This window comes from Anas acuta, chromosome 6 (genome assembly GCF_963932015.1).
Source record: "Anas acuta chromosome 6, bAnaAcu1.1, whole genome shotgun sequence".
NCBI lineage: Eukaryota > Metazoa > Chordata > Aves > Anseriformes > Anatidae > Anas > Anas acuta.
This window is the reverse complement of record NC_088984.1, coordinates 17,283,570-17,355,658: the sequence shown is the minus strand read 5'-3', so window position 1 is coordinate 17,355,658 and position 72,089 is coordinate 17,283,570. Positions and strand designations below refer to the sequence as shown.

Below are 72,089 nucleotides of genomic sequence, written 5' to 3'. Positions count from 1 at the left end.
TCCTTTTCCTACTGTCTGATGTTGATAAGGTCTTCTTCTGGCCATTTGTAACCATTTTATCCTGCCTTCTCCAAGAAGGAGGAAAAAGAGCAATATTGTGGAAAGAATATTGCTGCTTTGAGAGGACACAACGTTTTAATGCATAATAAAGCCATGGCTTTAAGAAACAAAACAGAGATATGTGACAAAAGGAAGGCTGTTGTCTTCAGAAGGAAAATATAGTTTCCCTCCAAAATCTAACTAGTCTGGTAGCTTCTCCTATGGTGAGAGCAGCATGGCCTAATTTTCAGTCCTGCTATCATATTGCCATGTTCTGTTAACCATGGCATTTCTGAGCTCACTCGTCTAAAAGCTATATGCTGTTCTTAATTCCTTAGTATATATTTTAAAGGACTACAAAAGAAATCAGATTACACATAGTAAAACAGTTACTTTAAAAACTAATTAAAAAATTTCAAAAATAGTAAAGTATAACCACTCTTTTCCTCAAAAACAGTAAACACGTATTATTATTGACAAGTTTGATTATGTAGCACATAATGCCTGCATTTATGTTTTTTATTTTTTATTTTTAACTTTTGTATGTTAAAGGTAGCATGGAACTCAAAAAATCACAGGTGTTGTTGTAAACTCTCTACATATAACATCTTAATTCCTAGTATATGTCTGATTAAATGGAGTGAAGAAGGCTATTTACCTGCTCTTAAAGGACTTGTGAAATTCAGCAGGTGTATATTTTGAATATTTGGGATTACTAACAAGAAGAGATTAAATATAACAAAAGCTTATCCTTATCATTATAGTGATCCTTTTGGACCACTAATATTCTGTTAATTCAGCAACTAGATCTGAAAAGTACCACAAGGCTTTAAAAAATTAAGAATAGCCTGGTTAACGTAATTAAGTATAAAACAAAGATATTATCATCTACATCTTTAGATAGTCAGTAGATTTTACCAGAGAGATTACAGAGAGTGCCCCAAAGGGATACATTTTTCTTCTTATTACTGTCATATTTGTGCTGCTAAATTACTGAGTTTTTTACAGGTAAGCTTTAAGTTATTTCTAGGAAAGTCATGTTTGACTTGGTTTAGCAGAAGTTGAGATTCTCAGTATAAAATACTGAAAGCTTAGTGAAACAAAACTATTACAGAACAAATTGGTTTGGGGTCATGGGAGGTCCCATTTCATGCTCTTATCTAAATAAATGGCTGATAATATTTTGTTTTAGTGAGTCACTCCTCATTTTAGGGGTGATTTCAGCATTCTATCTATCAAGACTTGCTACTTATTTCTCTGGACCTTTCTTCTCATTCTGATCTCTCTATTCATGGTCAAGGATCCCACTGAACAGCAGGAAGGAGCTAATCTTTTGAAGAATTACCTAGTCTAAAGACATAAAGTTTCTGCTCTGGTAGGGCAGAGCAATAACGATCCACCTAGCAAACCATCAGTACTACAAGGAGATGGAGTTGTAAGAGAGACCTGTTCAGGGCTTTTCCCAGACCTTAAGGAAAGAGTAGTTAGTAAGAAATGATGACCACAAATCTTAATGTTTTTGTTGTATGTGTGTTCTCTACTAGTAGCTTTAAAGTGCCATTTTTCTATGAGATCATGTCCATCCAAGCCATAATCTTCTCATTTGTGGCTTCAGAATTTTTTTTCTTACATGTTTCTCGTGGAGTTATTATAGTATCATACAAATGAATGTTACACAAACCAGTGAAAATTAGTTTAGCTACAGTAGTAGCTCCAGCAGCATAGATATTAGTCATATAAAGCTGCAACCCTGTTTTTAATACAAATTCCTACTTACATACAGAGCAGAACAACAAAAAAAATGGGAATATTGTACATCTAAATGCTAGAGCTGATGGAACTGGCAGAGGTTAGTCACTCTTTAATTCCAGTTAAAAATGCCTTGACAATACAAGCCAAAAAAACAACAACAACAAAAACTAATATGAACAAAATTCCTAGTCTGCTGTGCAAGTGAATGATTGGTGTGAGGAAGAACAATGTAGCCAAATTGGCAAATACAAGCTAAAGTGTATCCCACCTTTATACACTTTTGCCTTCTGCCTACTTTTGCCTGATATAATAATTTTGTTTTGTTTATTAATAGAAATAATTATTAGTGTAACACTTAATAATTGAGAAACTGTGTGGATTGTCTCATATTTACTGTGTATTTATTGCATATGTTTTTATGCAGTATATACAGAAAATATGTTCTGAAGTCACATGTCCTTACATAATTTCAGATTCTACATTCAAATTTAGAAGTAGTAGTTCAAATATTCACAGACTGTACAGCAAATAGTTTCATCATCTATAGACTCCTGTTTTTAACATGTAGTAGAAACCCAACAGAAGATTGTATTCAGAATTATTTAGATGGAAAATTTCTTCCATGAGATATTATTTTAAAAGCCATTTCAAATATTTCAAAGTAGCGTGATGCATATTTGCATATAGCAAACAGCAGAGCACTTTCAAAAATACATTGCATTGAATTTGCAATTAAATATTAAAAATAAAAATAAAAATCAAGGACCATATTAAATCTTACGTTGGTAGAAGTCAGTTCAGCATTAAGTATGGTTAACTGGTAGACTCACATTGTATGCCAAGTGGCTGAAAACACGTTAGGTGTAATAAGTTACTATTATTATTACTGTAATTGATTTTGTATCTTTTTTCTTGGGGGAGGAGTATGGAATCACTTGCCTTATGTTTGTTTTGAGGAAGTTCCTTCAGAATTAGATCTTATTTACAGTAAATCTAAGGCTGTGGTTCCACTGAAGCCGAAGCCAATCTAAATGTTGATTGCTGCAAACCCTACTTTTGGCCATATGTTACCACGGCTTTCCCTTGAGCTTTCTTTGCTGTGCTCTTCTCCAGCATTTGTACTGGCACCTTCATTCATCTGACTTTAAAGTAAATATCTTGCAACTCAGTGGCCTGCTACTAACCCAGAAAAGTACATTTTGTAAGACTGGTTTTCTCTCCTGTGGGGTCAGCTCAATACCTGTGATGGGGAGGTATGCAACCAGATTGGGGAACAAAAAAGAAGCAGGATAATCTCTTTGAATATGGGCCTGTTTTTAGACCAGCCTAGCCTAGCTATATTGTCAGACTGCAGCTATGCCATGAAACAGCTCACCTCTGTGGGAAGGTGCGGGGTGGCATCATCCAAACTACTGCTGATGCAAGGGAGTAGGCAGAAACATTTGGCTGTGAGCACACTAGCAGCTCTGATGTGGAGCAGTTCACAGTGTCATGGAACTGCAGCTGTAACTAATGAAATTAGAGACATGGCTATATGTTGCTCAGGAATTGTTAGAAAATGTTAGTTTTTTAATTTAAAACCATTTCACATTTATATTTAAGCAGAAATAGTGTAGGAAGGGGTTAAATGACTACTTGTGTTGTTTTAGGGTGGCATACTGGAACGATTTGAAATTAGTCTTCTAACATCATTCAGTTATTCAATTATTGTACAATAATTGTTGTATAACTATTATGGTTAATATTTTTAAAATAGTAAGAATGGGAATTTGAACCTGATTTCTTTGCCATCCATGGAAATTCTGTTTCTTAGTGCAGGATTTGACATTCTGTCAAGTTCCCTAAAATTCACGAGTGACAGCATCTTAGTGCTAAATTGGTCACTCAGCTATGTGTTATAGCAGTAGACCCTAGCAGATTTTAAACATTTAGATCTCTCTGTTATCAAGGCTTTCTTCTCATGTAAGAATGTCCTATTACTGCACCCATTATTCCAAGACTACCAGTACTTCTAGATTTATGTACAAAGCTCCTTTTAAAATATAATAAAGCATTATTTCCAAAGCATTTACAAAAAGAGACTCAGTGTCTTAAATTATGTCATACTAATGTGCAGTATTGCATCATCTTAATTATCTTGAAGCATTCTTTCTAAATAGTATTAATGAGGTTAATATCCATAAGAAGACAGATTTAGAATCTCATTGCTAAAACTGGTCAAATAATTCATAATGAATTATTCACCTTGTTTTTTTCATGAACTCTTAGTGAACAGATTGCAATTTTCTCAGAAGAATTAATTATTCAAAGTTATTCACCAAAAAACTTAATAATTCTTGGGCTCAGTTTCTTGGTGAGCAATATATTGTGAACATCTGACTGGCCCCAGCACTGCAGAACATACAAGAGTGTTTTTTTTTTTTTGTGTATGTTTTTTTATTATTATTATTGTTGTTGTTGTTGTTTGTTTGTTTGTTTGTTTGTTTTTTTCTTTTTCCTATTTTGACCTTTCCCTATAAGTTCAGGTCTCCGAGATGAAATGTTTCTAAGACTTCTTTTTTTCTTATAACATCTGGGAAACTGTCCCTTTAAATCTGACAGAGACACACAGTAACAGGCCTGAAACGTATAGCGTACTGTCTCTGCCTTTTTGTTACTAGGTATGGTGTGCTGTGCTTTTACTTAGTTTTCTATTTCTTACTGTTCAATAGATGACTCATTGTCAATGGATGATGTGCTTTTGTATGTTGAGTTATACATTCAAAATTTTCCTAGAACTATTACTGAAAATGTTCTGTGTAGGCGAATAATATTTTAGATTACTTATCTAAATCAAGTGATTTCATTTTAATGTGTATTAGTTATCTGTGTAATATTCAGAACAAGATTTTTTTTTTCCCACTGTAGTAATGTGTATCTATAGGCACATTGCTTTCTCCAGCTCTCAGATATGGAAGATACCCATGTTCACTGCAATCTCTTCACTTTCTGCTAAAACTTCTTCAGTGGGACAGCTACATTTGCTGGAAGCCATAGAGTAGCTAGAGTTACTATGGTTTTGCAAAGTTTTTTGGTTCCAGTTTATACTACTTTCCTGTACAACTCTTGTTCTTTCTCGAGAAAGATCCAGTCCTGGAGTTGATTCCTTCTTGCTGAGGGGCAGCTCTGTCTTCCAAGGAGGCAGCATTCTGGGCAATCTCATGGTTCTTTATTATTATTTCCAGAATTCTCTCTTTTTTTTTTGTATATTTTTTTATTTTTTAATTTTATAGCACTTTGATCTGCAATTTTCAAATCTTGTCTTTCAAATACAACAGTGTAGTATCACCTTGTAGCATTGGAAGACTCCATAGTATTAAAATGCTTAAATTTTGTAATGAAAATGAAAGCAAGGAAGCAAAATCTTTTACTTCTGTTTCCATGAATCAAATGAAAATATCCTACTCAGGTAGCCTCTTGGCACTGTAACTCTTCTGTTACCATCGTGCTTAACTGACCTGTTTTCCACTTCGACCTTTGCTGTTCACAGTTTCTCTTTAGTAACAACTCAGGAGAACATACTTGTAAAAGTGCACCCAATTATCTTCTGCCCCCGTACCTTGGTGTAAAAGTTGAAGGATTGCTTTCTAAAACACAAAAATTGAGATTGGGTTGGTGGTCAAAGTTCTGAAATTCACCACAAGTGATTTGTCATTCTTATCTGTTGTCTTAGGACCACAGAAATATGTTGAGTAATGAAATAGTATGATACTCTAAGTGTAAAGCTGTTCAATGAGCGGTAAAATCAATTTATTATATTTTCTGTATCTCACTATGTCCTTTACTTGTTCTTACTCCCATCCCCTCTGTATCCCAAGTAAATCTTACATCAGCTCTACATCTTTTAAAACTTCCAGGACATCCTTTGTCCCTTTAATGAGACACCTCCAGAATATTTGCCTGTCTTTGCCTGAAGGCTATGGCTCGGGGTTCTGGCCTGCCAGCTAGATTAGAGATGTCACATGGTCAGACTGCCTCAGGAGCACATGGGGGTTTCTTTGGTCTACCAGATGCTGCCAAATAGAACAAATATTGGTTGCATTCTTTTTGCTTTTTCCTTAGAATTTACAAGCTTGTTCTTACACACGTAAATTGGAAAATAATAATAAAAAAGGCAGCAATATCTGTTTCTCAAACTTGGTTGAAACTTGCCAATAGATTTAAAAATTATCAGGAGACAGGACATAACCTAAACCCCTTTTTTCCTTATTATCTTTGGGGACAAGGGTTTTTTAAAAAATCACCTTTTTTCCTAAATGAGGATAAACCACCCATTACAAATATCTAAGTAGTGTAGTACTCAGCAAATAAAGAGAATATTTATACTGTTTGCAGTTATATGTGTACCTATATCTGATGCATGTGTTCCTCGGTAACACTTAGGTGGACACCATGCCCAAAGCAGAGCGCGAGGTGAGGCCCTAAAACTCCAGGTGCTGCAGAGCTCTGAGCACCCTGAGTGTTGCAACGCGTACTTCTAACCAAGTGGTGATGAAGGCCCAAAGCCTTTTCTCCTGGATCACGAAAATAATCTTGGTGGTTTTGTTGTGAATTTTCCAGACACACCTGATTTACGTTGAACTGTAAACATCAAGGTTGTTTTTGTAAGGTTGTTTGAGATTTTGCAGTCAATGTCATTTAAGCCCATTCTTTAAACTGAGCTGCTGAACAAGATTTGTGTCATCATTAGGACAGCAGAAGCAAAGGAGTTGTGTGAATATATTAAATTCTTTAATGGGAAACAAATCAGATCCTATGGTAGTTAATATAAACAGTGGGAAACTGGTGCGGGTCAATGATACACAACTTTTACACCATCCTTTTAACCAACTGTAAGAACCCATATATGCTTGTGAAACGCTGGGGAAAATAAATTTTAAAAAAATGTTGAAGGAGTGTTTGCAGTCTGGAAGAAGGCACCACAAATAATAACCAGACGAGCGCGGCTTTAACTCCAGCTGACAATCAGACCGTGGGGGATCTGTTTAGATCCCGCTGGCTCCAAGTCGCCTGCGGTGCAAAGGTGCGGCGCTGGAAGCGAGCCCCGAGGAGCTGCGAGCTGCGGCCGAACGCCCTGCCCTGCCTTTGTCCGGCTGAGCCGCGGGGCGCCGGCTGCGGGGCCGGTTTTGAGGCCGGGGCCAGGCTCTGGAGCGCTGGGCTGGGTGCCGCCGCCTGGGGTAACGCGAGTCGGGCTCCCGGGCTGCGAGCCGAGGCGCCGAGCCCGCGCTGCACGGAGCCGCGACGCGAGCGGGGCGCGGGGGCCGGGGCGACACGGCCCAGGGCGCCGGCAGCGAGAGGGAACGAGGCCGGGGAGAACAAGGGAGCGAGCGGGAGCGGGGAAGGCGGCCCCGGCCAGAGAGGCGCCCTCGGCGAGCGGCAGCGCGGACAGCGGCCGGCCTGAGGGCCGCCGCTGAGGGAAGGAGCCGCCCGGAGAGAGAGACGCCCGCTGCTCGTCCTAACCCCAGCCGAGCGGGGATTTTCCTCCTGAAAAGAGGAGTGTCGATTGTTCGCAGATTATCGAAAACATTAGCTAATCACCCCACGCCTGTCCTAGAGGAGGCAGACAGACAGACACTGGAGAAAGCGCAGGGGACGGGCTGGTGTGAAACGCAGTAGCCCTGGAAAGCCTTTCCAGCTCCAGCCTGCTAGTAAAGAAAAGGATCATGTGAGGCTCCTTTGAAAGCAAATGTTCTGACTAAAGCAAGCAACTGCATTAATTGGGAGGCTTGTATTCATACATGCTGGGCTAAATAAAGCAAGCTGGTTTGCTGCAGCAGGCTGGGGAAAATTTATAAAACTAATCCTTTCAATTACTTTGTCGTTGATTACGGTATCCACAACAAATGCACGGTCCGAAGAGTTTTTGCACGGAACACTTTTTTTTTTCAGGAACAGGACAAGCATCCTAAGCAAAAGAAAATAAACAAATCGGGGGGGGAGGGGGGGGGGGGGGGAAGGAATGGCCACGATTGCCAAGCCTGGAAAGCCGAAGCTACAAGGTATCCCCTTTTTATGGCATTAAGTTAACTTTCCTCCTGGAGAGAAACTCGGCAGGACAACAAAGCTTTGATCTTTGTGTGAAGGAAGAAAGTAATGGAGTGATAGGCTCTCCAGAGGGTAATTATTCCTTGGCCGCTCAGACAAGAAGTTCCCTGTCACTGTTAAGGTTAATATTAAGGTAGCTCCGCTATACTTTCCCATATTAAAAAAAAAAAAAAAAAAAAAAAATCCTCCCCAGAATGTTATACTATTAATTGCCAATTTGCATATGTGTGCAGCTGCTGTTTTGGCTCCGATCTTCCATCCGATAAGCTTGCTGGAGGTATCACAGAGCACTTGGCAGCTTTCCTATTTGAAAAGAAAGCCTTCCTAACTACAGAACAGCTGATAGTCTATCAGTGATAGACCCTGATGGCGTGAATTACAATTACACTACTTTTCACACTAAATCTGGGTGATAGCTACTTGGAAAGAAGTTTCATCATTTTTTACCACAAACTGGAAAAAGAATTACATGGTCATGCTGTGCTTTTAAAGGCAGTTTGGTTCACTTTTGTCTATTTAACACCTAATTCCGAGGAGTCCATAGGCATCTGGAGATCTGAACGTCGCGTAATGAATTCACTGTTTAGATGGGAGATTTTTTAAATCTACCTCAAATTACATTTATTAACAAGGCGAGCAGGAAGTGTTAGAGTTGTTAGACGCTTCATTTATTAAATAATTTGTGGGTATTTTCAGTTGTCATATCCAGAGTCATGGGGGTTTACTTATTTTTTAATTAGCAATTCCAAAACAATGCTACTGCAATTTAACAATTCATCACGTAATCTGGGGCTGTTCAGTTCAGCCACTAATGCTAGATAATTCAGATTGTTATTTTGATCTGTTTATAACTCATTTTGTTGTGATAAGAGAACTGCTGCCTTGAAATTAAGTGGCACGATTTTCTATGGACCTTGTTGCGACCTGGAAGCTCACTATATAGTCTTTGTCTACCTATTTCTTAACATTAAACCTGGTATTCCAAAGCAATAGTAATTTTTTAAAAAATCACTTTTTTATTCTCTCACTTGACGATCGGTCTATATTTCGCCTTAGTATGTTTTCATATACCAGTGCGGAGGAGGAGGTGGGGGAAATGCAAGTGTCGAAGTAAATTTAATTGTAAGAGTAAGTCACCCACGTTGCTGCCGAGGTCACGACGTCTAAACTTTTTCCTTTATATGTCAGCAAGTTAATTTAGCGAGGTGTTGCCCTGGTAGTTAAATGTGGCTGTTTAAATGTATTAAAAGGTATGGTGGAAAGCCTGACTCCTGACGTAGCTAACCTAACAGAAAATAGACTTTGTTTTCCTTTTTTAGTTGCTTGCTTTATTAGATTTCTCACTCTCGCAGATTATCCAAAAACTACCCATTGATTGATCGCCCGTAGAGCTGCATTTGGTGTAAAGAAAAACTTCACAGCTTTATTGGCTCCCAGGAGACAAAACAAACATAACAAGATATTCGTATTAATACAAACAATGCAACAAATGAGAAAAATCATCACATTTAAATAAGACGGTAAAGTCAGTCCAGTGTACATCCCATCCTCTGATATACCATACATGGCAGATCAGCTAATCACCAGCGCTCTCAGGCATGAGTCCCTATGGGAGATGCGGTATTGCTCACAGCATCTCAGCAGAGTGAACGCAGGCAACCGAAGAAAATGCCACCGAATAAACTTTAAGAACCCAGTTTAGCGGTATTTCACTGCAGATTTGCGACTCTAAACAAGGAGGTTGCGATTAGTCTGTTTCTTCTAAAACGTTTCGAATTGTAATTCGTGGAGTCTTGGACCTGTAAGGTGTTACTTTTTTTTTTTTTTTTTTTTTTTTTTTTTTTGAGGGGCACCACATAACTAATCATAACAAGGCATTTATTTTGGGAAGAGAAAGCGAGAAGATTCGAACTTTCTGCCATTTATTCTGAAGACAAAGAAAGGGACGTGCTCCTTTAGCCTTATTAAAAGAGTCCAAGGAACAGGTTTTTATTTTTAAAGAAATAAACTTCCCTCCTGAACACAGAGATGCCTCCATATACGTGCCACGAACCTTCTCTTTGAAAGAAAGCTAAAACCCTCTTAGCTTCATCTCAAAAATAATAATTAAAAAAAAAATCTTACTTTATATATGCTTGGAAGGAAAAGGGAAAGGAACCATTTTTGAGGGCAGTAAGTCAAGTCGGTGTTCTTTCCTACAAACTCTTTATCAAAAGACACAAACGGTCTGTTATATAGTAACATTTTCCTCGCCGGCATTTTCTTATAATAGCCATTTTCTTCACCCTATAATGGAAAAGTCACTTAGGCCCAGTGGGAAATATAGACCTTCAGAAATGCTGTGGGAGTCTTATCATCCTCGTAGTCTTGTTACCCTCACGCAAAGAGCCGGGTAATTGCTGTTCTGCCATTCTAGTCATCTCTTCTCTTTGATAAACTGACTAAAACCAGAGTGAAGCTGGATTTGTTGGCCACACAATTCCCTTGAAACCCATAAGAGGTCTGGCACTTCTGAGATTCTCATCACGTTCCAGGTCTTGCATCCATTTTCTACCGTATGGTGGGGTCGAAAAAAGCGGAAGGGACTGCCTTTTATTTTTGTGTCTGCGGTGTGTTTGGGCCGGCTGGGCATTGCTTGGCATTCCTGGTATTCTATATGGAATAAAAAGCCAGGCAAACTTATAAATGCTTACCGCAGTTCCGCCCATTGACGTTACCATGGTCTTGTGAACTTGAATGCATGACCACATTCTCTCTGCTAATAACATTCATGTTGGTCTTCTTTCACACTTGGCCGTCTATAGGGGTACACACTCGCCACGCCAGAGCATTGCCCAGAATGTGGGGGCACAAGGCATCCAGCAGCGGGGTCATCATTGCCTCTTTCCCTTGTAGGTCAGTAAGTTTCACCGAGGAGCTGCATTCGGTCAAACAACACAACAAGCATGTAAACTTAATTTACTTTAGAATCATTTGCAAAGCATTCAGCATTTTGTCCTCTTCTTAGAAGAGGCATTCACAGATCACTACACATGTATCTTCAAATAGTTGCAGTTGCAATCATGACCTATAATGCCGAGCTATCATAACACGAAGTAAATTTAAAAATGACGACTCTTAAAACTTTGTTAAAGCGTATGAAGCTATTTCATGACTAACTGGTATATTATCTTGTACTGCTTTCCAGCTACATATTTCGCTCAGATTTATGTTGCCTGGAATATGCGTGTTCTTGCATATCGACATGAAATTGTATATATATATGCATTTAAAAGTTCGGAGAAATGCAGGGAGCAGTGTGCTGAAGGAAATTTGAGAAATGATACGAAAGAATGAAAGGAAGTTTGAGTGGTAGAAGAAAACCTGCTATTCCCATTCTGCGGGCAGAAGAAGGGCTAGACCTGGGAGGCTGACGCTGGAAGAGTTTTATCATTCCTGGAATACTTAGGGGCACTAAACTCCCTGAATAAGAAAATCAGATGAATCCGTTTTAATTAGGGATCTTACTGTTGCTACTGTCTTGTATCACTTGAGGCAACTGGGAATCTAAAAGTAACAAGCTTATTTGATCCGTATCAACTGCAGTTAAATGGACACATGGATGAGAACTCTATTAAAAAATCAGTGTATGCGATTTTGGCTGCTGAGCCTCCGTGGGCTTTCACATCTCGGATGGCATGGAGCCCGAGGTTTCTCTCCAGTGCTCCTATTGAGCTTGGACGTGGCTTTTTTACGCCCCCACCCTTATGTCCAGAGTTATGTACATGTTTCCACATATTAAAAATGCAGTCTCCACCGCTCGGATTGACAACACTAGCGGAGCCTCTGCAGACGTTGCCGTCCCCAGGTCTGTATGCGCCGCACCGTCTGGCCGCAGCCAGCTCCTCCGAGCTGGTGCCGTGCTGGGAGGTCACCCGCGTCCGGCTGCAAGGATATTTTTCTCCCGCTCACTTCACCTTCTGGACCTCCTCCTCCAACTGCTGCAATCCCTTTAACCCAGCAAACCCCTCCAACGCTCGGCTGTTGATGAATTGGTGGGTCGGGTGCCCTTTCACCTGGTTGTCACCTCTGGAAAAAGTGCTAATGGACATTTGGAGATAGGATTCTCGCCCGACCGCAGACTCACTTTGTGCTGTGCAGGCACGGTCTTGTCGCACAAAGGCTCGGCTCCGCACACCGCCTGCACGCACACCCTTTCTCACGCACGCTGACCCTAGCAGTACTTTGTGAGGTTTCTCGGGGCACCTGTAGCAAGCAGATGTGGTGCCACACACAGCTCGCCATCTCAGCGGCTCCTTCACTCCGGTGCCCCGCGTAGGAGCCTTGGGACGGCGAGAAGGGCAGTTAATCACTACAAAACCAAACAAGACATTATTTGTCACTCCTTTGCTCACGGTCAATTATAAAGAAGAAGCTTCCCATGCCAGCGTGTCGGCAATGGCAGGAGGGGTGGCGGTGCCGCTGCCCGGGCTGCCTTCCTTCACCCATCATTACCTAGCAAATGAGCCGGCTAGCTGGTGGGCAGGTACAGAAACCCTGGCAGGAAAGCAGGAGAAGAGATTATTTTTGCATATCTTCTGTGAATCTCCTGGGAATTCAGTGGCGTTCCTGATCTCCAATGCTTGTAATTAAGAGGATGGCATCTTTGGGCTGGAGAATTCCGGAGAAAATCATTTTCACGGCACCTAGAGGGCTTGATGTCGCACTTGATGACAGATGGGAAACCTTTATGAAGGCTCCATAACCTTTTGCCCTGAGAGACTATACTTTTTGACACTGCCGGATTGAGGGGATATAGATGTTTTTACTCGGGTGATAGTGTGGTGATTTTTTAAAACAATGAGTCATTTAATAAAGTATTTTAATGAACTGTGCAAACGGCGAAAACCTGACAAAGCTTGTGTCACTGCTGAGAGCGAAAACATAACTATTAACCATAGAGTGTTTTGCCTATGGAGACTTTTATACTACACAGAAATAAGACATAGAAAAAACTAGCACACAGGATTTCACGTTTCATCTTTTCAGATCATGACCTCAGGAATGCCATGCCACTCCACTTCTATTAATCCTTTTCTTGACTTAAGGCTCTCTGAATACGAGTAAAGTTGTATTTTAAAAGCGATAGAAAGAAAGAGAGAAAGAGAAAACAAGACTCATTCACATTCCGAGTCTGCTTTCTGTCTCACACGTATTACATTTCACAAAACAGATAGAAACAATAGAGCTTATTAAGAAAAACTTGTTTTGAATGGCAAATTAAGCATAATGAAAATACACACGTTTTTACAAGTAGTTATTTTTTCACCAATTGAATATTTTAAACCTTTTGAAAGTATATACTTGTCTCTGCGAAATGTTTTTCTTTTAGCTCATTTTCACCATATCACCCTGCTATATATATCTATTTAAATTTTTTAATTCGGTCAGCGCAGAAGCCCTAATAAGCACAACACCTTGTCCGCGGCCAGGCGTTAACCAACAGGGGTGCTCTGCCCCAGCTACTCCTGAGCAGTATCAGTGCTGGCCCCCAGGCTGACGCACGGCTCAGTCACACTAAGGCTTCTTAGGCAAGAAAAAAAAACATCTTTATATTCGAGAAAATATCTCAGCCTTCGTCTTTGACGCAAATACCTTTTCTGTGCAGCACAGATCATTACAATAGAAATAACTATGTGTTACCACGATGTGAAATCACCTGAAATCAAGAAACAATGCAACAGTCTTGCCAGGAAAAGTAAACCTGACCTAATGAAAAGTCCCCCTTTCATCCTTATGTACAAAGTTAAAAAAAATATAGCAAAGATATTCAAGTTTTTATCTCCATCCTTCATAACGCTAAATTCAGAAGCATAGGGGAAAAATCATCTGCTTAAAAAAGGACACAGAGCTTAACTTAAATTTTGCTTTATAGTGTAAATGCATTAAATCACTATTCGTATTTGCACCAACTTGTGTATCAGGTGTTACAACCTCTTAAACGTGAAGCACCCTGGTGTTGACTATTAAGGTGGACTGGATTTTTCTACTTCGTAGGTACTACAGCGATCTGGGAATTTATTTTTACAGCCTGAGATGTCAGTATGCCACAGAAGCATGAAAATCTCACCATCTGTATGCTCATGGACAGTTCATCAAGAACATTCAACGACAGCCTCGGAATAACAAAATTTAAACGTTATTAGTACCTCCTAACCACACATACGCTCGCATCTAATTTAAATAGTATTTAACCTGAGTTACCGTGCTGCTTACCTTAGGCCCAAAACAGTTTCATCCCTTTCAGTTTTTGCTTACCCGCAGTAATCCTGTCACAAACCAGGCACATGCTATTGGAAATAACACTCGTGAAATTAAACGGGAGGTTACACAGAGACGGCCGTGATTTAATTTTGCCGAGTGCTGTTCCACAACCCGGGGAAGGTTCAGGAGGCAAGCAATGGCTTCACCTGGCGGCTTACCTAACGTGCCGGGCAGTGGCCTTCTGGGCGTGGGCCTTGCCAGTGCCAGGAGACAGGGATGTGTTATAGTTGGAACTCTTCTAGCAGACACTACATAGTTTAGATTAACTCCTTTCAGTAGTACAGCATCAATGTGTTATTCCCTTAACATAAAACATACAGATTATGTAAATCTGTAATAAATACTATTTTGAAGTGTATAGTAATCAGAAATCTTTCAGGGCAGGATGGAATGGAAACTGAGAACTATCGGAGAGTAAACATTCCAACGCTCATTCCGCCGCTTCTCCCTGGCAGAGCCGAGCGCTGGCTGCCGCCGGGCTGCCGCCGCCGCCGCGCTGGGCTTGGCCGCGCCGAACGGGGACCGGCCGGGGCGGCCCGGCCGAGGCTGGGGCTGCGCCAGGAGCCCCCTCGGCAGCCCCGCCGCACCGGGCGCGGACGGCGCCCCCCCTCCCCGGCCGCAGGGGGCACGCCGGGAGGTGCGGGGTCCGGGCTCGCCAGGCCAAGCGCTCCGGGAGGCAGCCGCGGGAGAGGCCGCGGAGTTTGCTTGCAGCGCGTTAGCGCTCAGGACCTCGGTCCCTGCGCGGAGCTGGGAGGGCAGCGGGGCCCCGCAGCCCATCAGCGCTGGCGCAGCTCGGCAGTGCCCGCACCTTGGCGGTCTGGCCCGGCTTGCAGCTCCTTACTGGGCAGCCCCGCTGCGAAGCGCCGCCGCCCGCCGGGGACAGGGAGCCGGCCTGAGCCGCCACAGCTCTTGTAAGCAGCGTTCCTCGCCTCTGCCCCTGGCGGGGACGCGGGCCGGGGGGCTCCGGGAATCCCGGGCACGGCGGACGAGGTGTGAAGCCTACCCCCGCTACCCCAGAGCCCGCCGGGTCCCCCCGGGCGCTGCCCGCCCCGCCGGCGGGGCTCCCCCCGCTTAGCGCGCTGCCGGCTGGGCGCTGCCCGCTGCCGAGGGGCCTGGCCGCGCAGGGCTCGCCATGCGGCCGGCGGGAAGGAGGGATCGCGGAGAGAAGGAGGGAGGGAGGGCTGAAGGGAGGGAGGGAGGGAAGGAAGGAAGGAGGCCGGGCTGATTAGCATGCAGCAGCGCTCGCAAGCCCGGCTCCATTGTTTTAACACCTCCCCTCTCCTCCGCGCCAATCTGTCACCGTTCAGCAGGCGAACGCTGCTGCCTCGAATGCTGCTCTTCTCAAATGAGACGGATAATTAGCTGCCCCGCACGAATGGCGCACTCTTCTCACCCCTGATTGCTATCACCTTCTTGCTCCTGGCAGTTTTGACACCTCGTAATCAGCCTGCTGCTTTTTCTCTTTTCTTTCCCTATTTCTGATTTTTTTTTTCTCCCCCTTCCTTCAGTTTTTTTTTTTTTTTTTAAATGCAATCCCAGTTGCCATTTGGATTGAGACTCCTCTGTTGAGTTAACCTTGTATGATTGCGGGGGAAAGGGGAATGTACGGTAGGGAGGAAAAGAAATCGCCTCCTCTGAGCCTCATCTGCCGGGTGGGGGTAGGAGCATCTCGGCTTGTTCCTCCAGCGCTTTTGTTCGGGAGGGGAACAACCTCCCCTGAGCGTCCTCTGCATTAACGTTATCTCGGATGGGGAAGGATAGTTGAGGAGCGACTCCTCCGCTCAGTTAATGGAGAAAGGGCTGCATTTCTATGGAGTTCTCTGATAAGTTAAATATAGCAATGCGAGGAGGAGATTTTAAAAGTAAGTTGACACGGCCAGGAAGCTCTGTCTTCCTCCCGGGTAGGCAGGGAAGGAAGAGAACTTCTCCTGAGCCTCTGAGAGTGAATTCACTGCGTTTCATGGGAGGCGGAAGAGGGCTCTGATTGGAGTGCGGAGCAGCAGAGGGAACTTCTTCCCTCCTGATTCCAGAGAAATAAGAGATCTCAATTAATGCTCTGGTGATTTCCGCGAGATCTTAAAAAACAGAGGACTCGTGGAATCTGTCATAGGAGCGTTTCCCTCTCCTCTAACAAGCACTGACAGTCTAATTACTGGAGCTACGAGCAGCTGTCGAGTTAGCCGGGGAGACAGGGGAGCTACATGTGTTACCCCCGGGCGCCAGCTCGGAGCCCTCGCACAGGCTGCGGCAGGCGGAACGCCGCAGCGCCCTCGGAAAGCGCCCAGCCCCGAGCGGGGGGCGGCTGGTTGCACGGCCTGCCGAACCTGGGGCCCGTCAGCACGGGCAACGAGGGGACCCCCAGGGGGCCTCCAAAGCACCTTCGGCCCCGGGTCCCCGTGGGGGCACTCCGCAACCCCGAGCGGGGACAGACACGGGGAGGCAGTCGGTAGCAACCTTGGCTCACGAGGCTGCTGCTCTTTCACTCCTCTCCGGTTTCACTTTCTTCCTCCAGATTTTTTTTTTTCTCTTAATGAAATCCCACTTCCCATTTGGACTCAACCTCCTCTGCTGAGCTGGGCTCGTTGGAAGGGGGAGAGGAGGGGAGGAATACTGAACCTCCTCTGGAGAGTGTAATAAAGCAGATGTCCCTGCTGGCAGCAGCAGCCTCCAGGAAAGCTGTACGAGCGGGGCCCACTCAGGGACCGCGCTCACCTCCCACCTCAAGTCCCTCACAACTGCTTAGCGCCAGGGCTTTTTGTCGCTTTTCAGCCCCAGGCTGCCGCCCCTCGCAGCGGACTAATCGGGAGCCGCCGCGGACGCCCTGAGGCAGGACCACTCCTCATCACCCAGGCTGAGACAGGGCCCTCGGCAGGCGCTCTCCTAGCGGCAGGGGAGCCGCTAGAGCTCCCCGAGGCCGGGGAGTGCCAGGTTCCCCCCCCGCCGCACGCTGGGCTGTAGGGGGCCGCAGCTCCACCAGGTGCCCCGCTGCCCCCCGCCCGGGGACTGGGGCTTGGCGCAGGGCTCCCGGGGAAAACGCGTCCAGGCACGGGGAGACATTACTTTGCTTTCTGAATAGGTGATTCGCACTCTGGTCAGCTCTTAATAATGTGAGCTCCCGAGCTCGAGTTTCACGGCTGAGGATAAGGCGGTTTCGTATCGGGGCTATCTTGAGAGGTGCGAATCCCCATCTCTCTTCCCAGTCCTGGAAGTCCTGGGAGTCCTGCTGCCCCGGGACCCTCCCGCAGAGGGACTTCGCTTGGCTCCACAGGGGGCTTGCAGCTGGTGACAGTGACAGAGTCTTTTTCCAGGCCACGTCGCAGACACGCACTGTACACTGCTGTTTATTACACTCTGTTGACAGCCAGTCACAAACATGAGATGTTTAAAATACAGCAAATAACTGCAGAAAAATCCATTTCTAAAAAAGATGCAGGTGCATTTTTTTCCAGAAATAAGTCACCTGTGAACAAATCTTTAAAAAGTGGTATGCTTTGCTGCTATAAAAATATTAATGCTAATTATCAAAATTCAGGACAAAACCCTATACTCAGTTCATATGCAAAAAGCTCTAGGTCACCTTTTATCATTAATTTAAATTGTTTAGTAAAAAAACATTGTTTTTTAATTTGAACCCTATAATTCCATAAAATGTGCAAACTTTATCAAAATGCAATGTTTCACCTAAACACAAATTCATATTGCATTGAGAAAGCCACTCTTGCATATTCAGGTTAAAAGTGAAGTCACTGAGATTTCCATTATTAGGTTTTCCCCTCACCCATCTAGGCCATAACTGACTTGAACAATCCTTCATAACAGACCAGAAGGAAAGGTAAATAATCTTTGGTATTCTTAGTTTTAGGGACAGTTCAGCCTTTTCTCATTCCATCCTTCATAGTAATATACCCTTTTCTATGGCAGTATTTTACTAATGATTAATGCTAGAACAGTATGTTAACAAAATAGTTTTTTTTTTTTTTTTTAAAACAAGATTTATCAGACATACAAAAAACTGCTACCAGTCCATTTTAGCAAAAGGGTCATTTATGTGCTGTGTTAGATTAATCTCTCTAGAAAACAATTCAGAAAGTCAACCATTGATTTATATTAAGAAGTCTATCCTAATTTTGGCACACTAGGCAATCAGTTACTCTGATGATTTTGCAAGAATATGAATTAAGAGGTTCACTACTATAAGTTAAATTTGGAAATTTCATAATAGAAATTAAAAATCAGAGCCTACTTCTCCTTTCTGTTTACTTCAAGGAGAAGAGAATCATAACTGGATATTGAGAAAAAATGCTAGTGTTACACCAATTTCCCCACCCAGATTAAGGAATTAATCCTGCAAATCTGTACTCATAAATATAATCATGACTTTGAGCCTATTCAGACAAAGATTAATTGGAAAAAAAAAGGCATTTAACAACAATCCCAATGGTAATATTGAAGCATAACAAGCAATAATGTATTACAGTACTGACTTACAGTTCCATTTTACCTTGTCAAATGACAATTAAAAATGTGCTTATCTGACAATTTCAGTTATGAGTTCTTGTTACAAGTCTTAATTCTTAAATTCTTAGCATATCTATTGAATAAAAAAAATCAAATGTATGCAAAAACAGTGATCCATTGAATTCTCATACATTAAGACTGTACTTTAAAGTGGGAATTCAGATGCCGAAGAAAATCTTCCTTAGATGTTATAGATGGTGGGAAAACTTCTCGACAGAATTCACATACTCCACACTGATTCAGTTCAGAGTCTGTATATGCTTGTGCCAGCAAATCATTGTCTTGAGGCTGCCAAATGAGCTAAAAGAAACAGAAAATGATTATTGCTGTGGTTTATGATATGATTTCCATGATGCTGTGGTTTATATTTATGTTAAAAATACCTGTCTCTTTAGAGTAGGTGTACTTAACACATGCCTTGCCAGAGACATTAACTACTACCTAATTTTAAATAATTAAGAAAGACAGGATTTTTTTAAGTTTTGATTTTAAGTTCCATAAACATAACATTCTTGCAAATGCTTAAAACGCCTTGATATCTATTAATGATAAATACTGCTATGAACAGAATTCCGTAGTATCAGTACAATAAATATTAAAGCTTTTAACATTGTATTTCAATACTTTACTGTAGAAGCTGCAGGACATTGTAGCAATTTAAACTGAAATAACAAATTTTTGCCTCAGGATAAAATACATACTTCTTGTACAGAGCTAGTATGAAACATTTGACTTCTATTCTTATTGGTACACACCTAATTTTCAGTTAACTTACAAAATGACTAGAGCAACGTTGTATGGCTTAAGTTATTTATTTAATCTGACTGCCTTTTAGTGTAAATGTGTCTAAGATAATCTCAGTTTTGGGATTCCTTCTGCCATGACAGCATCAATAGTGCCATCTGAATATCTATCTACATTCAGGCAATTCTGTAAACTATGCTACATTTGGTTCAGCAGCTGTTACTGCTCTTGGTACCTGAGCTAGCTAGTTGAAAGCCAACAAGTCTGTTTACCTGACGATAGGGACTTGAGCCCGATACATGCTCTTAGTGAGAGGGTAGACTATATAGCTTGCTGGCAACTAGGACTCAGAAAGCCTTCTATTACTTTTCAGGTAGTTAAAAATTAAGTTCTATTACTTTGGTATTAGCAACAAGCACAAGATAAAATACATAGTTACATGGCCAAGATGATAAGGTTTTGTGTAAATTGAAAACTACTGCTGTGACTGCAAAGTAGACAGAACGGCGGTGAGTTGGTATCAGCTTTATGTGGGGCTGGAACCTAGAAAAGGAGAGCGCCCTACAGTTTTTTTTTTTTTTTTTGGCTCATATTTCTTCTATATTGCTTCAATCACACATGGAAAGGCAAGCAAGAACACTTTAGAGAGTAGTTTCTCTTGAAGTTTTAAATTTCTTGCTATTCATACTTAGCAGAGAGTTTTAATTTTCAACTCTTCTTCAAATTTATCATGCCAAATAGTTAGAATCTAATGTTTATTTCTGCTATGATAATTTACTGTACAACTAACCTGGCTTTCATAGTGGTTAATCCTTGTATTTAAACCAGCTACAACTTGGAGACAATTTCCTGTCCATTCCCCATTTAAACAGTGTTTAGCTTATCAGATAGTGGGAGCAGATTTACTGTCTTTCATTATGGTCAGCAATCCATATAATTAAATTGACTAATTAGTAATTAAGTGCAATCACACCACTTCTTTTCAGCTAAAAGAGCCTACTTATTGTATGTTGATGGTGTAAATTGCATATTAAATTTATCTAGACACTGACACACTTAAATATCCCTAATGAAATGTGTTTAGAATTACTTGTTTTTAATATCCTATTATGTAAAGCACCGTTTAAAAAAAAGATAAAATATTATTGTAAAAATCCCACTAAGGACATAGTTAGATTTTCAGTCTTGGAAGCATGACAAGGGAAGATACTCATCTAGCAACACACTGAAGCAAACACTTAACTTCCATTTCTTTCTTTGAGTGTTAAGAATATGTTTAAAATGTTTTTCAGAATAGGGATGTATTTAAGTGGGTGTTTCATTTCAAAACAATATTCAGATTAAGATCAATAGACTAATGACTTGCTTTTAAAATCGTGAACATTCTTAGAAATGTTTTTGGTAGAAACAACCCCCTCAAACTGTGAATACTGATAAACATATGCATCTATATGCAAGTCTCAATTAACAGTAGTCTGTAAAATCCTAGGTCCACTAATATCCATGCTTATTTTAATCTGCTGCTCTTTTCAGTCACATGTTTTTTTTAAAAGTTATATCCTAAGAAAACAGTACTGAGTTTTCACATTTAGTATCCACAAAGAAGGAAAGAGCTAAATTTATTACAGCAACTGAGAGCAGTTCCAAGAACTTACTGTTGCCAAATCTACTGCATTTATGGGGTTTTCCATTTTATAAGTTAACATATGTAGTAAATACTTGAAAGTTTTATCTACACTAGGGGAAAAAAAATCAGGTATCTCATTCCTCTGTACTGGAGCTTCACCAGTGGCAGGGATGATGGTAACATAACTACTCCCTAGAAAGGTGGAAAAATACTAAGAACAAGTATTATTAATAGCTTTTGCTAAGGTTAATACAGTAAAAAGGGCACGTATGCAAGTAACATTTTAAATATTATTTTAATCTACATGTATAATTATCTGTGAATCAAATCTTCAGCAGAATTAATAGTCAGAAAGAAACTCCAAAGCTGAGTCCAATTCACTAGGAAAAATACTAAAAAAAGCAGCCAACGAAACAAACAAAAACAAACAAAAAAACAGCTTTTGAAGGCAGCTTCACAGAAGTGATGGATGTTGAGAGAGACAGAAAGACTACTAGATGTTAAAGTAATATTGGCTTGGTTCAAACAAGTCTCTGGATAAGATGCATTTTAAGCTGTCTTACATGTTCTACAGTACTATGTAGATATGATTTATAAATACTGAAACAGTATTTGCCTTTTTTCCCCAGCTGTTAGCATTATTACATTTTCTCCACACAGTAAATCATTTACATTTTAAGTGACGCCCCCAAATTAATATCCTTTTTTTTAAAAAAAAAAAACAGAAATACCAATGATAAAACCAATAGCTGACAATAAGCTGAATAGCTTATTGCTATTCAACTGCAATTCTTGTCTACTTTTTAAGCTGCATACTCCCCTATTAATTTATAATCACATACCAGCTGTTTCACTTGCTGTAATATACAATGCAGGGTGCCATCTATTGAAAAACGGATACACAGACTAACTAGTAAAAGAACAAGCTGGAGAGAAAATACAAAAAAAAAAGAGAAGAGTAACAAGCAATGGAGCGAATACTTCACAGCTCCACAGGAATTCTACCAGTGACAAAATAAGTGGTTTAATTTGTTTAACTCAGTCACAATTTTAACGGAAGATCCAATGAAAAATAAAGCACAATAAAACCTGTAATTAGTAAATTAATATAGAACTGAGATCTCCTACATAACAGAGAGGTATTTAAAATACATTTTGAAAAATCAGGCATATAATTTAAAATAAAAATAATGGAGAAAAGCAAACTTTCTATGCTTTAAACTTTTCATCCCAAACTGGTTTGCAGTGGAAAATTAAACTAGAATTGGTGTTAGTAGAAGAAATCGTAAAAGGTAGGATGTCCTACAAATGCTTCCCAAATGCCAGTTTTGCATGTCATACAGTAACAAAATCGAGAGGTAAAGCTCTTTTATCTCCACGTACGTTATCATTAGCAAAGAACATAAAAAACACATGAATGTAAATAGGAAAAATATTCCAAATCCACCTTCAGAGAATTCTATATATCACTATTTGTATATTCTCAAAAAGTTCTCCTTTCAGGAGGTGTGAGAAAAGCTACAGAAATGTAGGAAAAAAAAAAAAAACAGGAAAAAGAAATCAAAGTCTATAAATTCTGAGCAATTTCATTTGAAAGAAAATGGCACACAAATGAAGCAAAATATTCAGAGATATGATGATACAACCTGCTGAAACCTTAGCCTGCACTACAGCAATTGGGCCTTGCTTTCAGAATGCCCGCGGACTTCAAGTAGCTACGACTGAAATTCAAGCTCAAAGTACTTATATAAACATGATTTAGGTATCTTAGTGTACTTCCGCTCAATTATAAAAATAAATAATTATGTTCTCCTAATGATTGCTTAAACTATGAAGAACATATTTTAAGTTTTCTTAGAGGGGAGGAACGAGATGCTGTTTATACCAGATAAAAAGTAGATTGTTTTTTCCACAGTGAAGTATTTATCTGTTTAGGTTTTTTAATTAGTTCATTTGTCATATTCTCTGCTGTACATTAAAAACAATTAAAACAATTACGTGCCCTATTCATCTGAGATCAAGGGTAGAAGGAAAGCAATCTAGGGGGCAACTTATGATTAATGACAGCTTTGAAACAGATATAGAAGCAATTAACATCTACATGAACTGAAATTTGTGCAAGTATATACAGTGCTTACAGCTACTTAAAGTCTTGCCCTATTTCCCTGGAAAAGTTCCTTGTATACATACCTCAGTATCAGGGAGAAGAACTGACAAAATATGTTGGCTTAAAAAAAGACTGGTGAGATACCTCATAGAATATATTATTCCTGTCTCAGAGACCTTAGCAATGCGTTTGTCTGCATCACTTCCTTTTTTTTTTTTTTTTGAATGTACAGTATTTATAGAAAGATACCTGGTGAGGACCTCTGACGGTTGTCCCAGCAGCTTCTAAAGGAAAAATTGCTTCAGGTGATCCCTGGTTCGTGTGCTTAGGTATAAACGTGAAACCAGTGTCTGCTGCTTTTAAGCACGTTTTGTCACGGGTATTTTCTACAGGCATGTTTGCATGATTTGGGGGGTTTGTTTTGTCAACAGTAGTTAAGCTTTGTAAAGCTGAGGTCATGAGATCAACTCCACGAGCTTCAAATGAGTTAGGTTCCAATTTACTGAGGTTAACAGCACGGTCTCTGTGCTCCAGGTTAAAATGATGATCTTGAAGCATGTTTTCAGCTATACCAGTACAAGGAACCGTTGGTTTCTCCTGAGTGCTCTGCAAGAAAGCAGAGTCATTGTCTGTAGGTGGAAACTTGACATTAAATTTAGAAAGTGATTCTACAGAGTTGTTGTCCTCATCTTGGCCCACTCCTCTTGGTGTGATAGATGTGATGCATGATGCACCTCTATTTATATCCTGTATAACCCGAGGCTTAAAAAGCTCTTCTGCTTGTTCATCAGTTTTATCAGTACACTGTATCGGCATGGAAAACTGTATTTCTGTGAAGAAAGATTAAAGAAAACATTAAGCAATATATCGTTGTTCAAGGTGTGATGTTGGGGTATTTTTCCTGTGAAGGTTTTGATTTTCCTTCTTGGCTTCTTAACCTTAATTTTGTCTCTTTGAAATCAGTTCAAGATGTATTTTTTTCCACAAGCATTAGCTCTGACTCAAAAATTATCAGAAGAGAAATAAAAGGAAACAATTCTGTTCTAATAATTCTATTTCTCTTTGATTTATGGCTATAAACATTTCCATTTTATTGAAACTTATGTTGTCCCATACTCTTAACACATACTTGCATATATTTACTGAAGTGTTCTGGCAGAAATAGAAGCTGGAACCAAAACTATTACATGCAGTGCCAAGAACACGCTAGGCACCATGAACAAGATTTGAGAAGGTATTCAGGTACCAAACTCCCATCAACTTTCAAATTAGGTAAATATTTAAACTGAACAATTATTCAAAAGATGGACCATATTTCCCCTGTGTTTTGAGTATTCCCCATTTATTCTGGGGGCTCTGTACATTTACTGTGCAAAGGTCTTCTGATATCACTCAGATATTGTAACAATGTGGGCCACAGAATTAATAAAAATTCAACAGATCCATATGATGTACAGCTTTTCACATAGTTAGTTGAGTTAGGAACATATTTAAAGAAAAATAATTAATTCTGGAATAAATTGTGAAGCACCCATACCCCAGACAATGAAGTTTAGTAGTGTACACTAGAATACAACATTACAGTTCGGATGTAGCCTTTTGAAGCCACAAGTTACACATTAGCACATCTACAAAACTTGGGCAAAGGCGAAACTTTACTTAGAAACAAATGTTGGTATCAGTGTAAATTTGGCAAGTATTTTTTGAAACCATTGTTTGTTGTTGTTTTGTTTTTAAATAATTTGACCCTACTATCAAGCAAAGCTGGTAGGAATAACCTTAATAGCTTCAATTATATTTTAATACAAGCATTAGCAGAACTGGACATTCAAGATCTCTTCCAGTGGCCACAAAAATCAAGTCTGCCTTTTGTTTTCAGGAAATGTTGGGTTAAGCTCTTGTTCCGTATAACAAAAACGGTATTTAAAAGTCTGCACAAGGAAGTCTAGGCAATCAGTCCTCTGACTGTCCTCAGTCCAGCAGTTTTCCTCTAAGAGATATGGGGCTAGAGACATTCATAACAGACATCTTTTGAACTGACAGCTAAATTAAAAGCAAGCAAGCGCTGTCATTCACACAGTATGATAGGATCTCACATGTAGTAAGTGCCTGCCTCTCACTCCAAGGGACAAAACAATTATGAGAGCCATTGATGTGACGACTGTCTTTTATAGCATGTGATTTGGAGCGTTCGTCATGGAATGCCAAAACTGGCGGTGCGTTTTCTTGGTGAAATACTGAGCACCATGTGAACAGACTTGAAAAAGGCAGATGGTAAACAGTGGAAGTACTTCTATGTATGTGTAATTTACAGTATTTTCAAATATAAAGCAAAGCTTTCAAACAGTTGAATCACAATAAGAGCTTAAGTATGATATTACCAGTTTCAGGTTCTGGCTTTATCTTAAATTTACTCAGTTGGTCTGTTTGTTCTCTGGCTAGCATACATATTCGATGACACTCTTCTTTCATCTCCTGGAAAATAGTCTCCAGATTCTCCCTAGAAGATCAAATTACAAATTAAAGCATCAGCCACTTCAGCTCATTATGACCTTTAATCTAGTCACACTCACAAACCAGAGAAAAACAATAGTGTAAGCTACTTTTCTTGGAGAGCTTGTTCCTCAACATATGTATATACATTTTTGTTCTCCTCTGTAAAAGCAAGTAGAAAAGAGAAAAAAAATGTAGTCAAATACCTATTTAGTCATATCATACACACAAACATTCAAGCTTAGGGCCTGACTCTGCAAGGACCCAAAGAAATATCCTTTATTTTTTTTTTTTCCTTCAATTCTCTCAGGTATCAGTGGAAAAGCTTTTATTCCACGAGTGTGAAAGATACTGTTTGCATCCCATTCTAGGCAAAATAGGATCCCACTGTTGTGGGCATTAACTGTTTTCTACTGTTTCCTGTGGACTTCAAACTTTGCATGAGAAGGAACACACAAGCATTTGTTATTATTCCTTCCTTCTTTGTCTACCTAATATTTTTGAGAGGCATCAGTAAACTCATTCCTCTCTTTTATACAACATCGTATGACTTCTCCTTTTATTCTGAGGGGTCTTTTCAGTATATCATCTCTAGAATATCATATGGCCATCTGATACTTAGTTATCTGCATTAAAACTAGTAGACATAGCTCTCCGTGCTGGTTTGAATTTTATTTGCCCAAAGGCACCACGCATCACGTTGTTCAGTTATTGATGCATCAATAAAATTCCCTCATGAAATTTAGATAAACCTGCTGAGCAGTTTATATGTCTAAGCACATAATGGATTTTATAAAATGAACTATAAAGATGAAAAAATTAAGTTTGTGACAAACTGGACTTGTGTTCTCTTTTGCATCTTTTTTCTTTAATCTGATGAATGGTTTTCCTTTTTACTGCTTATTTGTCCAGAAATCAGGAGTATCATGAGCTATACTCCTACTTCTGTTGCACTTCTTTTTTTGAAAACAAATGTCTTTCTGGATCTTACTTCAAGAAAGAAACATCTACAGAAGGAGTTAAAGTTCAGGTATTTCAATAAATAAGAAGTGAGAAAAGACTTAAATCTTTAATTGGAGGTTTAAAATATACATATGATTAGATAATCCATTTTTCATTTGCTAGGCATTTGTGATACCATAACAAACGTAGATATACCATAACCATTTAGATATACATCAGTAAAGACAAAAAAAAAAAAAAGAGTCTTTATCAGAGTCTTATTTCCCCCCTTTCTTATCCTATAGCAGTAATGATCCAGACTAAAGATTCACACAGTTTACCTAGTCTATGTGAGAGAGTGGCCAAAACCAGTTGCCTTGGCAAGAATGTAAGAAGGCAGGAAGAATTCACAATACTTTTCCCTAATACTCTCCTAAGCCCCACCTTTAAGAACCTTCTATTTGACCCCAGCAAAGGTTGTTAAGTAGTATTATTGCCTATCCTGTGAAAAATGCAAACCTAAGTTTGGTCAATATTTTTCCCAAAACACTGGCAGAAGGGGGAACGCTTGCTTGGGAAATACACTGCTTTTGGTTCCTTGGTTGTTGCCAGGGCTGGCTGGCCTCAGTTTACAGATAAACCTGGTTTCAAACTCTCATTTAGGATGGATCAGGCCAAGAATTATTTCTTCATGCTGACTATCAGACCTCCTCCTGGCAGCGCAGCAGGCTCCTCTGCTGTGCTGCCATCAGTTAATCCATTATGGTAGTACATTCCTGCTCTGAAAGGATTTAATGCAAGGGAATTAATACTTATCCAAAACCCAGCATTAATATCTACAGTTATTTCCCACAGAGTTTAACCTCCTGCTGAACCAAGTGGCTATTTTTCTTCCTTCCAACTTAACTCTATATACGTGCAAAGCCCTGTTATGATTCCACATGGTCACTGGCTTTATTTCCTTCCCACACTAACTCTTTGATCTCTGTTGCTCTCCCGCCCTGCTGCTGCCCGATTTTTAAGATACTATGTGGGAATGATGGAGATAGCAGGTCTTAGTATCAGAAAAGACAACTAAAAGTAAGTTGACACAATGTTGCTAAAGTATTTACCTTGCATGCCCTGGTGAAATAGCAGAGAATCCTAGAGATAATTCAGGCTTATCTGGAGCAACTTTCTTACTTTTCACCTTGAAGTAAAAAATTAAAAGTATGAATCACAGGTTAGCATATTCATTTTGCTCTTCACCCTGATATGAATAAAAATGGCACAGTATCCTTCAGCTAGTCGTTCTGTAAGCTCTCAAAACATTCACAAAATGACAAAACCCTTTATTTATTTATTTTACCTCGTGTGTGAAGTCTTATTTTTAGTTTAGCTTTTAACAACTCAGTGTGGCATTCCTCTGCTCATACTTTCTTGAAAAAACACTCATTCTAAGAATATTGCTTCACTGCAAGTCTGTTTTAAACATGTACAAGTTAATGTTATATATTGCATATAAGCTTGTTACTGAGGTATCCAGCAATTTCATCTCTTAAAAAAATCAATATATTCACAAAAATTTTCAATGAACACATCAAAAGCTAACGTGTCAAGAGTCCGCTCAGGTTTTTGGATGTTATTAACTTTGACTACCACCTTGTGGTTCACTCTAGTATTACATAGTTTTAAGGCAGTGCCAGGTATTAAAAGTTTTTATGATAATCAGTCATTAAGCTGCAGTTCCCCTAGATCTACATTACCAAATAGCCCGGTTATGTTCATATGAGCTCCACATCAGACTCAGATCTTGATCATATGTCTGCCAAATTATCTGGTTTCAATATATTGCTTATAACCACTGACCCATAGCCTACCTGGTAATAGAGTGCAACTGCAGCTCCCGTTGGCATATTTGAGTTGCTTTAAATGTCCCTACATTGGTTACAAATAGCTGCTGTAAAAAGTCAAGCAAATACTTGCTTGGTAAGTCTGAGGGCAACGAATTGTGTTGCTTTGTCCTTTTAGTTACAGTCACTTTGAATTAGCTAGCTAAAATATATTTATAAGATTGCATTCAGCCTGCAGTACAGCTATCCCGCAGCTATATTTCACTCCGGATGCTATTTTACCACAAAAATAGGGTGGGGTTAAAGAGAAAAAAAAAAACAACTCAATTTTGGTGAAAAATCCCAACTGAAAATTATAAAACTGAAACACTGATCTCGGGTTTTCACAAATATAGCACTATAATGACAATGTAAAAATAACATACAAACCAATCAATGAATTAAATAGTTCGGTTACCTATGTTCTTTATATAAATTAATAATTTCCTAGTAACTATTTAATGTTGACATTTAAAATAGTTTTCTTAGAACAATTAGTATAAACACGTTTGAAAAAACTAATAATTTTCAAAAGTTTGGTTTCTCATTTTCATCTCCACTTGTTTTAATCTTATCTTACCTCCATTTTGTATATTGGCATCTGCATACTCTTTTGTGCTTCATTTAATTCTTTCAATTTAATTTTCAGAGATCGTATTTTATCTTCTTGGTTGGAAATAATAGACATCAGCTTTCTTTCCTTTTGACTGTTTTTGTCCTCAAGTTGCTTCAACTTCATGCTCTCATTTTCTAACTGTTCCTAAAAAACAATTTTAGAAATGCCAGTACGATTAATAGAACTGAGCTTTGTGGAATATCATTATTCAGCAGTCCAGAAAGAGCTAAATAAAGATTCTGCAACATAAATAAAAGCCGTTATTATTAGCTAAAATATTAATTTTGAACTGATAGTAAAGACCTTTTACTGCTACACATAGATGTATCTGATCATAGATGATTACTCAAAACAACTGTATGTTCTGAATTTGAGTCATATTGGTGAATATAGAAAAAATACCATTTTGATTCACTTACTGTGCCATATACATTAGCATCTTATTTACAACATAGTGTATGTTTAATATATAAAATAATAATTAATTAACATTGTTTAAGATGGATTGAAATTAAAGGTGATATTCTGCAGCTACCTTGTTTTTTTTAACAAGCCCACAAATACTGCAATGCTAGCAAGATTTACAAAATAAAAAGCAGTGGCTGGTCCCACTTTAACTACAGATCTGGTAATTTGGAGAATTTTTATGTAAGTGAGCTTTTTGATGGAATGAAGAATTCTATAAGGAATGATTATTATTTTATATACACAGAAGTAGTCCTTGAATAATTTTCAAGAAAAAAGAATCAAAATAAACAAATTAAAAGAAAACAAACAACATAGCTATGAAAACCTTATAGTTGTCAATTTATGAAATATCTAGAAACACTGATATTGAACTGCATCAAGTGTCGCATAGTGTTCCCTGAAGCCCAATGTCTGTTTCTGCAAGAGCCCAAGGGGTTTACTCTGCAAGATGGAATGTAAGTGGAATGCAGTACGATAGTCTGTAGGCAGGTAGAGCAAGGTAAAGAGGAAAAAAGCAAATAAACGCTTTTCTGAGAAGAATATGTTTTATTTACAAACGCGACCTAAATAGATTGAGGTTGTGTGTTTGGAGATTAGGTAGGTAAATGCTAATGTAAATTATAAGATACAAAGCTATTATCAGTGAGATAACCCAAACTAGACAATGACAGTCATACAGGGATAGATTTAGAGCTGGTCTACAGAGACACCAGGTGGTTAAGCATGGATGTATGCATGTGCAGCTAACACAACATTTTAGTGCCAAGAAGTTATCCTATCTGGATAAACAAACTCAGAAAAAGGGCTTTGAAGGCATTGTTTTTTCCCCAGCATCAATTGTGACTTTATAAAGTAAACCTAAGCTCAGAGCTTCAGTGCCGCTCTGGACTTGGGTGGGATCCCAGGGATCCAGATTAAACATCAACTGCTCGGTAGGTTCAAAACACTGTCTAAAAATGCAAAACTCCCCTCTCAGCACAATGCGCAGATCTTACATACCCAGTCATTCAAACACCTTTGAACTGGCAAGGCATTTCTGCTTTAGGTATTGCAAACTTCTTAATTCCTATGGCTGGAGGACTCTTCTGCTGACAGGTGTTGTGGGGAGTATATAGAACTCATAGGACAGATCATGAAACCATTTCTATAGTCTTCTAGTGTGGAATCTGTACACTGCATCATAGTAGATAAGAATCTAGGGAAGCGTATGAAAAAAAAAAAAAAAGACAACAGCAACATAGGAAAAAAAGAAGAAAGGTTTTCAGATGCAGTTCTGGAAAAAGCAAAACATCTGAAGATTTTAGGCCGAAGAACCCTGAGGACCATCAACTTCATTAACATGCTACAGCAACTAGGTTGGATTTTCTCAAAAGGCACAACAAGAACACTAAAGCACTATGAGGCACAGAAAGTTCAGAGCAACTTCAGGAAATATCTGATGATTGAGAAAAGAATCATACAGAGCAATGTGCAAAAAAAAAACAACCACAAACTATGTTAAGAGGAGATGGAGGCATGCATAAAAGTATTTTTAACAGATCTGAGAATACTTGGAAGAATGTTATAGCCAGGCTGAAGCTGGATGTAGTTTTTAAACTATATACCTTTTCCACGTAACTCTAAGACTACAAAGGTCTGAAAAACGTGATGCAGCATAAGAATAATAACAAATTCATAGTATCTATGAAGAAGGCTTCAGTATTGTTTTGGGTACAACATGGAAAGCATACAGCAACATGGCTCATGACCAGTTTAGTTCATACATCAAGCCACAGTTAAATATGAAAAGTGCTAAGCTGTTACTTCTCCACCTGGGTCACGCAGAGCAAACCAAACATAGCTACCAGGGAGCGCTCCAGTCATCTAAGACAGCACAAAACAGTACCTATGGTATGGGGAACTACATTTTGCCATTCCAGGAACATGAAGTCAGTAACATTTCATTCTGTGGGTTCACAGGCCCCAATCCACAACAGAGCCATTTGGTAACAGGGTTCCCAAACACTCCTTGGTCAAATTCCATTTCCCGTTTAAAAAGCAAATGGGACACAGCTTCTCCTGTATTTTCCTTTTAAAATGGGATGCTTGGAAATCCAAACACCCACAAAAAAGCTTATGTCAACCACAGCACTTTCCCTTGAAGAACAACTTTAACTTAAGTACAGTGAATTAACTCAGTGAGCCTGTGATACAGCGTTGATCTGCACATACCATTTATCCATTCAGAACTACTACAGCTCCAAAAAACACGGACTTTGAAAAGCTTCCAGACAACTGGGAGCAATGCAGTAACAGCCAGTAGCTCTCTCCAATTTTTCCTATCTTTTCCAAAGGGAAGTGGGGACAAGATTTAAGAAAACAATGAGAAAATCCATGTGGGAACCAATGTGAGAAGAGCCATTCAACATGTTTCAGTGAAGATGTATCAGTGCATACCAGTGTAAGTCATCAGGTCTTGTGCACTGTCAGCCTGTCACACCAGGAAAAACACTTGCAAAATTATTACATCTTTGGGGATCTTTCAGTAATATAAGCTCTCATATGTTGATCCTCTTACAGTTTCTAATACTGACTGAATTTGGGTGTTTGCAAACAATGTGGTAACATTTATAAATTGCGTTAAGTTTTAGCTTAATGCAATCAAGTATGTCACACAGGTGATACCTACTCAGACAAGGACTTGGCCACATAATGGATCTTTTAAGAATGCTGGTATTAGCAATCAACAGAGAGGTTACATCTGTATTATGAACAGATCAGTATCTTTTCTTTTGGAGAGGCCTTACTTCATAGGATACTCAAGTTGGAAGGGACCTCAAAGGTTCTTCAGATCAGCCTTCTAATCAAAGCAGTGGTAACCTCTGCCGATGCCTGTCTTTCCTCCTATTGAAATGTTTTCCCTTATGTCCACTCTGGACCTTTCGTGTTTGTCTCTCACCTTCTTGCCATGCACCACTGTGAAGAGCCTGGCTCTGCCTGCCTGATAACCTCCCTGAAGGTATTAGAGAGCTATTAGTTTCCCCTCAAGTCATCTATTCTACAGGCTGAACAAGTCCAGTTTCTTCATCTTCTTCTCATAGGGTAAATGATCAAGATCTCAGATCCTTTCCAGCAGAGTCGCTGCACGGCCAGTCAGTCCCCAGAATGTGCTGCTGCAAACGCAGGTCCCTTTATTTTTTCCCTGAAGTGTGCTATAATGGCCTGTTTCAGTGGCTTCCTAGGATAAATAAACTTGCAGATGGTTTTTAATGAAAAATACTATTCAACTTACAAACTACTCTAAGTGGTTTCAAGGAATATCAACTGTAATGACTTTTAACAGCTTAAGCAAAAACTTTTAATTATTTTTGGGCAGAGATAGCCTAAACAGATGAAGCAATAAGGAAAAGGCTACCAATACCAAAATTTCCTAGAACACATCGCAGGGCCTAACTAATCCTAGTGCATACATTGTATCCCTAGCAAAGGATAGCTAAATATATAGACTTGTCAGCATAAAATCATAAAGCACAGCTTTGTGTCAAAAACAGAAAAACTAACACCAGTGAAGTTGATATTGACTGCAATACAACTGTACAAGACTGCTGCAGTAGCTGCTCTTAGTCACTTAAGTCATTTTAAGCACAAAGATGACTAACATGTATTTGCCATTCCTTTGCTTACAGTCTGCATGAGGAAAACCTAAACATTTATTGTAGAATGAACAATTTTGTATGCCATATGCATTATTCATTCCTGACACACAGTTTCTTCACCTTTTTTGTGGTACAAGAAATTCTGATTGACAAACTCCACAGTGTTTTATACTGAGGTTCCTGACCAAGTAAAATATGAACATGATCTTATTTTCTTCATAGGTATTGACTTCGCTTCCTGTTTTATGGACACCGCAACAATTCTGATATATAACTCTGTACTAGAAATAACACAAAAGAAGCTTTGTGGGACACTGTTTGCTGGACAGCTTTGGCTATGAAACAGCTACAGGATCCACATTCTTCCTAGTTAATAAAGTTAAGCCAGGCAGTTCTGAAAAACAGCACCTGAAAAGGCAGCAATTTAGGTCTCTTTGGTCTCCTCAAGTAGAGGACTGAAAATATCCAGTAATTTTGTATATGGTTTGGTACTGACCAGGCCACTGCCTGATAAAAAACACTTTATGACACACTGGCAATGAAAATAGGCAACAGCAGACAAAATAAACAAGTATGGCCAAGTTTTTGAGGTTGGAAAACAGGAAAGCTAATCCCTACCTCATTTTAAACCTCTGAAATTTAAGGTCTAACCATACACCTATTACAAGCAATCCAGCATTTCTATTAACTTTACTGGAGAACAAAATATAGTTCTCCAGTCTTCCAAAGAAATCCTATTTGACTTAGCAAAAGACAGTTTCAATAGGTATCGGTAAACCTACACAATTCCAGACATGGGAGAAACTCTGAGTTTCAAGGAAGGACAGACAGCAACATTTTAACTTGTACAATTAGTCTTTAATTATTTATTATCCAGAATTGTACATTTTGCAAGCCTGATTTTTTTTTTCCTGGAGAAGTAGAATAAAGGAGTTAATGAGATAGAGGACAGTGGCTACAGAAAGTTGTCGAACTTTCATTTTGTTTAATGCAGAATGTGGATAGAATGTGGTTAGAAAAATACATGCTTTCAAATAAAATACGTGAGCTTTCAAATTTGAACAGCCAAAAAAGCCAACACTTTATTGAATTAGATACACTGGATCAGTGGCAGGTTGATGACTTTTTGGTCTAAAAAGTTAAAAGATGATGTCTAGGGAAGAACACAAGAAAAAAGGAGGTATTCGTGATACAAACTTAAATAAATTGCCAGACCTTCTTAGCCATAGCTTCTGCATTTCTATTAACTCAATATATTTATCTTCCATGAAGTTGTCCAATTTACTCCTGGATTAGGAAGCTCTACTAGTTGACTACCTGTCATGTGAAGAATCAGCTCCATTATTGCTATTATTTTTACTTTTACCCTGACTTCATTTATTCAGGAAGACAGGGACTGTGCCTGGGCTTAAGTGCACATATTCTATATAGTTGATTCTGCATGGAGTTATTATCAAAAATCTTCCCATTTACGGCACAGATGAAACAAAATCCAGATGAATGTGCTGAGAGGCAGCTGTAATAACTGACTAAATCAAAATGCAGATAAAGACAAATAACATATTCCATTAAGAAAATTGCCTCTAAAATAATGATTCCTGCCTCTCATGCATTGCCTGTAATGTACTGTATAGACCACATAATTTCTCAGTGTTTCATGTGAGAAGAGCAGATAACACAGCTCCCTTTTCCATTATATGACTAAGTTACATAAAACTATTGTCCTCAAACAATCTGAAACAAGAATATGGAATATTAGGCTTGGTCACATCTCCACATGCAACCGTAAGATACAATTATTATCCAATTCAAGATAGAGAAATGCAAAAATACACAAAGATGTTCCATCACAGAGTGAACCCTGTGTTGTACTGCAAATAAAATGCGAAGGTCAGGAAAAAAAATAACATTTAGTGATTACAGATTTTAGTGTAGAAAAATTATGTAAAGACTACTTTTTAAATAAAAAGCGAGTGTATATAAATCTTTGAGAACAGTACGTTTAAAATGTTTGGAAAGGCTTAGTGTTAAGTGAAATTTCTTCAAGATAATTAAATAAGCATCAGTAATCCAATATGGTTATTTTAAAATTAACATTTCTGTTTAAAAACTGCATTTCCATGAATTTAGTATAACTCGTTTGTTCATAGCTCAGGCTTAGGAAACAAATTCTGAAGCTAACTATTTTTAAATCAAATGTCTGATTTCATATACATCTTTTTAACATTGACTTACAAAGTCCCTGTTATGGAGACTCATATTCAAAAATAAGAGATGCCTGCGTTACATGACAGCTCCCCAAAACAGAATAAGATGATTTAGGATAAGAACAATGCAACTTTGTGCATCTATGTCACTGTGTTTGCTCAACATGCAAAATCCATTCACGGTATTTCCTGTCTATTCTACACTACCATTTTATTCTTATTCCTGTTGCTCTCAACAGGCTGTAGTGAAAATTTAAGTGTTACTTCAGTGAATAGGTGAAGAGGGAAGAGAGATTGTATTAAAATTAGCTATTTAGAAAAATCAAACATATCACCAGCATCTCCAGAGCAATGGATAGTTTATTTCCCACCTTATCACTCCTCAAGTGCAGATTTTTCATTTCTTCTTGCAAAAATATGCAGGCTGGCTGTGATGTGATGTGAATAGCTCTTGTGAAAGAAAGAGGGAGCCCCTTCTTGACCACTGTTTTTGGCCCATTAAGAAATAAATAAGTGAGTTCCTATTTTCTGATGAAAATTATTCTAGGGAGCTGGAGCAAAAAAAAAAACTGCACTAAGAAGGACCAAAGACAGATGCTTAGTTCAACTAATCAGACTACAGGGCACCACACTCGTGCACTTCAGGTGAAGATCTCGTATTGGAAGAAGAACAGTTCAACCACAAAGAATCTCAGTTCTCTCTTTAGGTTCTCATAGTATCATCACAGCACAAATACGATCTTATGCTGAACATGTTGCAGATGACCATACCTTTAAGAGTCTCTCTCTTCGTTTTGCTATGTTCAGTTTTTCAGAGAGCTGGCTACATGATAAGTTGGAGGTTTCAATGTCTTCATGCATCAGAATGTAGGGATGCACATTACCTTAAAATAAAAAGATCATCATCTTTCCCCATCTAGCTTCGATGTACAAGCAAAATCAAAATATGCTAGGCTGACATTAAATTCTCTATTTTCCTTGAGCAAGCCCTCACACTAAACAAGCAAGAGAAACCCAATTCTGCGCTTAAAGACAATGCAAGACTCATCTAGCAATAATGAACGTACATGTATTCTTAAAAGTAAAAGCCAACTACTTTGCTATTATTTATGAAAATCAGGAGTGTTAGGCTAGTGTGAATAAATATTTAATGAGCATGGCAGATTAACACATGGTTACTCTGACTCTTTTCTTATTTGTGTACTACAGTCAAACAGTAGAAAATTATCTGTCAATGACTATTTGATTTGAAAGAATTACCTGCTATAAAGTTTCAGTTATCCACTAGATCAGCATCACAAGACTTGTCTAATGTAAAAGACATAATCATAGCATTCACATCTAGAGCAACCTATGAGTTAAACTTATTAACAGATAATTGTAAAAGTAATTACGTGACGTGCTTAATGTAGTGATTGATTTGAATCCATTTTTTCATAACTTTTATTGACTTTAGTGTGAGCAGGTTCTACATCTAAAGAAAAATCTCACCATTTCTTGAAGAGGATACAGAGAGACCTCAGAAGTGTTGCATTTTATAAATAGATTTTGAAACAGCACATTTGTGTTAACTCTCACGTTCGCAGAAAAGTATGATAGTGCTCTGAGAGATGTATATTGTAAAAGCTGAAGCAACAAAGTCAAAACTATTCATCAATGCAACACAGCATAAAAGAAATAATGTGCAGACTGGAGTACATACCTCTATTAGCATTCAGAGCAGCTAACTGTGAATTCAGTTTTGCAATAATGCTGTTTTGAAGCTCTATCTGTTCCTGCTGTTCACGTATTTGCTGCATGTAGTTCTCTGTCTGCAAATATAATTTAATTAGCATTAGTCTTATTTTGTTTTGACTAGGGGTCTCCTATTTAGCATATAAAAAACATCTCTGATTTTTAAAGATGACTGTAGTTGTGGACCTCTGCATGAAAACCCAACTACAGTCATCTTTGGCAAGTCTGTACTTTTGAGACTGCACTGATTAGAAAAGGTATAATAAATAAATCCTGATTTTAAGTAACTGTTTCAACTGTAGCAGTTGTAAAGGATAGGATAAATTAAGTATAGGAGTCTTCTTTCATAGCCATAGAACACATAGGGTTTAAAATGAGAACTACAGCATTTACTTCTTCAGAATGCTGGTCAGTTAGTTTATCCATAGAAAGATATAACTTTCTTCCCCTGTATTTTCTAACAAATAAATTATATAGAAATTGGCTTTCAGAAAGATAGGTTTTTAAATTAAATCAACATTGCTTATTCCCTACAACCTTGTAAGTAACTAGTTGTCTACGTACAGAGATTTTGCCTGTTTCTTTGAGTGCAGTAGACTTGGTATTCTAACCTAGAAAACTGGGGGGGGGGGGGAGAAGCAAACAAGCAGAAAGTAAGAGTAGCCAATTAGCCCCATTTTTCATCTAGTTACGCTCTATTTTGTGCTATAACCAGGCCATACAGAGCCTAATAAGGCTGCTCACATTTCACCAAAGAGTATAAATGTTGTTAGACAGTCAGTTAATTGAACACATGGTCAGGTGGCAGGAAGATGCTAATATTCAAGAACTATTATTTCATTAGCACATACCTAATGTTGCAGTTACAGTAGCACTAAAAACAAGCAAGAAAACTTGTGAAATCCCAGCAAGGAAACTTACAGAAATGCACTGAATTTGTCTGGAATTAAGAATATGCCTATTATTGAACAGGTCAATACCTGGGACAAGACAGGTATGTCTTCTATTTATTATTTATCCATACTGCTTTCTAATTCCCTGATCTCAGTCATTTTTAAATTCCACACACCCCTACTGCCCAATATGCTTGTCTGTGAAGTAGGCAGGAATAAACCTAGAAACAAAATTTATTTTAGAAGGCCAGGTAGTAGTTGTACTATGAGAGTTTAAAAAAAAAAGTGATCAAAGAGCAGTACACTCCAGCAGCTACCAAGAGACCTCATGAAGCAGAAAAATCACTGAGAACCAAATTGAAAATGTACAACAGCAATGTCTTGTCAACACTTCTGTACAGAGCACAGACATGACAGCTAAAACAGACAGAAGAGAAGATGCTTTTGACAGCCAGTGTGCACAAATTATTCCTTGAGTCAGATGGCAGCAACAAGTTACCAACTAGAAGATCTGCATGACAACCAACCATCCATCTGTATCAAACACCATCTGGCCGAGATGACTCTGGCTTCTGTGTGCTTGACATGGCTCCCAGCTCTAGAGACTGGCAAAACAAGTGGCCTATCGGTAACTTAAGTAGTAAACTGTTAACAACAGAATGGTGGACAATCCAACAAATCCACACAATGAACAGAGGAATTTACTATAGCAAGGCACCATACAAAGGTCAAACCAAACTCGTGTTTTTTGAATAAAAAGACTGAAATACAACACAAACAAAAATACCCCAACTAGTTATAGTATCAACTCTTCCTAAAAAAATACTTCCATTCTCTTCTGAAGCCATGGAATCAACTACTGCAAGTTTGATTAGGGCAACAATTTGAACAAATGGCAATCCTTTATGGAAGGTTTTTGCCTTTGATTTCTGTACCTGAGAAAATGCAGAGGGAAATACTGCAAGCATTTAGTTCACTTAACATTAGTGATCTCACACTTTTCTGATTTTCTTCCATGGACTTGAAGAGAGCTATATCCTGACCTTGTATTTGATGTCTTCTTTCTATGGCAGAAATTTCTTTCAGGTAGTTAGATGCCCCAGAAGTACTAACTTGACTGTTTTTCCTTCAAATAATTTTTCATCACAAGAGAGGGAATTCAAAAGATTCTCAAACATTCTGAAGTATGTTGCCTTTTGTTAAGTTAGTTGCAATTTCAGCACAAAATATATCTGACTTGCTTCCTGTGCTTGTTAAGTGCAGAAAACTCTACAGATTTGCATCCGCACTGCTGCAACAGACTAGGCACGTAGTTAGGCTGAACAGTGAATGAATGACTTGATACTTGTTCTGTAGGGCCTTGGCTAGTTTATTTTGACATGAGCATGGATGGTAAGATCGTACCCAGCTATCAGAATGCTCTCTAGTACGCATTTCCTTACTCCCAATGGCACTACTGCTTATATAACTTGACATTGAATATGGTTCACCTGCCCCCAAATAAAGCCCCAACCTACCCGTTCTACTGAAGTATGGGAAAGTCCTGTCTAAACCACTCAAGCCTTGCAGTTAGCTAACAGAGTTTTCCTTGCTGTGAAGTACATGCACAATAAAATTTGTATCACAAACTCCCAAACTGATAGCTTTGCAATATGCTGGCACATATGATAAGTCCTAGAAGAATTTTGGCTTAAGCAATGTTTTTTTACAACACTAAACTAGATAAGAATTCAAAGGTGCTCCTAACTGGTCAGGATGCCTCCAAAATCTATTTCTGTTGCTTCATAATTAAAGAAAAAATGTATAGATTTTTTTTTTTTAATCAATAAATATTCTAATCATTTTAAGATAAGTTTGCTGTAACTGTTTCAAGCAATATTGTCCTAAGAGCTTGCACAGTGCTTAACACACTAAGACCTTTGGCTTTTACATTGTGTAAGTTAATAATTCATGTGGCATATTCTCCCATTAACACAAAATTATTTAATTTAAGCTATTTAATAACTTAATTTGATTACACTATTTATAGTAATAACTTAAAATTTGGTCACTTCTGAATAAACCAAATTAAATTTCAAGATATCCTTCATAAAGCTGGGTAACTTGCATATACATCTTTACTGCTTACATTAAAAGACTTGATTAATCCTTCAAAACAGAAAACACTTTTCTTATGTTTAAAATAAGAAAAATAATAATAAATTAAAGGTTGAAAACCAGAAAGCCACCTACTACATTCACACCTTAACGAATTACTCTGCAGTTTACTGGCCTGGTCGTATAACTGTAATTTTCAACTTTAACAGATGTACTCAAGTGTGCCTAGCCAAAGTGAAACCGAAATCTACATGTACCACAATCCTCCACAGAAAGGGTGGCTTTACAAATACAGTGCAGAACCCAACACATACTTTTTGCTGTAGCTCTTTCACAGCATGGTCCCTATCCATGCATGCTTGCCGATAGGCTTCATAAGCTTTATTAAGCTGCTCTCCGATGTTCTTGTCCATAATTCCCAGTGTTGTTTCATCACTGAAAGGATGATCAAGTTAAAAGACCTGAAAAGTAATCAGAAGGAAAAAGAAAGCTAAGAAGTGTATAACTAAAAATAAATATAATATCACTTGTATTATTATCAGATTCAAGCAATTACCTAAATTTATGATATTTCCAACAGTTTAATGTTTATACAATTATGAAGTAACAGACATTATTAAAACAAAGCAAAACCTAGCTTTTGGCATTAAACAATACAAAGATAAAAAGCTAATAACATTAGGTCACATCACAACCTATTCTATGCCATATTTGAAAACAAAAACACATGCAGCACCAAAAGATGAATTAAAACATCTTTTATCTAAAAAATTAGTAATATCAACCAGTAAGACTCAGACCTTTTCGCACATTACGATCAACTTTTTACTCTTTGTGATCAATTTCAGTATCAGCTCCTGAAAATAAAGCTTGTGAACCATGAGGCATAAGACTACAATATTAACTGGTTACAGACTTCAATTTCAAGAGAGATTGAACTTTGAAGACACAGTTCCTTTACTTCTATAACAATAGATTACAAAAAATATAGAATTAAAATTTATTGTAATGTAATAGGGGACAGGTAGCGAATTCTCAAAAACAGCAAAAATGGGCCAGCACTATGGAAAAACAAAAGAAAACAAAACAACAACAAAAAAACAGCAGTAATTCATATCTCCTCTCCTAATTCAATATTAGCATGGTTACCTCACAGTACAAAGTGTGAACAGCCACTGTCACCTATCACTGTCTTCTGGGATCGTGCATAAACCACAGACACTACTAAGGAAACATGCAGTCAAGAGAGGATAAGCCATAGAAAGACGGGGATGAGGATAACCTGTCCTGGACCCTGGCAAAAATCCTAAGGACTGCAGCTTGAAGCTTTTGTTATTTTTTTCTTGCTCTTGAATATCTTCTACATCACTGATGCTTAATTCAAAAAAGTGGTTTGACTTTCTTAGAAAGTGCAATGTAGTACTGTATGGATGTTGCATTTTTTTGTCCTGTTAACATTATTTTAATGATGCGTGTATATTGCAAAATCAATTGTCTCAACTCCAGCAGTAACATTTATTAGTAACATTTACTACTTTAATTTTTTACTTTAAAGTAAATTCTTTGACAGCTTGGAAACATTTAGGGACCCTTTGATACAACAAGTATTATTGAAATTCACAAAGTTTTGTGTAACATCTACACTGTTTCATGTAAAACGTTTTTGTTTTCTAAACACCAGTTCCTTAGATTATAATCTCAGTTACATGTTTACTGTCTCAAAAAACAGTAACACAAACTACTTCATCCACCCTCCCTATCCCTCAAAGAGTAACCCTCCACTAGCTGGAACATTCCCTGTAATACCTGGGACACATCTTGAAACAGATAAATAGACCTTCTTTCAACTTCAAATGAAGGACTGTTTTATGTATTTCAACAAATAAAATCAGATACTACATTTGTCTGCAGGGGCAGGTACTAAACTGAGGAAGGGTGTTGTTATAGCTAAAAGTGATTGAAAATGTGCTCTCACATTCCTTAAAAACTTGCAGAGTTTGCACTGGTGTTGATTTTGTTCTTCTCTGAAATTCTCTGGAAGACACTTAGCTTGCTACAGTTTACTTAATCAACTGTAGTGTCCTGTACCTATAAAACGTAACATCAGAAATAGACTGCAGCAGATTTAAAAGACTAAGTTCAGCTTCCAATAGAGGGAATGGGGTTCAGCTCTGGACAGCTCACTGTTTGTAGAAAATGAAGGTGTGCAAATTCAATCTCAGTTTGATAAAAACAGCACTCTAAATTTATGCCTGACTTCCAGTCCTCTACTGACTGATTGATTCAGACTGCGAGCATTAACAAAAAGTTCTGCTCTCGTCTGGACTGCTGGTACCAGAAACAATTGATCCAGCAGACAAAATTGTAGCACTGTGCCTTATTTTCTACTCAGTAGGTACGAATAAGGAGAATGGTTGCTTATAGTCAATTCTGTGGAAAAAAAAGTCCACAATTCTTAATTTCCTGGTAGCTCCCTAAAAACCAGACTTCATGTAAGAAAGCAGAAAGCAATAAAATTAATTACTAGTGACGCTTAGAGATGGAACTGCTTGTTATCAGAGGAATTGGTCCTGTATTCCCCTATACTCTTGACACTCATTTCTGCTTCCACCCTACCCTTTTACTTCTGCAAGCACAAGCAGCTTTGCTGTACACTGTATCAATGAACTGACCCAGCCTAAAACTAGATGCTAAAGGTGTTTTTGCCATGTTATTTTTTTTAGTTTCATGGACCACTTCAAATTGCATGATAGCACAAGCTCCTGTGTCAGTAGGAAAGCCAATGCAGGAGCAGAAAAGCAAAAGGCAGACAGAACTCCTGTTTTCAATGGCAGTACGAACTTCAAAATTGTCGTGTGAAGTCTTGGTTATATAATGGTGATAGAAGTCTACAGTGCCACAGGAGAAGATATTCCTGCCTTCCCAAATCTCAGGCCATGTATTTTTGCCACCTATTTGTACCAATGTCAGTGTTTTTATGCTACACAGTTGAGTTGTGCCAGAGAACTAGCTGCCTACTTCCTCAAAAAAATTCAACAGGAGCTAGTTCAGTGCAATGCTGCTGGAGCATTACTACCAACACAGGGAGGCAGTGGGAACATGAGACTAGCCGTGGGCAGGACTGCAGCAGTCTAGATTTAGATTGGATTAAACTGCTCTGTAGTCACACCCTGAGTTGCCTGTTGCTGGAATAAATAGATAATATAAGAAGCAGTTATCTCATATCCAGAACTCCTTGCAATTAGAAAAAACTGGCTCCTTTTCCTGCTTCTCCTCCATAGGCATCAATATTTAACAGGGAAATTGCCAACTGTTCCTTGTCATTTTCTCTGCTCCCTTCATCCAGTTAGGAGGGAAAAAAAACAAATACCCCCACTATTTTAACCAAGCCTTGCTGCATCAATATAGCTACTGGAACGTATTCAGCCCAAAGCTGACAACCCTGATCTTTAGCAACTGACATGCTAGATGTTCATTAGATCCTAAAGACTCTTTCACAACTATTAACAGCAATATGGAGTCAGAACAGATGCAGCAATACAAAATGCTATATTCAGTCTAACAAGGACAGAATTAGACAGAGATTAACTCTGGAGTTTGCCTGATAAGGGAGTCCTGTAGATGTGAGTAGCTTTGAGTGTTGTGCTGCCTGACCAGCGGCAGTGGGACCTTGAATTTCACCTTTGAGTACAGACTTGAACACTGGAAAACAACTGGATACAGCCAATACTGTAAGACAAACCTTAAAGTAAACTAACTCAAGGAAACCTGCAGATGCTCTTAAAATATTTGCTTCAAGTGAAAAACATTTCACTGGCACAGGTGGGAAAATAAACAGCAGCAGTAATATGAATTTTCTGCGAGTCGAATGCCAAAAAAGCCCCGATAGAAAAATCAGCAACCTTCTGCTGCACACATCATGAAATCCCAGCACCATGGATCACCACAGAGACACACTCGGAGTTTTCATAGTGCCTCAGAAACGCCTTCAATACCAAAGAAATAAGGCTTTAGCTAATCATGTGTATACAAGCACCCATTCATAATACACGTGCCTACCTCTCATAGATTCATACGAGCACATAGATGCCATCCAGCAGCAAGCACTCCTCTACATATTTCTGCTTTCAAAACAGTTTCTCCAATGGAAATACTTTGTAAGTTACACTGCCATCATCATGGGGACTGGAAACCTGTTGAGGCAATCACTTGTGAGAGGGAGACCGAGCGCTCCCTGCACTTGCAGTGGGGAGCCGGCTCTGGGGGACAGAAGCCCTGCCTCGCACGGGTGCACTGCGCCGGCAGCCCGGGAAGAGCCCCGGTGGCCCCGGCAGCGTCCCAGCCCTCCGAGCTCAGGGCAAGGCTGCGGCTTCCCGGGCGCTGGGGCGGCACACCCACCCCGGCCGGCGCCGCCAGCGCGCCGCTTTCTGCGCCCCCGCTCGCCGGAGCTGCCCCCCGCTGCCCTCGCTCCCGCAGCCCCGGCCCCTTCCGCGGCACCCAGAGCCCCGGGGCGCTGCCCGGAGCCCCGCGGGAGAAGCGGCTGCCCCGGAGCGGCCGGCGGAAGCGCGGAGGGGCGAAGGCACGGCAGGGCAGGGCAGGGCAGGGCAGGGCAGAGAGCGGAGCAGGGCGGCCGGGGCAGGCCGGCACCGCAGCCCGCCCGGCAGCCCCGAGGCCGAGCGCCCGGCGCTCCCCGCGGGAGGCAGCGGAGCGGCGTTAGCAGCGCCTCAGACTTACGAGCGCCTCACGGAGCCCGCGGCCGCTCCCGGCACAGGGCGCTCGCTCCTGCGAGCACCTTAACCCAGGAACCAGAACTCACTTCCTGCCGGGCCTCTCCCCGCCCGCCCGCCCGCCATGTGACGGGCGCCGCCGCCGCGCTCCCCGGGCGGCTCGGGCCGGGCCGGGCCGGGCCTGCGGCCGCAGCGAGCGCTCGGCGTCGCGGCCAGGCGGGGGCAGCGCCGGGCCTGGGCGCGGCGACCGGCGGCTTTCGGCTCCCCCCCGGGCTTGCGGTGCCTCTTTCTCATGGCTGCTGCCCTCCCGTCCCGAGCAGGGGCCGTGCTGCTGCGGTGCAGGGCTCCTGGAGTCCCTTGCTGTGAATGGGTGCGGTGTTTGTAAATCGCAGTGCTTGCATTCGTAGCAGGAGTGCACTTGTTCATGTTCACTATATAAAGGCCCTTTTGCTTCTGTAGGTGACAAAGGTGGCAATTTTTTCTGTGCATTTAATGCATGCAGGCAGCAGGTTTAACACGTGAGAGTACATTGAAAATACATTCAGCATTTTTAATTTTGCTGCTGCTACAAGCCCTTATTTCTCTAGGTCACACGTAGGAGTACATTTTTCTTGAAGGTGTGTAAAAGGGTGAGAGTTGGTGGGAGAAAATGCAGGATTCCTTACATACTTGCACAAGGTACGCTCACAAAGCCAGCATTAGAGAAGCTTTACAGACTGTATGAATGAGTCTCAACCTTCCCTGAACCCCACCAAATGTACCCACCCCATCAGACTGGGCTCTTTCTTCTCCCGGGTTAGAACTTCTCTCTCCGCCTGCTTGCGAATCAGAACCTGCATTAGTGCCTCCTGCATCTCAGCTCTGGGGGCCTCGCACACCTCACTTGGTGTGTGCCCTTGGAAGCCTGGGGACTGAGCTCAGACACAGTCCTAGGCATTGCTCTCTGTATTTTTATTTTAAAGATTATTTCTATTGTATTTACTTTTCCTGCTGTCTTTAACAACTTGTTTGGGCTGCTTTGGGCTTGTTTTAAGACTAAAGAGACTTATAGGCAGATAGGTTATTGAGCCAATAACTGCACTTCCTGCTTAGCCACTTTTAAGAACTTTGGGTGGTTCTGATGAACTACTGAGGTTCAGCGAGGTATTGCTCAGTCACTGTGTTTCCAAGAAAGGGGGAAAGGGGGATTCAATTTCCTCTTTCAGATGCCTTTAGCTTAACAAAGTGTTTGAGATGCACAAGTTCAGGTTTCATTTAACCAGGTGTTTGTTAGGAAAGGAAAGGAAAGGAAAGGAAAGGAAAGGAAAGGAAAGGAAAGGAAAGGAAAGGAAAGGAAAGGAAAGGAAAGGAAAGGAAAGGAAAGGAAAGGAAAGGAAAGGAAAGGAAAGGTACTGCTTTTTAATTTCTACATTTTTATTTTTTTTTTCAGTCTTCCTAAGTAGTTCTGCACTTGAAAGGATAATGGATAACAGAAAATAATAATTCTTGAATTCAGATCAGTGTATGTAAATATAATTGAACTGAAGCTATATTTAAAATGGGATAATATGTAGAAAAATACAAGTAGGTTATCTGATGATAAAAAAATATTAACTATGATTATGGGTGCATGAATTTGAATAGAGACTTAACATATATACCATCTGTGAAACACTGTCATTGCACATGTTAGTGGTTTTGTAGGAAGCAAAAGTTTGTTTATTAAATTCTAGAAATGTACTTAATGTAAATTTGCTGCAAAGGTCTCAAACCCGACAGCAAAACTGACAGCCATCTACAAACATAGCTTTGCTTTTTGAAGTCATATGCATTATTCTTGGTACTTTATCAGTAATATTCTTTCACAATAAAGCACAAGAGAAGCAAGTCTTTCCTCTATCTTCATTGTTTAGTGCTGTTTTTCCCCCCTTTAATAAATTTTCCCCAGTGCAATAAGATATGTTGGAAGCTTTACAGTAGCCCATGCTAATATTCCTAGCTATTTCCAACCCCTTTAATAAATTGTTAAGTAGAAGAATACTTAAGAATACCTATTAATACTTAAGAATACCTATTAAAATAAAACAAAATGTATTTTATGTAGCTAACTTGATGTCTAACTTTGGTCTTTTAAAGGAAGAGTGTTTTTTGCTTTACAACCATTTTTTTTTGTCCTTTTCTTCCTCATCTTGCTTTCTTTTTCTTCCTCATCTTGCTTTCTTTTTCTGTTTTCCTGCTTCCTCTTTATTCTCTGTATTTCCTTCCCTACAGCCATTCCAATAGTGACTTTCTGTATTTCAGTCTCACATCAACATTTTACATTTTTATGTCATTATTAAGGCAAAATTGCTTTCCTATATGTAGTCTTTAATACAGAAGTGGGAAGAACAAAGGATATTTCAGTATAATTAAAAACAGTTTAAGATTTTAATGATCTGTTAATCACAAAAACTGTTGCAAGCCACTTATCTAGAGTTTGGGAGTGATGGTAAAGAAGTTCACGTCTGTGTTATTTTGTTTCACTTTGTCTTTAGACTTGGAGTCTTATTTTGACAAATATATTAGAAACATTTTTTATTATTTTTTAATTAGGAATTAGCAAGTTGATTTTTTTTAATTTATTTTTTTTTTCCTGAGTGAAAATTCAAAAGCTTGCTCTGAGTGGTAAAGCAGTCCATATAAATACTTCACATCATCAGTATTCGGTTTAGAGGTTGACATTAGTCTTGAAATTAAATTTTACATAGTTCATACTCTGAGGACAGCATGAAATCACTGATGTATTAACTTACTGGTTGAAGCTGTGTTACAGAACTGAGAGGAGCTGCTTGCTGAAGGTAGGCTTGCAGTGCAGCAGTTTGTATTTCAGGGAAGTTTAAATCTGGTTCCTTTATACAATTACAAGCTCTTAAATACAAATCGCCTTCCATCAGCTGTCAGAAAGAGGTTAATATGTTTCCTGAAGCGTAATGTAGCCATTCGTTCAGACACTAGGTGGCTCACGTCAGATGTTTAAACCTTTCCCAGAACTGTTGAGCTGTGGCTCCCCTGGCCTGTATTGCACGGTGCTGGGTGCTGAGAGCCTGTGCCACTGGTCGTTACTCCATTCCTTCAGTAGCTTTGTTGCTGTTTTAACAAAATAAGCAGCTTATTTTGCTATTGAAATGGGCATTTCAATGGGTCAGAAAAGGAGAATTGAAGAAGAATTGTGGATTAATTTAGAATGAATGTTGTATTTCCATAGTAGGAAGGTGAGGCTGTTTTTTTTTTTTTTTTTTTTTTTTTTTTTTTTTTTTTCCCCAACTGCTTAAATAGTCAGCTAATGAGCCTGTGGAAACCTAAGTACACACAATGCAAACAAGGTATGTATTTTGCCTAGAGGTAGCAACAGACAAAATCTGGCTTCCAGAAATTAACTAAAGACTATTTAATCAAGGTGTAGACAAACAGACTAGTTGCAATATAAAAGTAGTGTTAGTGCAGTTATAAAGTTTGTAGCTATATTTTTTCTATATATTGGTATACTGAAGTTGATAAATATGGTTTACTTGTTGTTTTCCCAAACTACTGAAACTAGATTTGGATCACCTTATAAGTAACATCTTCAAGAGTACTTTCTTCTCTCAGTTCTTTAGTAACAGTAAAGGCAATTTTTATGTTATTGGGGAGGAGCGTCAACAGGATTATGAAATGCGGTTCTGCGTTTCAGTGCTGGTTATGACTAATATTAGCTGGGAACTTCCACTGAGAAATACCCAACTGAGCAACTTCCTTATATGCAACTGCAAGCAGACAGCCATCCTCTGTGACAGAGACCTCAGCTGAACCAGCCTGCAGTCTGGTTTTGGACTCAGTGCAATGTGCTTTACTTCCATGAGCTACTCCAATGGTTTCTGGAGGCTTGCTGTCCTGAGAAAATGTTACCTTGCATGTGAAGGGAGCCGTGCAAACCTGCAAGCTTGGAAACTGTTGACATATACAGTAACTATTGTACCTAATGCAATACATTTAAACTGGCTTTTAAAAGTCCCTAATGATAATGGCATCAGTAGAAAGTAGCAACAGCTTTGTGAAACCAACGCTAGTCATCTGTATAGAATGCAACCTGTGTTATGTTCAGAGAGAATGCAACAAAATGGAGTCTTAAATACATCTTCAAGAAGAATAGCACAAAGCCAATCCACCAATTCACAATTAAGCTCCAAAGGAACTTGATTATACAGAGCCTTGAGATCCAGTGAGGTTTTATCCCTGTTGTGTCTTTTTTTTTTTTTTTTTTTTTTTTTCTTCATAGATGCAAGTACTCAGGAGTTTTTACACCCTAAACATTATTTTTTTCAGGCCTGCCAATGTAAAGAAGTGAGATGTTTTGATGTCAACTACAGGACATAGACGCTCTCCCTCAGTTTCTTGTTAAAATTCAGTGAATCTTGGTAGATAACTTAGACAGAATTACATTATATTCAGCACCTAATTTGAGAAAAGAAGCTTTTGCACTATTGGGTGAAGGTTTGATTACAAGCCATTTATCAGGCTATCAGGCTGTCAGTGTACAGTAAGAATGGAGGATAGAAAAAAAAAAAGAGAGAGAGAGAAGTCATTTAATTTCTGAGATCTCATGACCTCTTTCCTTCTGTAAAAAGGGGAGCTGTGTTCTGCAGCAATATCAGTGGTTCCATGGTATTCTTTTTGTTTTTGTAGTCTCACAGAATTCCAGAGTTTGGGGAAAAGGAAGAGACAGGTGCTGATGCAAAGTCAAGTTAATGGCTTGTGTTATTATACCTGTGGAATGTCATGTCAAAGCTGTTTGGGATGTGAAAATTTTGGACGTGTTCAAAGGGAGATTGGACAAGCAGATACTGGAGAGATTCACTGAGGAAAACTAAAGAGACAGGCAGCATCAATCTCAGGAAGTTCTCTGACCTGAAAATAGCTGGCAGCTGGGAGAAGACTCTGAGGAAGCATTACATATGCTTGCCCTGTTCTTATTCTTCCCAGGGCATTGATTTCTAGCCACTGCTGAAGAGAAGATGGGTCTGAACCAATGTGGCATATGTTCTTATGTAAATGACTTCATGCTGATACAAATGTGTAGGAATTTCTCTGCATTAAATGATCTCCTGTAAAAGACAGGATATTGTAGAAGGATAGGGAACATTACTACTGCAAAAGCTCTAAAAGATTTTGCAACATCCAGTTAGAATCATTTTTGATTATTTCAGAATATCCATTTGAAAAATAAAACCTTTTAGCAGGTGTGTAGAAGGTGATCAGTGAATTTTAACTGGTTTCTGAAAAGACACTGTGTAGTTGGTCTTTGGTTATGTTTGCAGTTGCACTGTGGTGACCAGTACATCGGTTGCATAATTTCATGGCTCTCATTGTTAGTATTCATCCTAACTGCACAACAGTCTTAACAGAAGGTAGGTCTATATCTTCACAGCGAGGCAGCCTTCTTCTTGTTCACTGGATTGTAAACATCTCAGTAAAAAGGTCTCAAAAAGGAGTGGTGGTTAGAGATTTTTTTGCCCCATTATTTAGCTGGTGATGGCATCTAACAGTCTAATATGATATATTTAGTGCAAGAGCTTTCACCTTGGTCTCCAAATATACACGTTAATGTTTCCTAGTTTTTTTCAGTTAAGAATGAAATCAACTATATGTAAAATCTGTACAATGGCATAAATTTTCCAAGCTTCTTCCTAAAGACGAATTTGTTAAGAAAACTAGTAAAATGCTTTGATTCTCTTTTATTTTTTAAGGAAAACACACATTCACTTTAATTTTTTTGCAGGATGATAGGACAATTGAAAATGCATCTCTAACTTCACTGACACATTGAGTCAGTTTACTTCTTGTCAGCATTATTTGATTTTGTAATATAGTAGGATTTGAAAATAAATAGTTCTGTTTCTCTGCACACTAAAAAAAATATTTTGAAATGATTCATCTCTTCAGTCTTTTTCTTGTTGATGTAGTTGTTCCAGCTCCTCATGTTGTTTTTTAAATTGTTTTATAAATGAAACGATAGCTTTGTGACTTCAACAGAGTGCTTGTCTTGGTTGTTACTCACAGACATTCTCTGAGAGTTCGGTGGTTCTGAGCTTGACTAATTAGGGTGTGCAAAGCAAAAGAAGATGCTTACATGAGTGTATCTGTAAATCTTACCAGGTACCATTTCAGTGAAGTTCTATATCCAAGTAAATAAAAAAAGATATGAGCAATCATTGAGCAGTGATTCTTCTCAAATTTTAACAATTTTTTTTGATACCTGCATACACCAGAGATAAATCAGCCTGTGGATTTTTTTTCTGGTAAATCTTTCCCAACTTTAAGCTAAGAAAGCTTGAAGCTCTGTGCTGTATAGTGGCTCACAGCATGCTGACACTGTGCTTGCTTAAATACAGCCTCATTGTCTGTGAAGCTAAGCAGGCTAAATGACAAACAAAAATGCAGACCAGTGTCCTGCAGATGATATTTGTTCTTACCATGCTGTAAACAGGAATATGTGTATGAAAAGAAGAAAAGGATGATTAATGTGTATTCTCAGTTACAGTACAGAAAATGCAGCTCTAGTGATAACTGACTTTCTGAGAGAGTTGTGACGCTTCAGTATTTATTCCTGATGAAGCAGGGAGAGGACCACACGATCAATGAATTTGGGCCTTTTTGCATAATTAGTGGCAAAGCGTTCACACACACACACACTCACTTACTTTGCCTGGCACAGCTTCAGTCTTCTTATTCACCAGCTGCTAAGTCATTTTCATATCCGTCACTGCTTCCTCCGAGTGAAAACACACCTGCTCTTCTTGCATTGTATCCATTTATTGTTGGCTTCCTGGAAGCAAAAGATGTAAGAGAATTTTGGCTTGTATCAGAGGTCTGGATAATCATGGGGTAACTCAGGACTGCCACACTCTTAAAAAGTGATTGTATGTTAATTTATCTATATTAATTAACAATTCCCATCCCTACATATACACTGAAGGCTTAGAATTACATGTAAGTGGCATTTTTGGTCACATTATTTCTCATCTCTACCATTTGGAAATATAATTTTTTGATTAGGATTTGACCATTCCTAGAGTGTTATCACATACCAGTGCCCTTAAACTGCAATCAGCTTATTGTGTATTAAATCACATCAGAGAATTTTACACAGAACTGAAACATCCTTACCTGCACCAGTGACTAACAACTGCAGCTTTGATCACAAAAGGGAGATTAGGCACGAATAACACTGAGGAAAGACAACTTTAATATGGGGAATAAAACCAGGAAAGATAGATATAATGATAAATATCAGGTTAGTTGCTAATAAGAAAATAAAGTACCAGAGACCTCTTTCCTGGTGCTTGACTTTACATTTCCATGTATTCTCTGAAGTGCAGCCATATGGACAGCTGTCCCTAGAGCCCTCCTTTAGAAGGCACTATAGCCTGGAACTTAAGGAAGTGAGCTTTAATTTCTTCTCCAATTCTTCAGAGACAATGGAAAATTGTATCATGTATCCTATCCACCAGTTACTAATCAGTTGTTGCCTGTTACTGGGTACTGTGACAAACACAGTAACCAACTGGTTACTGCACCAGCCATGAAACTGGCAGCATAACATCCAAGTCCTGAGTGCTAATCATTTTCTAACACAAAGAGTCTTTTATATAGACATTAATTCATCTTCACAAGACTCTAGAAATCTACTTCTTCCTTGGCACATAGTGGAGTAGCTAAAGACAAGAATCACAAAAGGAGTTTAGGGCTATGGTACCAGCTGCTGCAGCCTTCAGTATATATCTGCCTTCCTACACAGTGTATGGGGCTAGCTGAAAAGCGATGCTTTAAGTAGAGCTGCTGTCTCTGTAGTCCTGAGTCCTTTCTAGTCATGTCTCTTGGAGATGAAAATTCATTTTTACATGGAGTAATTATGGCAGATCACAGAGATTATAATTCTTCACTCTCGTGGCTACAGCGATCTTTGGGTTCCAGCCTCCATTCTAACAATGTTTGCATGTTTTATGGCATGGTAGGCAGTAGGGTATTCCCACTTTGCTGCTTTTGACGATCAGTTTTACTGACTGATTTTCTATTTTACTGGTGCCTAGAACCAGCCCTCTGAAGACACCATCCTTGCCAAAGGCAGAATCAGCTTTACCTAAACCATTTCTAACATATGTTTGCCTGTTTTGAAGATCTATATTGGTGATAAAGATTTCACAGCCTCCCAAGGGACCTTCTGTTCTTCCTTACAGATTTTTTTTCTAAATCTCTAATTATTCTTCAGTTGAACCACACTTTCCACAAGGCACAATGCACAAACTGGACAATATGCTCCAGCTGAGACTTTCCACGATAGCTTTCAACAAATACATGCTGGCTGTTTTGTGTCCTTAAAACAGGACAAAAGCCTAAGCTTTTATACAAACTTGTTCAATTATTTGTTCCAGTATTTTTCTGAGAATGGAAGTCAAGCAGAACAGTATGTAATTCTCTTGTTTCTTCTGTTCTTCTCTCAGAGATAAACATGATGGTGTCCTTTTTCATTCTTTCAGAAGCTCATCTGTTCTCCACAAGTTCTCAAAGATAATTGCTAATGGCTCTGAACTGTCTTTATTCTGTTATCTCTGAGTATCCGAAGAGGAATTTCCTCAAGCCCAGCTGGTTTGAAAATATTCACAGAAGTTATAATTCTAACCTGAATTATTTTGCCTTTGTCACTAATTCTTTTATCCATCTGATTGAGGTTGACCCTTCTACTGAAGAAAGAGGTAAAAAAGTTTTCAGCCTTTTCAATATAATCTCTAATAGTTTCCTCTAATTCCACTGAGTAGTAGATCACTCAGTCACTCTTTCACTCTTCCCTTTGTCTTTGTTTTGGTGTAGAGACATAAACAGATTTTTTTTTTTTTATCCTACCTTACTACTTATCCCATTCTGTGCGTTGACTTTTCTGATTTTGCCATCTTTTTACATCACTGCATTATTCTTATATACTCCCCAGTAATTTGACTTAGAGCACAGAATGTAGAAGCTTCCTTGACCTTAAAGTAGTTATAAACCTTGCTGTTTCTTTAGCTTTGGGGGATTTTTAAAAGTACATTTCTTGTTTTATCCCTTGCATTGGAGTGATTTGTTTTATTTTCTCCTTTTCTAAAGGAGATATAAATTCTTTTGAGCTCCTTGTTTTATGTTTTTCAAGGATCACAATGGTGTCTGCATACTGGGTTCAGACACTGAAGTGTCTGTATAGATCTAATCCCGACTGCTTTGCCAGAAGTCACACTGTACATTATGCTAGAGCTGGGTCTGAGGCACAGAAGTGCCTTGCTTGCATCAGTTGCTTCTGATTCCTGCCTCATTTATGATCTGATTAAAGCAGGATTGTTTGGTTACTATCTGAATTGTGTAGGTTTATTTTATGCTAGCAAATTGCCTTGCTTACTAGTTTTTCTTTGCGTGCCCTTCATTGTCCTTGTTTATTTCTACATTGTCTTGAAAAAAAAAAAAGAAAGAAAGAATGAAAAAAAAGTTTCAGTATGTATTTTTCCCATCTGGTTAGTCCAGCACTCTTCTTAATTAGTAAAATGCCATCCTGTCAGATTCTCTCCTGCCAGGAAGTCATTCAGCTACCAAATCACTTCTTCACCTCCATCATATATTTTAACATTTGAAAACAGCAAAACTGTAAGATATCACATTCTTCCTTACAACAGAAAAAGCAAGACCAACTACAGCAATGCTAATTAAGTGTAGGTTAGGATTCATTTGAATTTAAACCGGGCCTCATGGGACTTCAGAGCATGTACCCAGAGAGTCACAAAATATGTAACAACACTCTTCTCAATTAACATTCATTTATTTGGGAACAATAAAAAGCTGCAGAAATAGGCACAACCTCTTCCTCAGTCTACCCGCACCGGTTTGTGCTCTGCCCAGACTGCTTTCCTAACTTTGTGTTCCAAAGGCCGGCTCCTTCTTATGTCTGGGAACTACCAGACTGGATCAAGTATCATACTATTCTGTTTCTGGAGACTTAAACCAATTTTTCCATTATAAAGCCACTTGAAAACACTGCATTGTCAATTAAATCATAAGCTTTATATCTGAATACATCAATTTTGTTACAGAAGAATAATTATTGTGTTTCTCTTCCATTGTTCTTAATGGAATGCCACCCATTTTAAGCTTTCTGCATGGTTTAGTTAATTTTCAAAAAACCCTTGTCATATCAGTAGAAATATTTAAATCATTCAATGCCAGCATACTGATTATAAATAACAAAGTTAATAAGTGTTAAAAATAAGCGCTCTTTCAAGAAAAAGGGACAGTCTTGAGAAATCTAAGTTACATCTATATTTGAAATATATAACATATGAATAGTTTCTAGACAGTTAACGAGCACAAAAGAAAATACAAATTTTCAAAACTTCATTAACATTTTTTTAGAATTTGCTAAAAAGAAATTCAGTAGGAGAGCATTCTTTATGTTAATATCATTTAACAGCAATTATAGCATTTTCCCCTTTTGTTTTTACTTTTGTAATCACTATAGAATGTGCAATAAAAATCATTTTCTCTCAAATTCTGTAGGAATTTTTGCTTTTGCATGGAAGTAGTTTGAAAAAAAAATACACTAATGAGGTGTTTCTTTCAAGATTATGACCTGCTATATTCTGACTCCTCTGTGCCTCTGTGTTGTGGACTTTTCAATATTTTCCGGCAGGTTTGTTCATGTGAGCTTTAATGAAAAGGAAGCAGAGATAAGAGTCTCCTGTGCATAGAACTCACCCCTAGGCACCCACTTCCAGTTGCTGCTGGAGATTAAATCTCTGAATTAAAAAGGACATTCTTGTGCAAGGCAAATAGAAGTGAGCAGAGAGAAACCTGTGACTATGGCTGAGCACGGGGACCGTCGGCTCTGTAGGGGTGACTGTTCCAAGGTGTGAGAAAGCCGGCTAAACTTGCAGTATGAACATAATGTGTTGTAGGTTTTAGCATTAGTAGACCAGCAGAAGATGAAAAAATATATATATTTTCTTCTCTACTGTAGCTTGTGAAAACATTTTTGTATTAATTAAATGATATGAATTCTGTTTGAGTCAATGATGTATCCATAACGTGCAGCTAGGCTAAAATGCTACACAAACATGATATGAAATGTAATGATAGTTCCTCACAATACTTATTTATGCTTCAACCCTAGCTAAAGAACCTGAAGATGCGCAGGCATCGTGTTGGTAACAGAGAAAATCTTGCTGCTTGCTTCCTGTAACAGCCATGTAAGGTGTCAGCATCTCAGCCAGTAGGCAGAGACCCTGCATGCATTTCTAGGTTCCCTGAAGCTCTCCCTGGCATACTTGCACTGTTCTCTCAGACTGGATCCACTCCAAGAAATGAGTATAGCAAAGCCAGTATTTTAGAACATGGAAACCACCTCCTCCCCTCCCCTCCCCCCCACTGGTCTTTATTAATCACTGTCTATTTGGACAGCATTTTGCTTCCCAAAGTGTTTGTCAGATTTGTGCCCCAGGCATGCATACTTGAGAAATACAGTTTTATTTGGGTATTGAATAACATAATGCATCTCATTAGTAATAAGCTGATTTTTTTCTGACAGAACACAAGACTTATTAAATATGACTGTTGTGTTCATTCAATGTCTAAACAGGACCTCACTGCAAATCCCAATCTACTTGAGCAGACATACAGTAAAATGCCATAGGCAATACCTCATTATATCATTAGGAATAATGATAATAAACAGCGATAATGAATCTCTTGGCCTCTTTTATATTAAGAGAAATGAGAGCATAATGTCTCACACTGCAGAAAAAAATCAGTAGTTGACAAGAGGTTAAGACTGGTGTACAGTACAATGAAAAAGGTTAATTATGGAGAGATGTCAGACACCATTTATTTCATCTGTAATAGCAGTGTTCTGTTACATGATAAATACAGCTTTCACTCCTAGTCCTATCTTTGGCAGCCAATACTAACGTATAAAGCATCCTAGGAGTGGGCCTGTATATTGGGAATTTTTTGCCAACAAAGCTGAGGAACTCTAGGTAAATCTTCCTTTGTCTCAACCATTGTCTGTCTTTCAGTATGCATTGGTCTTTCTGTTTGTTCTTTCTCCCCCAGGATTGTTTCAGCTCCTTTTGGATGCTCTCGTCTTCATCCTCTGCTGCTCCTGTCTGGCTTCTAAGAGTTTCTCAGTTTTTGCTCTCCCTTTTCCCCTGCTCTATCAATTCCCTCCAACTCCTTCCTAGTCTGCTTCTTACATCCCAGAAGCCTTCCAGCCTTTGAATGCTGTGGCCACCACCTCTTTTCATTCCCAGATAGTTGCTTATTCGCAGTGGCTTGCCTGTGCTTCTAATATAAGTATTCTGGCTTGACAAACACCAGCCCCAAAGACTGGCAGCATCACAAAGCTTCCCCAGTGCTTGAGATAAGCAAGAAGGTTTTCTTCTTTTACTGCCTTACTATGTCAGTAGAAAAAAATACAAGTGGAAAATGGAAAATGCAGTAAACGTTGCTGTAACAAGGGATTCACACGTGCACACCAAGGCAATACCTGTGGCAATATCATCTGTACCTAGAAGATGAATCTGATTTTACAGCTAGTGACATGGAAGGAGCCTCTCTTATTCCCGTTGTCAACTTTGTGTTATTTCTAAGGAGCAGCTGCAGTTGTAAAAAGACAACAGTTTGCCAGGATGCAGACTTCCTCGTGACTGTAAGAAAAATAAAGTACATTGAATTATAGAAAATTGAAAGAGAAGGGCCTGGAAAAGTAAAAGAACAACCTGGGTTATGATCTGTGTGGTGCTAGGTACCTCTCCAGCTACCCTTACCTTTTTCCTTTCAGGTGAATTTCCTTCTGTTCCATCTCACCCCTCCACAACATTCAGGGTAATGTTCAGATTGAATCCACTCAGCACCCAGAATATGTTAGATTGGGTTTTTAATCAAATTGGTGTTCTTGTTGTTTAAACCTGTAAGTTTTCAAAACCAGTAGACTTGAAAGCAAACATCTATCTACATTCTTTGGATGTCTGAAGGCCTTACAAACGTCGGCCTGGAAATAAGTGTAATGAATGTGCAGTAATTATACTACCAGATTTATTAATTTTATCAGATTTATTTCTCTTCCTTATCTCCACCACTATTCCACTTTGATGTCTGAATGTGTTTGGCATTAGGCTAATGTTAAAAAAATCCACAAAACCAACAAACAAAGCAGCTTGGCTAAGATTGATCGAGCTGCTTCTGGGAAAACAAGAACTGACTTGAACTTTTTTTTTCTTTGTTTTTAATTTAAAAACATGGCATTTACCTGAAGCTTATCCAGCTCTTCTGGGATTTTTCCCATCTGTGCTGCAGTTACCATTTTCCTATTATTTTTTCCTTTTCTGTTGCTCTTGCTTGAAGATGAGTATGTGTACATTGCTAGTAAGCATTTCTCAGCTAGCACGAAAAGATTTGAAATGCTGTCAAATACAAAAGGTGTTTTGGGAAATCTATTAAAAATGCTGTCCTTTTATGACCTTCATTTTCATATTTTTTATATGTGCATGTAGTAAAACAGCATGATTCATTAAATATATAGCTTGGCATTTGGGTTCACCGTATGTTTTTGAATGTCGAAGCTATAGAGATTCCACCTCAACAGTTTTTTCCTATAATGTACTTTGAACAGAACATTACAGATGGTGCTCCTTGATTGCTCACAAAATTGCAGGTCTGTAGTTGCCGAACAATTCTCTTCAGCAATCTAATGGACTTCAAGGCTTAGTGTCAGACATTGAAGCAAAGGTGAACTTCCAGGTGAAAGCCAGAGTTATTTAATGATAAAAAATAATAAGATTGGGGCCTTTGAGTTTTATCTGTGGAAAATATTCTCAAATTAATCAGGTTTTACATCAATACAGTCTTGTAATTTACATTTTTTCTCCTCCATTCATAATTTCACAGATCAAACCCTTCCCATTCACAATCTTTTAACTTCCTTTTGGCACTTCAGGCACAAAAAAGAAGTGTACAGGAGGTGTAAGCATGAATAGGCGATCAAGGAGGAATATTGAAACATTGCCTGGGTGTGCAAGGTTAGAATTAGGAAGACCAAAACTTAGCTACAGCTGAAACTGAAAGGGATGAGAACAGAAAACAAAACAAAACAAACAAACAAACAAAAAAAACTGTGTGGGTGCATTGACAGCATAAGGAAGACCTAGAAAAATGTTGCTCCTTGATGAAAGCGATATGCAATCCAATAATGAATGACATGGAAAAAGGATGAGGGCTGAAAGCAATGCTATCTTTGTTTCCATCTGTAGTAGCAAGGTCTGCTCTCAAGCCTTGCAGGTCTCTGTTCCTGCAAGCAAAGTTTGGAGGAGAAAGTTACCAACCTCAACATGCGGTTGAGTCAGAATCAGTCTGAGTAAACTGGACATGTGTAAGTCTCTAGGACAGATGGAAGTCTTGTGCTGGTGCTAGAGGAGCTGGTTGGAGCCAGTCTTTAACTTTGAGAAGTTGTGATGATTTGAGAAAGTCCCTCATAACCAGAAAAAAGAAAAATATTTCATCTATCTTCAGGAAAGGGAAGAAGGAGGATGTGGTGAACTACAGGCCTGTAATCCTATCTGAAGGATAAAACCAGGTATATATAAACATTTATTTTCTAAGGAGATGGGATCGTTTATTCTAAACCATAGATTTTGATAAGTCTTTATTATTACCTTTGAGGAAATAGGGTTGGTCTCTTGATTTTCTTTCTATCCTGACTGACTTTGAGTCTGTTCCACAGAATATCAATGGCCAGTGACTACAAACTAAGGGCTATTTAGGTGGGCATTGGGTTGGGTATAACTCTTCCCTGAAACCACGGCAACTCCTAGCATTGCCTAGCATTGTTCAGTAAACAATTTGCATGGCCTAGAAGAAAGTTAAACTATTTAATTTCATAATTTGTCTTAATATTTATGAAACAGAGCTATCTAGCAAGGAGAGTGAGTAGGTTTTATTTCAGTTTCAAAAGTGTTATATTTTTTCCTTCTGCTTAAGAGGTGCTTGACTCTACTTTGTCTCCTTTTCTGCGTTCCTCTTTTTCACCAGCTACTGATGGCTACAGCAGCATCTGCAGCCTCAGTTTAGCTTCCCTTTCTTTGGGCAATGGTCAGTGTGGTTTTTCTTCAGAGCTAAGACAGCCTTGGGCTTTCTAAGGTGCTTTATAGTGAGCTTTGTATTATTCCGAGCTTGATGACATCTTAAATTAATTTGCTTTCTTTTGAGTTTGTGGACTGGTGTTCTGGTCTTCTCAAAGCTAGGATAGTCTTACCAAAACCCTTTTACTATTATTCTGGCCCAAGTGGTGAGCCAGCATTTGAGGCCTTGCATGACTGATTGATATATGGATGAGTTAAGGCTTTAAAATGTTGTTGTTGTTGTTGTTGTTGGTTTTGTTTGTTTGTTTTAATTTTATTTTGGTTTGGTTTTGTTTCATTATGGTTTGTTTTCTGGCCAGGTAATGTAAAGTCTGTTTTTTTCAGTGACCACTGTGTGAAAGAACAACAGGCAGTTCTTTGCTAACAGTTCCTGTCCAACTTCTCAGTTATTCCTGCTTCCCAAAGGAGCTGCCTTGACTCCCTGCTAAGGTGTAGCACTGACTGTCCCAATTTTGCTGGCCCTTGTTTGCTTTTTCTAGAATTTGCAGCCACTCCAGAGAGGAACCTGGGCTCATAGCATCGCTGTTTAACAGATCTGTGTACAGGCTATCAGCATTTGTTTCCAGTTTCTGTTATAGTTTGTAGCTGTCTCATTAAAATGCTTCTTCCTATTAGGATAACCAAGAATTACCTGACTTTAATGAGGTTTCTGATTGTTTGCAGATCAAACACAGGCTTGATGGCTTTACGCTTTCCATTATAAATATATCCTAAACATTTCTAGTGCACAGATGTGCATAGATTTTACTTCCCCAGAATTAACAAGGAAGTTCTCTATTTCTGCTACTCTTGTAATTTAACTTTCAACTGTAGACTGGTACAATCTCTGCTTTGTACCATATTCTTTCTCGATGTGTACTGTATTCCCTGCTCTCCATGCATAAGCCTGGAGTCCTAATATTGATGAAGATAACTTCTCCTGGTCACACTGTGAAAAAAAGGTCTATGGTTTAATCGCAGCAAAATCAAAACATTCTGAACATTCTGTTCACTATTTCTCACTGACTTTTTAGACTTCTCAAAAATAGACAGTTCCCCCATCATCACTATCATCTGACCTGTACCTTTGTTACTAACAGGGAAACCCTCATGCAGATGGCTTTCTGACTTGCTCAGGTGTTTCCCACTGTACCACTGAAGCCTACTCAAAAAAATCCTGATCAAAATAGTACTGTAAGTGTCCAAGCTGGAATGATTGTCTTCACAAGGTAGGCGAGAATGGTGTTATAAGTTTATGGTAAGATAGGTTTCCCTGCTATGTGCAATCTCTTACTGACTAATTAAGGTGCTTTTGAAAACATTTCCTTCATGCTCATCAAGCCCCAGATTCATCAGTTAAATATGAATTATACTGTAAGAAGAATTCTACATGTCAAGTTGTAATTTCTCCACAATATACCAATTCATCTTATCAATTTTTATTTTGACATTTAGACAACTTTTCTCTTATTTGCAAATACATTTGTGTGCAAATTATAATGCAGGCTCTTGCTGATTATTCATGACATACCCTTGGATACTGCTGTCATTTCATCTATTTACTCCTGAAGTCAAAGCAGTTATTTAGAAGGCACAGGGACTGTGATAACAACTGAAATATGAAATAGTTGTATTTAAGTGTTTGATGCAGTGATCCTTTTCAGGTGAGTATTTTTATTTATGTGGTTACATTAAACGTAAAGAAATCATTTTTTCCTCAGCCTAAATGAATTAGAGATTTTTGTGTCCTCTGTACTAGAATAAGCACAACGGAAGCTTTACAAATATGTTTGGGTGTTCTATCTTAAGGAACCTTGGCCTACCAATATTTCAGAGAGAGACCACTTCTTTTTGTATTTCTTTTTATACTGCTCCTTTGGATGTTACTTCTCTGGAGCTTCTGTCCAGATGTACCAATATCTGTTTTTTTCAGATGAAAAATTAGTATTAGGAAAACTACTTAGAGATTTGAGTTGTCTTTGTAAATGATTTCTGGAACTTGGAATAGGAAGAGCCATTCACTGTACACTGCATTATGATAAACTTGGAATGAAACAGCTAATAGGTGATTTGTTGGTCATAAGTCTGAAAGTTTGGTGGAAGGGGTAAAGAGAGTTTACAGTTTTGAATTTAGTAAATATGGCCAATAGACTTCTGCAGTTGAAAATTCCTAACTGATACAATATAGTAAAACCTACTTTGTCTTTTAACTTTTTTTCCCCCATGGTCTAATGATGTAGTTTAGGGTCTGTGAATATTTGAAAAAAAATGTTACTGGCATCCCAAAGATACTTGTTTAAGCACAATTAAAGCAGAAGTTGGATGACTGCAGAGGGAAGTCACTGTTGTATGGATGTATGCTGAAAGGAAATTCTGTAGGAAGAGGTGCAATGGAAGCAAAATCTATAATCCAAACCTAGTTGCACAAAGGGAAGAATTACTATAGAAAGGCTCCATTTTAGATGACAAGTTTGGGGTTGTTTTGAGTTAAACAAACAGAAGTGTCTTTGCAACAGTACACTGCAGCTTAAGAAGATGTCATTTTCTGACCTCCTGTGAGAGAGGAGGAAAATTTTCTATCTATCCCAGAGCATTCATTTGAGGCAACTCACTAAGGGATGTTTCTCAAATACTGATTGAGGACATACCAAGTTCAGAAAAAGGTAGCTGACCGTATTGACAGAAGCTGAGGAGACAGGTTACTGTTTGCTAAATGCTTTCAAGCCAGTTAGCTATTGAAGATTTGACATTCCTGCAAGTTTTTGCTATTTCTTACTAACGATTTTTCTCAGATTTTTTTTTTCAGTGATGACCATCCACAGAGTTACTCAGAAGCCTATTACGACTTCTAGAACGTATCTAACACAATGAGTAACACTAATATCTGTATACAACTTATTGCAGACATAAAGTGTAAAGCTTTGTGATCTTTGGTACTGTGATGCTATCATTTGTACTATATAAAATTCTCATTTACATTTCCTGTGCAGAGGCTGTTTAAAGTTTCAGAATGGTAGATGGGTGTTTTTCAAGCTTTACAGTGAAAAGTAATAAGCAGCAGTACAACTCACTGACAGGTTTTTGTTTTTTATTTTATTTATTTATTTTTAAACTGAAATAACAACTATGGAAATATCAGTATCTATTCATTGGATTTGTTCATCTGCATCTCCACAGGCCATAGATGTCCTTGGCCTCTTTATTATTTTTTATTATTATTATTTTTTTTTACCATATGGCCATCAGAACTGCTTTTTTGTTCTGTATTCAAGTATTTAAACAGATTTTTAGTGGATCTCAAGGCATACTGTGATTGTTTAAAACGTATCAAAAACATTTTCCCCATAGAAATAAAATATTTGTACTTAGTTAATACATTTTTTTTTCCTCTGTAATCCTGTGGGATAGATTTTGCACGTAATTATCCTCTGCACTTCAGATCTCTAGAGATACGTGGTCTGGAAATGAGGAACAGAAGGCTCTCAACAGAAATTGAACAGAAGTCAACTCTCAGGTTCATGTTTTCTCCCCTTGAGAGTGAATAGCCAAAAAGGTGAGATACAGTGAAAAAGAGGATGTATTTCTATAACATTATATTTTTATATTTTGAATCTCAGAGTAATTTAGAGGCCTCTGGAGATCATTTAGCTCAATGTCATTCTCAAAGGTGGGTCATCTAAGGTAAACCAGGTTCCTGAGGAACTCATTCATCTGAGTTTCAAAAATTTCCAGAAAAGGAAATTCCACTACTTCTCTGGGCAGCCTGTTCCAGTTATAAATGCCTTTTCTACACCTACTGGCTGCTAACACAGCCTTCATTACCACAAATGCACAGCTGCTAACCCATGGTCAACTTGTTCACCAGGATGGCGGATCCTTTACTGCATAGCTGCTATCTAGCCAGTTGGTCTGCTGTTCTTCCCCTCTACTCCAAATTCTCCCTTCTTATCCCCATAACACTTTATCAGGTCCTTTTTTTTTTTTTCTTCTTTTTTTCTTTGTTTCTTGTTTGTTTGATTGTTTGTTTTTGCAAGGGTCTCTCTTCTGATCCTGTAAATACAAACTTATCATGTATGTGCTATAAGACTTCCTGTACAGTCAATGGGGTAGTAAAGGACTGCAAGACCCATGAATCTTGTTTTTTCCTGGTGAATCCTCCAAAAGTTGCTGATCTGAGGGAGTTCAACTGCCTCCCTGTAGAAGAAATGGGAGCCTCCATGTCTTCATGAAAAAAACACATAAAGTTCTGCAGGTGTAAAATTTATTTTTAATTTGGGGTATAAGATCTAATTTGTCAGATTCTAGAAAAAGTCCTTGGTTTCACCTCTCATATTGTGTATATTTTGTATGTGTAACCTTTGAAAACATTTAGGAGATTCATCTTTGAAATTGCACGGGAAATATAATTAGCATACCACTAAAGCTTTCAAAATGGATTTACTTATGGATAGTAAGAAAGGGACAGTAGAAAACATTATAGGAATAAGAGAGCTCCATGTTGCAGTGGTAGAAAAGGAGCAGGAAGGCTATTGAACTAATTGTATAATAAGTTATTAAAAGAACTGCTATGGTGACAGATGGAAATAAACACTGCTGCATGAATAATAATCATGTTTTTCCCTACCCAAAGATCAACTCTAGACATTCTGTCTGAATTAATTTTCCTTTAAATTAAGAGAAAGAAACTAAACAGAAAACAAAAGAATTAATGAAAGCCCTGCATATGTCCCCTCTGTAATATGCTGTACTAACTCTCCCTCAAAAATGGAAGCTAAAAATGGAAGCTATCTTTGTGCACAGAACATTTAGAGATGTACATGCATGTGATGCAAACAGCAGTGATGAATAACATACATCATTTCATCCAAAAAGTAATTGCAGCTAAAAAAAAAGTTATTAAAGACAGTCCAAAAACGGATGCTAATAATAAATAAATTAAATAAAAGAAATAGAAGTGATTTCTGTATAGAAATTGTGGTCATATGAAAATAGAAGTCAGGTACTGATACATTTAGGTATCAGTATTGCTGCCCTTCTGTCTGTATAGATACATGATCCTAGTTTCTTATTCTTTTCCTCTTTTTGTAGTCCTATGGAATCAAATTATGTTTTTCAGGGCAGCCAGTATGGTTCTGTATGTGTTTGTACAGCATATGAGCTCTCAAACCGTCCGGGACCTCTAATGTGCTCTCATAACAGAAATAAGAGCAGAAGTAGTTGAATCATATGAACAAATTAGAGGGGTGATTCTGTAATTTTTATGTTGGCGTAATTCACGTTGATTCTGAAGCAAGTTCTGTGAAAGTGATGATTACAGGATTAGGTGGGTGGTTCTTCAGATCTTCTCTGTGTTGGCCCTTTTGTTTTCCAGCTGCTGAGGTTTATGTGTTGGTCCTCTTAAGCTATTAGGCTGTAAACTCTTTGAAATGGGAACCTTTTAAAGTTGCATTTTGTAAAGCACTAAGCATATTCTTTGGCCTAAATAAATAATGAGCTCTAAAATAGAAACATGTCCTTCAGACTCTGGCTACCAGAGACACACACTGATCTTGTTTGCATTGCTAGATGGTTCAACTCTGATTTGTTGTATTGTTATGTCTTCAAACCTGCAAGGTTAAACACCTAAACTATTTTAGTTTCTGAACCAAGCAAAGTTAGTCCTGTTGCGAAAAGCAGGTATTTTGTGTACCCAGAGGTCTGAAACAATTCTGTGTCTTTGCTAAGTAATTAGCATGCTTTTTCCTAAGTGTAGCATATGGCAGGCTTACTTGTAAACATACCCCAAGATGCCCTTTTTATTGCTGAGTTCTGAACCAAACTGCAATTTTATATACATATATTATTTTTATAATAGCCATTACAATGACATTGATATTTTAATATTACCTGTGATGATACCAATGATTTGAATTTGCTCTGAAAATGTTTTCAGTAGTATTCAGTTACACCTTGTGTTCAGCTGTAGGCGTGTACTCAGACAAGTTCAAGTCAGGCAAAGGAGTGCTTGGGAAGCACAACCAATATAAAGGCTTTCCTCATCAGTCTGGCATGGGATGGAGATTCACACAGGCTCCTCTTCCAGTTTCAGCATGGCACCTGAAGGTGTGGTTTAGAAGTATGGCTGAAGAACAGTCACACGTGAGAAATCAAGGTGGGGATACTTCTGGTGACAGTCTTAAGTGAGAACTGAAATCAGTTTGTGTAACTGACCCTCAGAAGTTTACCACTGCCACTGGGACCTGGGCCCTAAACTGTGAGAATCAGATGTTGAACAGATTGAAGTTGCTTCTTCATCTTGCACAACTCTTCTCCTCTAATGCAAGTTTCATTCAGAAAGCAGTGTGGAAGTCTCACCTTGCTTTTGTGCATTGGGAGGTTCAAATACTGTCTGTTACTCTGTAACTCTTTGTGAGCTTTTCTGAAGAATAAAGCAAGCTATTTTGCAGCAAGGTAGCAAGGTTCATTCAGTTAGGCACTCCAGTAGAGTTTGAAACAGTCACACAGTCACCACTGGCTACAGAAAAATACAAATAATTTTTTTTTTTTTTTTTTAATAGGGAAAGTATTCATTACTGTCCAGCACAAGAATTCACTTCCCATGTGACCCTGTAAAAATTCTTTTTTCTTCCTCATCTTCCCTTTCTGCTTTTCCTTTGACTGATGTTTCCTGCTTAAGATTTCAATTTAATTTAGGTACATAATTCTTCAGTACCAGACAATTCTTTCTGCCTGTTCTGCAGTGTTCTTTACACATTTACAGCATGCACAAATGATGAATAATGTCATCATCTTTCAGTGAAGACCAGACTTCTATTTTGCATACACAATATAAATCAAACACTTATCTAGATTTTATATTAAAATAAAAGAGGAAAAATATACATCTAAGTAGCCACTTTATGATATAGCATGAGAAACCTGCACCTGTGATAACTCCAGAGCATAAAATGTTATCGCTTGGCTTCAACCACATCCTTGACTATATATTTTACAGGGGGGATATCAGTATGCTTCTCAAGAAGGGATTTCCCCCACACTGGAAAATCCAAAATTACAATCTTCCATCAACACATAACATACATTTCAGAGGTAGTTCAGATGACATAACAACAGAAGGTTAAACTGTAAGTAATAAATCAAGTTGTTGGAGTTATTTTGTTCATTTTAGTTTCTGTGTCTGCGAGAGGCAATTCAAGGAAGGAAAAAAAAAAAAAACAGCAAATCAGACCAGGTTGGTGACCACCATGATCTCTGTTAAAAAATTATAATCCCTTGACATCATGCAGATATGCGTGACACCCACCCATTTTAGGATAGCCAACATTACTTCAGTACATGAAGCCTTCTGTTGCTATTTTCTGCACAATATAAAATTGCATGTCAGTAAAGACACCATGACTTGAGTGATCCATTTGTAATTAAAGTATAACTATAATGCATTTTCCCCACCTCCCACATACTTATTTTTACCACTTGCCTTGTTCTGACTCACAGAAGATGTGAAGGGAAGTGCTGAGGCCTCGTTTAATATGCTGTGTCCCCAGAAGCCACCGCCGTCCCACTCAGTGTGCCTCTGCACAGGAAGTACTGGGCAAGCAAGCTACTGCAATTGCTGCACAGGGGAGTGCGTGTTTGTCCAGGATCCATCTCCTAATAGTCATAATCCTCAGGACTCTGCATATTACTACTGATTCTGGTGTTTATGCTAACGTACTGTACCTACGAGCTAACTACCATACACAGATTCCACAATGGCATGCACAGTAGCTGTCACCCAGTACATCTGGAGAGTAAAAAGAAGGGAACAGCATATCTGTATAAGCACATCTATATAAGGGGAAAATAGTTCATGTCTAAAGAAATATTTCTGAAAGTGAAGACCCAGCATCTTGCCTTCATTGCTGGCTTCTCTTCAGCCTTGATCCTGGAATCCCAGCTCTGTCCTTCTTGTCTTTTAGCCCTGATTCCTTCTGGTGGTCATCTTGCCTAGAACTATTCCATTTCTACCTGATACCTTTGTTGACTTGGCTGACCTCTGCCTAACTTTTGCCCTTTTCCATTTGGATCAATGATGTGGACTGTAGCAAGCAAACTAGTTCTTATATTTGTACTTGACCATTCTTCTTTGTTTTGAAACACTGCTTCCCTTGTTCTCTCCAGTTCTTGGCTTTGGTTCACCCTGACTGTTGTATATGGAATGTGTTTGCATATCAAATCCAGCCTAGGCCTACCCATGGCTATACTCTGCAATTCCACAGCCGTAACAGCTAAGTAGATTGGCTATATAGTGCTGAAGTCATTCTGTGGACCCCCACAAAGAGGCTTCTGTATTCATTTGACTAAGACAGCTAAAAAATATGTTCAGGTGTATCTCTTTATAAAGTGCTTTTTGAGTTTGATGAATAAATAAGATATCCTTATCAAGCCAACGTATAATCACAATACAACTGTTTTGAGCACCTCAAAAACCATATGACAAAATATTGGCTACTTCAAGCTAATAACACTTTTGAAGTCCAACTGCATGAAAAAGGGGTGAATTATATTTCAAAACATGAGGTAAATTGAACAATGAAATAAAAATTGCCCCGTCATTATTTTAATGCCTAATTAACTCATCTTTCTTTCTGTGATGTAACTTTAACTCTTAGAAAGATTTTTTTTTCTCATTGACTGATATCCATTTGTATCTCGTGACTATTCCCAGGACTTGTGAAAAGAATATTTAATTTATTTTCAGATATGGTGCAGGAGACCACAGCATTGCATTCATTCTACATGTAATTAATGCAAAATACAAACCCCATCAACTAAGAATAACCTGTATTTCAGGGTGATATAGAACAGATAAAAAAAATAAAAATAAATAAGAATAATTGAAATTGAATTTTATTTGCCAATGTGTTGCATAAATGCTGAACTTAATGGATTTTTTTAGCTCTTAATTTTACAAAGAAGTCTCTTTGATGGAATGTCCAGTTTCTGGACTCAAAGCATAAAATGTACCAAGTATGGAACATTATTATCTCATGGATTAAAAAATGCTACCACCCACATTAAGGTGCACATTTGTTCTGCTACTTTACAGAGTAAATCAGGATCACTGTGTGTGAATAGTTTTACTTGAAGGACTGGGAAAGTTCAATTTTGTTTTTTGAAAATGAAGCTGGGCAACTGTGTGCACATTTTGGAAGACCAGGAAAGTATCCTAGGAATAGTTGGTGCAATAGAGGGCTATGTCAGGTTATCATAACAGATTTTGAAATATATTTATGAATTAAGGCTCTGGCACTTGGCCCTGCTCATTAAAGAAATTGAAGTAGTCTTCAAAATACAAAAAGATTAAAAAGTCACTTTATGTCAGCATGGGGATTTCTGTAAGAACCATTATCATATTTGCACATTTGGAGTATTTACCCTGTAAAATCTCAGGCCTTTTTTTTTTTTTTTCCTTATATCCAAGACTCAGGACTGGTACAGAAATTGTACCTGAGCAAGTCACTGAGGGAAAAAAAAAGGCCTAGTAGTAAGCTGCTGCTGTGGGATGTAACTTCCAGGATGACTTCTTTGAGCCCAGGGTCCTGCAAAGTAGCACAGCCTCTCGTGTAGTTTCATGAAGTACCACAGCTTAGGCTGCTTAGAAATTAAGGGATCATAGATGAGGTGGGTCTCTTACATCCAGTACTTAGGGGACACAGAGCAGGGAAGTTCTACAAATGGGTGTAGCCTAGATGGAATGGGAGATGTCCAGTTTTCTGAGTCTCTCCCTCTCTGTGAATTTCGGCAAATCTTTAGCTCTTATGAATGTCTTTATTTTGAGAAGCCTCTGCACTGGAGAGAATAAACCCATTATTTTCTTCAAATATATTGAACTGACAGCACTGGCCTAATAATCACCTTCCCAGAAAGCTTCCCGTGTATGTTTTTTCATTATCTTAACTTAGCAATATAACTAGTGAGCATCTTCCTCATCCTGGATTTTTGAAAAAAATCCCAAGCAGAAGTAATTTCTTAAAATAAATCAAGGAGAAAAGTGCATCCTTATCTCCTAATAAACTAAATGAAATAACCGTTATTTGAGATACTGAAATGAACCCCAAATTAAGGCAAGGCCTGCAAAATTGACTGCCACTGTAGTTTTTGACATAGATATGCATTTGTTAGCCCTATAAGAATCCTGAATTTGTTTTAGTGGTAAGCCCTTGAAACATTCTGGAAGGCTTAAATCTTTGAAAACAACTTTGTCTAGGAATCAGTTTGTCTAATTTAGAAATCAGCTAAAGCTGTACTGATTCCGGCACCATGTCCCTTTGTGATGACCAAACGACCATCCACACAAGTGACTGTTCATGTCTGAAGTCAGTGTGCTCTGGACAGAGGTGAGCATCCTTCCTGCCAGCTGCAGCCAGCTTCTTCTTATGATGTTCTTGGATCAGACATAACACCTACTATCCTCTTGAAAAATAGAAGAGAAATTACTGGATGAAAAATTAAATGAAAAAGAAAGCAACAGATGGAGTAAGTGGGAGAAAAGTGGAGTAAGAAAGGAAATGTAATGAAGTTAGAAGAAAAGTAAATTGGGATATTGTTCAAATTCTGTATGAATTGTTGAGCCATCAGAGAGGTTCACAGGTTACTGATATGAAAAGGAAATTGATTTCTTTTTATGGTTATTAGCATAGTATCTTCCTTTAACATTTTGAGATTACTGAGGCTGGAGTGTAGACTTTGCTTCTTTTAATCAAGAGTAAAGGACTGAAAAGTTGTTTCAACCTACAATGTTTAAATCCTAATTATTAGTCAGCATCTAACTTTTGTACCTTACAACATGTACTTTTAAAACAAAATGTTTTAAATAATGTCATTTCCTTATATCTGCTAGAATTTCATGTCCCACATCCTTCCCACTCTGAAAGTGATACAAGAATTTATGTACAGTAAATACATACAGAATTTACGTGCAGTTCCTGCAAAGGAAACTGTGATAAAGCTTGCATGTATTACTGCCCTTCAGAGCTAAAATCCCTGAAAGTTTGTTTTATATTATGAATATCAATCTTATATCCCCCCAGGGACTTGTTAGCAATTGGAGAACTGGTGAAATGTTAATATCAAAGTAAAATGACATTGGAACAATGGCATGAAGGAATTTGTAGTTTCAATGTTTACAAGTTTTGGCCAGAGGGAGAGGGTATCGCTTGAATAGTGGAGAGAGTAAGCAAATTTCTAAGAAGTCCTCCAGCAAAATCAAAGATCATGGTGCAGGACCCAAGGATATTTTATCCCAACTTTTTGTCTTTGACACACAGAATAGAAAAACAGAACAAGAGGGTTCACATCAATTTAATAACATTAAAGAATGCAGCTTTCTGTTCTTGTTTTACATTAATAGACTAGTAAGCTTTGGCAAGAGTCATCCTGACCCTTGGTTTAGTGGAGAAATAAGGAAATCTAAAATATTTCTAAGTACCTAATCTTTCAGAACAATATGTGGGATATAACTTCAATAGTTTCAATACTTTAAAAATGTCTTCAACCTGAGACAGTTCAAATCCCTGCCTTTCAGGAATCCCTGCCTTTTCAGGACACAGGGACGCACAGAGTGCCTCTCAGTTCCCTTCAATTCTGAGGTCTGGTTGCTCAGCTTTATCAATGTTAAACCTCAAAACCAACAAGACTTTACTACATATACTGGGAAAAAAAAATATAAGCACAGAGCCCATCTCTTCCTTTGCCAACAGATTGACCTGAATTCTGCAGAGCTGTACTATGTGCCTCTGGAATTTAACAAAAATAACTGCAATTAATATTTCTTCTGCCATATGCCATCTTACAGTAGAATATTTTATTATTACCTTGTTTAAAATTAGGTTTTTAAATTGATGATCTTTTAGAAAATACCAACACTTTTTATGGCTGGCACGAGGTGCATAAACAAATGTAAGAAGACCAGTTGCATTCAATTTTAAGACTTGGTAACTCAGATAATTATGCAGAACTAATTAATTCAAAATCTGTTTATCAACAGTAGACTGTAGCTCCAGCATTTC

The 72,089-nt window shown here is 38.6% G+C and overlaps 1 protein-coding gene across 3 annotated transcripts; it reads right to left on the bottom strand.

Annotated features, from left to right (window-relative positions):
- Nucleotides 1-17,503: 17,503 nt before the first annotated feature.
- On the bottom strand, nt 17,504-45,018 carry TANK (TRAF family member associated NFKB activator). Of its 3 annotated transcripts, none has more exons than XM_068687678.1 (10): nt 44,865-45,018; nt 44,190-44,323; nt 40,445-40,591; nt 37,109-37,217; nt 36,178-36,290; nt 29,061-29,240; nt 27,722-27,798; nt 25,556-25,674; nt 23,424-24,004; nt 17,504-18,996 (listed from the first exon to the last, which is right to left on the bottom strand). In XM_068687678.1, exons 3-10 carry the CDS (start codon nt 40,541-40,543, stop codon nt 18,829-18,831), a joined length of 1,446 nt encoding a protein of 481 aa, XP_068543779.1. In that variant the 5' UTR covers nt 40,544-40,591; nt 44,190-44,323; nt 44,865-45,018; the 3' UTR covers nt 17,504-18,828. The 3 variants fall into 3 exon arrangements, with proteins under 3 accessions (XP_068543779.1, XP_068543780.1, XP_068543781.1); XM_068687679.1 differs by having other exon boundaries at nt 44,947-44,965; XM_068687680.1 differs by lacking the exon at nt 44,190-44,323 and having other exon boundaries at nt 44,865-44,991.
- Between the last annotated feature and the right edge of the window lie 27,071 nt (nt 45,019-72,089).

Bases quoted from the DNA above. Each gene is read 5' to 3' on its own strand.
- TANK (XM_068687678.1), bottom strand. From the start codon at position 40,543: ATGGACAAGAACATCGGAGAGCAGCTTAATAAAGCTTATGAAGCCTAT. The intron at 27,799-29,060 runs GTAAGATAAGAT...TTTTACTTCAAG, and splicing joins TGCCAATATACAAAATGGAG to GTGAAAAGTAAGAAAGTTGC. The intron at 18,997-23,423 runs GTATCTTTCTAT...TGTTTCTTTTAG, and splicing joins CCGTCAGAGGTCCTCACCAG to CTCATTTGGCAGCCTCAAGA.